This window comes from Zingiber officinale, chromosome 4A (genome assembly GCF_018446385.1).
Source record: "Zingiber officinale cultivar Zhangliang chromosome 4A, Zo_v1.1, whole genome shotgun sequence".
NCBI lineage: Eukaryota > Viridiplantae > Streptophyta > Magnoliopsida > Zingiberales > Zingiberaceae > Zingiber > Zingiber officinale.
Genome location: NC_055992.1, coordinates 320,401 through 381,669, shown reverse-complemented (window position 1 = coordinate 381,669; position 61,269 = coordinate 320,401). Strand labels below are relative to the sequence as shown.

The 61,269-nt window shown below is 36.5% G+C and overlaps 5 protein-coding genes and 2 pseudogenes across 11 annotated transcripts; 1 reads left to right on the top strand and 6 right to left on the bottom strand.

Annotated features, from left to right (window-relative positions):
- Positions 1-4,880: 4,880 nt before the first annotated feature.
- Positions 4,881-6,374, bottom strand: LOC121973033 (NAC domain-containing protein 79-like). The gene is made up of 3 exons (XM_042524630.1): positions 5,981-6,374; positions 5,414-5,691; positions 4,881-5,323 (listed from the first exon to the last, which is right to left on the bottom strand). The coding sequence occupies exons 1-3, from the start codon at positions 6,153-6,155 to the stop codon at positions 4,898-4,900; spliced, it is 879 nt and encodes a 292-aa protein (XP_042380564.1). The 5' UTR covers positions 6,156-6,374; the 3' UTR covers positions 4,881-4,897.
- Positions 6,375-13,283: 6,909 nt separating this feature from the next.
- On the top strand, positions 13,284-22,782 carry LOC121969148 (DNA-binding protein BIN4-like). 2 transcript variants are annotated; one of them, XM_042519083.1, is made up of 12 exons: positions 13,284-13,466; positions 13,565-13,670; positions 14,150-14,459; positions 14,586-14,653; positions 14,916-14,963; positions 15,315-15,432; positions 16,237-16,283; positions 16,381-16,407; positions 18,694-18,769; positions 19,274-19,389; positions 21,838-21,948; positions 22,483-22,782. In XM_042519083.1, the coding sequence occupies exons 2-11, from the start codon at positions 13,623-13,625 to the stop codon at positions 21,934-21,936; spliced, it is 957 nt and encodes a 318-aa protein (XP_042375017.1). In that variant the 5' UTR covers positions 13,284-13,466; positions 13,565-13,622; the 3' UTR covers positions 21,937-21,948; positions 22,483-22,782. The 2 variants fall into 2 exon arrangements, with proteins under 2 accessions (XP_042375017.1, XP_042375016.1); XM_042519082.1 differs by having other exon boundaries at positions 13,284-13,670.
- A 3,638-nt stretch (positions 22,783-26,420) lies between these two features.
- Positions 26,421-29,741, bottom strand: LOC121969080 (annotated as a pseudogene).
- Positions 29,742-31,004: 1,263 nt separating this feature from the next.
- On the bottom strand, positions 31,005-34,088 carry LOC121969146 (protein CHLOROPLAST IMPORT APPARATUS 2-like). Of its 5 annotated transcripts, none has more exons than XR_006108503.1 (5): positions 34,050-34,088; positions 32,550-33,617; positions 31,934-32,089; positions 31,579-31,679; positions 31,005-31,354 (listed from the first exon to the last, which is right to left on the bottom strand). XR_006108503.1 is itself a non-coding variant. In XM_042519081.1 (3 exons), the coding sequence occupies exons 1-3, from the start codon at positions 33,606-33,608 to the stop codon at positions 31,625-31,627; spliced, it is 1,278 nt and encodes a 425-aa protein (XP_042375015.1). In that variant the 5' UTR covers positions 33,609-34,038. The 5 variants fall into 5 exon arrangements, 1 of the variants encoding a protein (XP_042375015.1); XR_006108505.1 differs by lacking the exon at positions 34,050-34,088 and having other exon boundaries at positions 32,550-32,884; positions 32,978-34,037; XR_006108504.1 differs by lacking the exon at positions 34,050-34,088 and having other exon boundaries at positions 31,579-31,683; positions 32,550-34,037.
- Positions 34,089-39,270: 5,182 nt separating this feature from the next.
- LOC121969145 (replication stress response regulator SDE2-like) lies at positions 39,271-42,615 on the bottom strand. The gene is made up of 3 exons (XM_042519080.1): positions 41,924-42,615; positions 41,280-41,817; positions 39,271-39,667 (listed from the first exon to the last, which is right to left on the bottom strand). The coding sequence occupies exons 1-3, from the start codon at positions 42,544-42,546 to the stop codon at positions 39,521-39,523; spliced, it is 1,308 nt and encodes a 435-aa protein (XP_042375014.1). The 5' UTR covers positions 42,547-42,615; the 3' UTR covers positions 39,271-39,520.
- Positions 42,616-43,947: 1,332 nt separating this feature from the next.
- LOC121969144 (protein MANNAN SYNTHESIS-RELATED 1-like) lies at positions 43,948-48,406 on the bottom strand. 2 transcript variants are annotated; one of them, XM_042519078.1, is made up of 6 exons: positions 47,992-48,406; positions 46,430-46,553; positions 46,252-46,322; positions 45,724-45,809; positions 44,601-45,180; positions 43,948-44,466 (listed from the first exon to the last, which is right to left on the bottom strand). In XM_042519078.1, exons 1-6 carry the CDS (start codon positions 48,091-48,093, stop codon positions 44,188-44,190), a joined length of 1,242 nt encoding a protein of 413 aa, XP_042375012.1. In that variant the 5' UTR covers positions 48,094-48,406; the 3' UTR covers positions 43,948-44,187. The 2 variants fall into 2 exon arrangements, with proteins under 2 accessions (XP_042375012.1, XP_042375013.1); XM_042519079.1 differs by having other exon boundaries at positions 43,948-44,447.
- Positions 48,407-49,593: 1,187 nt separating this feature from the next.
- Positions 49,594-58,890, bottom strand: LOC121969078 (annotated as a pseudogene).
- Positions 58,891-61,269: the final 2,379 nt, after the last annotated feature.

The window sequence follows — 61,269 nt, the reverse complement described above, 5'->3', positions numbered from 1 at the left end:
GTTGGAGACAAGTTCTTACAAGAATATTAGTAATTGTAAAATGTCTTTCTAAACGTTGTTTGACTTTTCGGGGATCTAATGAGCAATTATATCAAGAAAGTAATGGAAACTTTTTATGATTGATTGAAATGATTGCTGAATTTGATGTTGTGATGCAAGATCATATTAGACGCATTCAAAATCATGAAATTCATCATCATTATCTTGGCCATAAAATTCAGAATGAGTTGATTTCTCTTTTAGCTGATAATGTTAGAAGTATTATCATTAAGAAAATTAAGAAGGCAAAATATTTTTCAGTAATTCTTGATTGTACTCCGGATATAAGTCATCAAGAACAAATAGCTTTCATAGTACGATGTGTTAATATGTCATCTAGCAATGTGAAAGTAGAAAAATATTTTTTAAAATTTCTAAAAGTTAATGATGCATATAGTTTTGGACTTTTTAATAAATTAAAAAATATATTAAAATCACTTGATCTTAGTATTGAAAATATTAGAGGTCAAGGTTACGATAATGGTTCTAATACTAAAGGAAAATATCAAGGAGTTCAAAAGATGCTACTTGAAATAAACCCAAGAGTGTTATACATGTCATGTGCTTATCATAGTCTTAATTTGACTCTTAGTGATATGACACATTCTTGTGTTAAAGTCGTTTCTTTTTTTGAGTAGTCCAACGCATATATACATTGTTTTAAAGTTCTCCTAAAAGATGGAAAGTTTTACTTGATAATGTGAAAGGATTAACTGTTAAATATTTTTCAAACACGTGTTGGGAAAGTCATATTAAAAGTGTTCAAACTATTAGATTTTAGGCTCGTGAAGTGCGAAATGTTTTATTAGAGTTATATAACATTTGTGATGATGCAAAGTCTAAGAGTGAAGCTGAAAGTATAGTTAACTCAATTGAAAGTTTTGAATTTTTACTTGGTATGATTATTTGGTATGACATTTTATTTGCTATAAACATGATAAGTAAGAAGTTACGATCAAAATCTATGTGCATTGATTTTGCTATGAAACAATTAGATGATATAATATCATATTTTGAAAAGTATAGGAACGATGATTTTGCAACAAGTTTGTCTATTGCTAAAAGTCTTGCATCTGATATGAATATAGAGCCAATATTTTTAATGAAACGTCTATTTTTAGAAAAATAATAATTTGATGAGAAAGAAGATGAAATTTCACTATCACCTGAAGAATCTTTTAGAATTGATTATTTTATGATTGTTGTAGATATGACAATTTCTTCTTTGAAATGTAGATATGAAGAAATGAAAATATTTGAAAATATATTTGGTTTTTTGTTTGATTCGAAAATATTAAAATCATTGGATAATGATGAGTTGAGAAAATGTTGTGTTAATCTGACATCCATTTTTACGCATGACAATTCATTAGATGTTGAGTTAGATGATTTATTTACAGAATTAAAAATATTACAATTAACTTTACCAAATGAGATAATGTCGACAGTTAATATTCTTAATTTTGTAAAAAATATAGATTGTTATCCAAATGTTACAATTATATTGCTTATGGAATATTGTTGACTATGCATGTTACCGTAGGATCGGTTGAAAGAAGTTTTTCAAAATTAAAATTGTTGAAAACATACATGAGATTAACGATGTCCCAAGAGAGATTGAATGGATTAATAATTTTATCTATTGAAAAAGAAATTTTAGAAAATCTTGAAATTAAATTGATGCGGTAATGATGAAGGGCCCCACTCCGCTGCCACGATGAAAGTTAAGGGAGGTCAAGGGAGGTGAAAGTCAAGGCAATCAACGAGAGGACGATATCGGCCGGTAGGCGAATCATGCGCTGACCAGGGAGTAAGCTCTGACCCACCGTCTTCGACACAAGGAGCAATCAAACCGACGTTCAAATGGTGCGTAGAAGCCGAGCCGAGCGACTACCCCGCTCGACATCAGCAGACTCGATATCAGCCGAGCACACGGATAGTGGACTTCCGGCCGAGTGGCCATCCCGCTCGGCCCAGCAGCATAGCATTCGGACAGTGCACTGCCGACCGAGCGATCATCCCGCTCAGACCGACAACAGACAGCACATGGACAGTGGAATTTTGACCAAGCGGTTGTCCCGCTCGGCCCACTAACAGACACAACACATTATCTTTCGACATCCTTTTGGGAGCTAGTACCGCTGACAGGTTGTATGGTCAGACAGGCGGTATGGTCAGACAGAGGATTGTATGACGGAAGCTTCCACTGTCACTTTAGATATATGCTCGGCCCGTTAAGGTACTATGTCAGGGACACTTTATAGACACGTCTTTTTAGGGAAGCTTTGAGATGTATGCTCACCTTGGGAAGTGTGCACGTGCGTTACAGGAGTTTTGTATAAAGGGGGGTCCAAGCATCACCGGAGGTATGCGTTACATGAGATATTTACTATTGCGCTACAGTTCTCGTTGTTTCTTCTTCTTCTTGCTTCGTCGGAGACTGACTTTAGCGTTGGAGGGTCATCGCCGGGGACCCCTTCCCTGGCCCGGCACTGACGCTGCTTGTGTTGCAGGTCGGAGCAAAGTTCATAGGAAGCCAACAGGAGCGTCATGCCCCCAGCATCTATCTCATCGACTTTCGGACAGGATCAATAATATTATAGATGATTTTACATTTAGAAGAATTAGCAGACGTCATTGTAAATGATTTTTACTTTATTAAAAAAAAATTAGAGGCTTATTTTTATCGTTTTGCTCCAGGCCTCTTAAATGTTATGACTGGGGCTGACACCGAGGCCATGACGAGGGTCTGATCTTACCTCTCTACAAATGTAGAGTGTGGAGTAGGGGAGATCGCGGATCGAGTTGGTTCGGTTATTAGGGTAAAAAAACTATCCGACCCTACTAGATCAAATAATATGATATCATGACCTACATCCGGTCCTATATCCGACGGTTATTATGTATCAGATATCCGGCGGGTTGTCAGTTATTTGGATATCCGACCCTATATGCAATGAAATATAAAATATAAATATAAAACAACAAAAAAATAAAATATTTTAAAATGATAATAGACATTATTCATTACACGTTGTAGCAGCTACTAGCGAGTAGCTGCTACAACGTGTAGCAGCTTATCGGCAGTAACTACTACAACGTATAGCAACTTATATATCGATAGTAGTTGCTACAAGTAGGGGTGATCACGGATCGGGTTGGTTCGGTTATTGGGATAAAAAACTATCCGACCCTACTAGATCGGATAATGCAATATCAGAACCCTATATCCGACCCTATATTCGATGGATTTTTTTCGGTTTGATTCGGGTCGGTATAAATGGGTTAGTTGACTGCTCACCCCTAGTGTGAAGCGCACGAGATTAATGTATGAAATATGGCAAGCGTGACTTGGCCGTCTTTGTGTTCATTTTTCTGTTTCCTCTCCTTTCTCTTTTCTTTCCACTGCCACCACAATCTCTTTCCCTCTTTCCCTCCTTCCCTCTTGAGTGTCATTATATAAAGCATTAGCCTCTTCTTCCATAACTCATCTGAACTATCTACACTGCCTGTGTCATCACAAAAATATAATCCTATCTAGCTATCATGCTTCTTAATTTGTTTTCCCTTTTCTTCATCATTATATACGCGATGAAAGTCAGGCTAGCTGCAATATTATTCTCTTCTTCTTCTGACAAGCATCGATCCTTTATTAGTTCTAGCTAGTATATATCGCATTCCCCTTTCAGCTGTAGCCATCAACGAGACCCGATTGAAAATTTGCTTAGGATTCATCACTTGATAAGTCTTTTCTTTCCAATCTGTTATGTCAATTTTTTTTGGTAATCCAATGTTTAGAATTAATTAAGTTAGACTTTCAAGATACGAACCTAATTCTTTTATTATCTCTTTAAATATTTTACTATTACACCGTACCACAGCGGCAACCATCCTAGCAGCTTGTGAGTCGTATTCTCAATGTGTTAAGTCTATTACAGCACCCTCCGTTTCTGCTCAAAGTCACATCTACCCCATCAGAATCCAGTAAGATTTTCCTCTTAATTAATTCTCCCATCTCCTTGTTCCTGGTGGTATGTTTATCATTTAACAGCCAAGCAGATACTTAGCTTGTTTCCCCTCTCCGTCAAGCATCTCACACACACGGCTGACCTCACAGTCATCTATAGAAGTAAATCAGGAAACCGAGAGGGTCACTCCCTTCATTTCTGTTGTTTTTGTAACTATACTTGATTGCTTATTTACTTGTAGAACTGTTAATAATAACATTTAGAGTAATCCAAAAGAGAGAACACACCTACAATGTTACCTTGGCAGAGAGAGATTACTTGCTCTGCGATCACTAGTCAGATAATACATGCATAATTGCTTATAAGGAGAAACTAAAGAGTGATCAATGATTATAATAATTGATGGTAATTTGATGCTTAATTAGTGTACTCTTAATTTTTTTCTCTCTGTGATATTATATCATTCACAGTTATCCCATTTTGCATGTTATCGCTATTGCACTTTCAGGTTGGTCAATTGTTGGTATATCCCATCAATCTAGTTAGTTAGAATATACCAAATTAAAACTGAATGGGAAAAGGCTAAAAGTTAAAAAAATAAATAAATAATAATCCTTGTGAAAGATGTTATAGAGAAACTTGACATATAATATTTAGCTATGTAATTCCTTAACAAGAAGGTTTAGGGAAAGAATAACACAAGACAATCTCTAAGTTACATTGTCGATATGTATAATCTTCAATACACTAACAATAATAACAATCTTCTAAAACAAAGTTGGGAGGATTAATTAAATCATGACAAGCAACAAGAATTAATTAATAACTCTATTAGCTTGATTATATTAATTCAAGTGCATTTTTCTAGCCAGCTAGCTTCTTCTTCTATCTCAATACCATCCATAACCCTCAACCTCCATGCAAGAATCCACATTATTATGATACTTGTTTTCCATAGTAGGATTGGCTTCGACATTGAACCCTTCGATAAATCCGGAGAAAGGAGTTGTCATGGTTGGACTAGCTCCCATGTGTATGTTCAAACTCGGTGCAAGAGAAGGACCGAAGTTGCCCGAGAGATTGTTTAAAAGTCCATTGTCGGCTCGGTTGATGAATCGACTTGAGAAATCAGTTAAATTAGGATTGGAAAGGTGGGTTTGAGATGCCCCCAAGTGATAATGTTCATTCTGCATTAGGCCACACATGTTGATGATGGGGAAATGACCATAAGAATTGATTCTTGCTTGTAGGTTCGATGTCGAAAGCTTCTTGCCGCTCGGGTTCTTCTTGAAGACTCGACACACAACCCATTCATCCTAAGAATTATACATCATAATTGGAATTCAATTAATAGCTCTAGAGCCAATATAATTGTGTGTATATCATACATGATTTTATATAATTACCTTGATATTGTTAGTATTAAGAGCTAATGTCGAGTGGAGTCGATATTCATGCATCACCCAATTAGTCTTCTCGCCTCTCGGAGCTCTCCCTTTGTAGAAAACAAGCGTCTTCTTCATGCCCAAAAGCTCTGAAGTATTACTAGTAAAGATCTCCCTATCCTTTCCGGTTGTCTTCCAATATCCGGCAACGGTGGCTCGGTTGGTCCTTAACCCGGTCGGGTACTTGCGGTCGCGCAAGCTAAAGAAGTACCATTCTTTATCTCCCATCTTTGCTTTCCCTAAGGTATAAACACATATTGGAAGGTTTTAATTAATCAATGCAATATGGTAATTAATGATACGTGAGCATCAGTAGAAGATGAAATTAAGATGATGTGAGTTTAATTTGTACAACAAAACCAAACAAAGCACACGAGATATTGTGTATGAGCAAATTAAGATCAAGATTAAATAACAGTTTTTTGAATTATGACATACCTTTCATACATAATTAAGTTTATAATCAAAAAAGAAAAAGGTTAATCAGTATCAAAAATATTAAAGATAACATATGAAGTATATATATACCTGGGAGATCCCATGGCTCGCACTTGTTAAGGTCAACATCTGCCATGGCTCTGGCACTGAAACCTGCATCAGTAATCTTCTTGATAAGGTAGTGTGTGATCAGCTCCTCGTCGGTAGGATGAAACCGAAACCCCGGTGGCAACTTCTCTTCCTCTTTGTTCTTCCTTCCTTCCATCTCACTTCCTTAGCTCTCCTTCCTTCCTAAAGAGAGAAGCTAAGTGAGATCGATCTATGAGAATTGAAGAGGTTGGAGAGAACACAAGTGGCCAAAGGGATTTGGCTTTGCAGCTAATTCTAGATCAGTAATGAAGTCTTAGGATTTGAAGCATTTGTTGCATGGGATATGTGTGTTGGTGAAGCTCTTACCAACTAAGGGTCTTCACTCGCAAGCTGCCCAATGAATTGATTGCACCCAATGACTGCATGCATGGCTATCCACATATATAAATTAATAAACTCTATCATGACTAATTGTCTACCTCTCTCGATCGCTCTTCATTTTTACTACTTTATCCCAGCTGTGTCCTCCTCAAAAACAGGTTCATCTGTTCCGTTTTAATTATATAATCCATGCGAATTGGATGGTATAAAATTTGATTATTTATTTATTTTTTTTGGAGGGGAACAAAACGAAGAAGAAAAAATATACGTTGGGCAAATTGGGAAACAAAGATGGAGACGAAAGAAAGAACGAAGAAGGCGACAGGGTCACGTAACCCGGAGGACAACTCCTAGATTCTGACCAGATCCCGGAGGTGGCCGGTCAACAGCACGCCATGTGGTGTCGGTCGCGCTCGCTCCCCGGCCCCACCTACGACGTCACGAGACCGCGTTTTGGCGGTCAAAGGCCCCCCCGCGCGCGCGCGCTGGATCGGTGTCTCCCTCGTGTGCGAACAATCGCCTTCTGTTTTTTTTTTTTATAAAAAATTTAAAAATAAATAATAAAATAATTATATTAGATGTTCCACTTGTAAATTATATAAAGAGAAATAAATCATGAATTAATTTATAATTCATGATTGTTGACTGAGACTTTCGGGGCTATTAGAAGACATTGATAGTGGGACGAAATTCTTTCCAAGTTAGAGAAAAAAAATGCAACTTTGCAGAAAAACAAATAATATTAAATAAATCTCGTTTTAATTACATTGGCACATAACCAAATGAACCCACTGTTTTGATTTTATAAGGTAAAATGATGATGATCAATGATTGAGGCTATCAATTTTATGAATTATCTCACTTATTGAACGAGTTGTTATAGTTAATATTGGAGGATCGATCGTAAGACTTTTCTCTATCCAAAGATAAAATTTAATAACATAACCAATAAAAGAGAAAATAAAACTAAAAATCATGAATATTGATTTTCATCGGCATCATAAGCTATTATTTCAGGCCTTTGGGGGTATTTAAGAAGCTGACTCTAGGCGGATGGCAATGATAACTACACGGACATGCATATGTCAAGATGATTTTACTAATCAATTCACTGTATATTGGTTATAAACTGACCCATGTTATCTCCTCGCGACGGTACGGTAGTTGAGATATAAGATCTTACCATATAAGGTCTTGGAGTCAAAACTCGGCATGTCTAAGTATGTCTTTCCCATACCTTGGCCACTTGTACTAATGACTAGTAGACATCTGTAATTCTCTCTTCCGTGTTGGCCTAGGAACGGATTGACGGGGGTACTGGAGACGAACGAATTACCTTTTACCATATATAAACTAATTCGTGTTTCTCTTAATAGATAAGAATATGAGAATATTAGTTGTCAAGATGAGCTTGCATATTGCATATGTATTTTTCCAAGTTACCTAGGTAGTCAATGGAAAATTTCTGTGGGGTTGAACCGATCATCCCAGATTCAACGTTACTTGACCCGGTCAATCATTTTTTTTATAAATTGATCTCATAATTTATCTTCCTTCATATAATCCTGGGACAAATTTTGAGGATATTTAGGATAAGCGTAATCATCTTTTACTATAAAAGGTAACACAACAACCCCGGACATAACTGAGAGGGCAACCATAGTGTAGATTTATCGCATTAAATAATTGTCAAATCTCGACAAAAGTCAGGAAATACCTTTCCTATAGGGACCATCTATAGTTTCTTGAGTTATCTCTTTATAGAGGGTAATGAAATCCACAGTGTGGGGCATCTGAGATCATGACCTTTGACACCACATCAAAAGGCAGCGACACAACATATGCAATGTAATTGAAGTCATTAGATATGTTTTGAATTAGATTTTGACACCACTCTAGGAGTATTTTTAGTTAAATTTTGACACATGTAAGAATGAATAAGAAATTAAAATTTTACATCAACTAGCATTTATACTACAATACTAGCATACACATGAATATTGGATATTCATCGCTGTTTCAAATTCATATTTCAATTTACTTTCACGTGCAAGAGAATTGTAATGATTGAATATCATTGTTTTGGTGTTCACTGACAACAAGTGAAAGTGTGCATTATCACTAGCGAAAGGTATAAAAATATACCTAAACCCTTCATTTTCCGTATTTGTCTTTATCACTTGTTGCAAGGCAAACTTGCTTGAGGTTTTTATTATTGACTACAAATATGCAAAGTTATACATACTTAACCAAATCATAAAATATATTCTAATATTATATATTCTTAAATCATTTAGATTTCTTACTAGGAAGAAGGTTGAATAATATATAGACTTTTTGCATGGCCTACCAGATGAGAATGCCCCTTAAATAAAATTTTACAATACGTATCAATTACCTCCCATTCTGTAAAAATCTCTCTATTCACACGATGCACATTTAAACAAAAAGGAGATTCCTCTCAAACTAATTCTCTTGTAAACCTGCAAAGTAAATCAATGAATTTAAATAAGGAAAATAAATTAAGGTACCAAATAATTATCTTAACTTATCACTTAATTAAATACATTATGTATACTAATATACTTTAGGTTCTCCAATTGTTTTAACAAGTAGGTCACATCTTCATCTTATTTTTTCTTCTTCAAAATCTTAAATTGTTTCTTCACAAACTATGATCATAAACATTAATCCCGACTGGAATCTGAGTCAGACGGAGGTCGGCTCTGCTGTCACTTGTGTTGACGGAAATTTACGGAGACGTCCCACAAGGACAAGGCTGCACAGGCAAGCTCCACGGGCTGCTGACAGGGGGTGATGACGAGAGTCCATAAGCGAGAGCTCCCTGCGCACACTCAGACAAGCCCCCTTCACGTTAGGGACCAAGAACCAGGGAAAAAGTCCCCGGCGCAGGCCCTCCAACGCTAAAGTCAGGTACTTTTTCCCCAGAAGAATAGTAAAATTGAGAAAGTAAAAGACAGATGCGAAAAGTGAGAGAGCGTACCCGCGTAAGGGAGAGGACACTCCTTTTTATATGGCAATGCGTACTTCTCGTCTCTAGCAAATGTCAGGGAATGTCGGGTGTTAGACCTTGTCTGGGGTAAGTGCCACGTGACATCCTATCGTAGGTTACAAGAAGGTTCTTCTGGTAATGAGTCATGGACCATTGAAATATACCCTGACACACAATGATTATTCTCTAACAGGTGGTTGCGATTCTCTGATTTAGTTGTCATGTAGTGACCAACCGTTTTGTAGGGAGAAGTTCCGGCTGACCGATCTATCCAGACCAACATATCCTGACCTATAAGTCATGGTCTGTGAATTCTGCCCTGCATAGCCTGACTCGGAAGTCTCAGTCTGGAAATCCTGACCTGTAAATCCTGCCATGCATAGCCTGACCTGGAAGTCTCAGTCTGTAAATCCTGCCCTACATAGCCTGACTCGGAAGTCTGAGTCTGTAAATCCTGACCTGTAAATCCTGCCTTGCATAGCCTGACTCGGAAGTCTTAGTCTGGAAATCTTGGCCCGTAAATCCTGCCCTGTATAGCCTGACCCAGAAGTCTCAGCCTGTAAATCTTGACCTGTAAATCCTGCCCTGCATAGCTTGACCCGAAAGTTTCAGTCTGTAAATCCTGACTTGACTGGTTTCTTCCCCCTCTTCCTTATTCTTGATGTTACTTTCCCGGCTTTTTGACCAGAGCACCTCGACCAGTGCGCCCCATTTGCCCTCCCGACTTGGATCTCCTACTCGCACAATCCTTTTGATCCCCCGACCCGGACATCTCGACCGAGCATTCAGAGTCAACTCCTGACCTGGACCTTTTGCCTAAGTAACCTATCTTAGTTTCTGGCCTAGAACTCCAGACCTAGTGTTAGCTGGATCACGACCCCCTTGGCTCACTACCACGTCCCTTTGACTTCTGACTGCCACGTCTCATTGACTCCTGACTACCATGCCCCCTTGACTTCTGACTGCCACGTCCTCTTGACTTCTGACTGCCACGTCCCCTTGACCAGGTTCTACCTTTACGCACCGTATCAAACATAAACACATTTAATTAATGAATTAAATCAAACAACATACTTTTTTGTATGCAAATACACACTTACAACAATGACTTGTTTTCTTATTTGGTTAAGTTGGCCAATCCTAGCTGCTTCCTTCTTTGCATTTTCTTCATAATTGCCTTCCATTATTGTGATGATGTCTCTTTCTTCTTTCATATCATCCTCATCAATTTTTTCCTTTCCCCTTGTCCATAAAATCAAGTTATTTTACAAATTTTTTACCCTATACTTATGTTAAAACGTTCTCCACAGGCTCACATATTTGTATCTTGCTCTACTTCCTCTTAGATAAAAGTTGGAGCCACAATGAACTATCAATTGGAGTATCCTTATAATCATAGTGATTTTTGTCACATCCTCTCATACTCCTTGTTCCAAAAACTACTAGTTTAGAATGAGGATCGACTACATGATCGCTTGATTGAGAGTACATGCCTTTATTTTCTATTATTTTAAGTAATTATTTCACTTTATTATTCAAATGCATGTTCTCCATTGTTAGTTCCTTGATTTGGTTTGCTTGAATAATGCAGTTAAAACATTTCTTACTACTTTACCTTCTTGCTTCGATGTCATCAAATTGTGATGTCTCTATTGGACGTGGAATGTCGTCAACGAAATTAAGGTTCTCAATCGATATTTTTTTCATATTGGGTAGAGATTAGTTCAATCATAACCCATCAAATTTATAAAAACAAATGTTAAAAACTGCATATTAACCTAACATGTGACAGTCTTCAATATTTACCTCTTCAAATGAGATTCGGTTGAACAAAACTCTCACCTTAATAATATGTGAAGGATTATTGATTCACTTATTTATTCATGCTCCTTCAATATTATATGGTTTCTAGATTGAAATATGCTCCAAAAATCATATCTGCTTTATTATCACAAGTGTTACATATCCATACATGTCCGCAAAATGTTGTCAAATTTCCATTAAAAATAAACTTACCGTCAAAAGACCAACAAATCCCTTTAGGTAAGGGAGGTTGGTGTTGGAGTGTATTGTCTGAGTTGATGAAAATATGTCCCCAATATTAAGTAATTGTGGAGCGAGCTATAAATTTATGAATGACTTCAACCCAATTGAATCTAACAAGATGGTCAAAATCATCTGTTATATCTATAAGACCTAAAAGAACCTTATATTCACTAAAAAAAAAGACAAAAATAAATATATACAAAATGTATAATTTGTAAAATAATAAAATATCATTATTTAATTCAACACGATTAACATAAAATTTAAACAACTCCTTAATTCTTGATCTATCAGCTTCTTTTTTATTTGAGAAGTAAGTTAAAAAGAGGTCACTCAATATTTTAGTTGAATTGATCGGAATCGAAGCACCTCGATATGCAATACCAAGCAATAAAGAAACGTCTCTTCTAGTGAGAGCAACCGTACATTTGAAAAACTTAAATGATTTGTTATCTTCTACGACAAGATAAATATTATATAGGATAATATTATGCCCAACGTATTTAGACTCACGTTGGGTCTGATATGAGATCATATCATATCCACGTGGGGACTGATATGCGATTATATCAGACCCATGTTGGACCTAACATGCAATTATATTAGGCCCACATTGGGCTTGATATGCGATCATATCAACTCACGTTGTTGAGCCTGATATGGGATTATTTCATGCCCTCATTTGCCATGATATCCCAATACCAGGGCCATCTACTGGCCAAAATGAATAAATATTAAGATTTTCAAATTATTTTATTTTACTATACTACTAATTCGTGCTTATAATTCACAATTATAAGCTCTACCTAAGAATCTAAAGATTTGAAAATTTAAATCCTAATTTTGAAATATATTCACCAATATACCACGGATATGCTGCATATCTTGTATGTCTAAGAAAATACTAAAGGGGGGGGGGTTGTTTGATCATTGTTATGTGTCGATTATGTAAAATAACAGATTCATGATGCCTTCCTTTCATTGTGTATGCTTCAAAGAAATTATTAAAGTGATCTAACATATTGTCCCAGTGCAGTTTTTTCTAACATCAACTAAACCCTAAAATTTTAAAATATTAATAAAAAAAAATAACAAACTGGTTGAGCTTTTGTAAATCCGATAGTTTTGAAAATGATATCTTTACGAATAATTGAACAGCAAAGAATAAAACACCCGACCCATTTTCTTGCGTCATTATGAAAAAAGAATACTGACAGAAACCCTAAACCCTTCACTGCAAAGACATGGTTAGTGTGTATTTTCAATGAAAATCATTTGATGTCGCTTAAGGAACATACGAAGACACTTACGTAAGCTTTCGATGGGGGACGATCTCACAATTAAAACAGAGTGAAAGATTTTTACAATCGAAGAGTTAAGAAAAACAATGAAGTTTACATGCACTAAGAAAGAGAAGAAGAAAAATATTAACACTATCAACTTCTGAACCATCAATAAAATTTTTAAATTAAAATCATTCTAATAACGCCTTGAAAAATGGAGTGAGAAAGGATAAGTTGACGAGACAGGTAAAAGGAGAGTTTCATATATTTTACTACGTCTTTTGGTAAATGTAAAATTATGATAGGCCTTTTGATAAATTTCGTATGTAGCGTATGTGATTTGTTAAATTGCCGAAGGTCGAATAGATCAAATAAAAGTCGGTAAAATTGAATTACCAATACAAAAATTGATTAATTTGATACTGATGAATTAATGTACATGTGCTTTGGAGGCAACCTGGGCAGTCCGCCAAGACCTAAAAGCATTTGATTCGTTCGATCGAGTCGACCATCGGTACGATCGTGCGGCGGGCAACTTCCGTGTCTTACCCGTCCTGCAATGAGCCATCGCATTCGCTCGTTATCATAAACCCTACGATTCGGCGAGTCAGTCAGGTCCCTTCTCGCCCTTCCCCGATCGCAATCGTCTGCCTCGCTGCTGAATTCCACTGCACTCCGACTCTCCTGAGGACGACGGCCATGAGGATTATGTAGCAGGAGCAGCCGTCGGTGATCGCGATGATCGGAGACTCTCCGCTTTCTGGTCTTCTCATTGGACGCGAATATTTCCTAGGCGAAGGCATAGCGCCCCTCGCGGCTACTTCGACCTTGCACTGAGACCCATCTTCCACTTTCTCTTAGGGAATCGAGAAGAGGGGCAAAGGCAAACCCTCTCCAAACCTCAGTCCAGTCTGCAGCTATGAGCGACTCGCGCGAAGGATCCCCCGACTGGTTGCGATTGTTCCAGGTCCTCTTACTTCTCTCGCCACCAAATTCTCTTCACACTATCGCTCATGATTCACGAATAGGTTTGGTTCTTGTTTTCTTGATGAAGGTTAGCGGAAGTGAAATGAAGGTTTTTAAAAATCCGTTTTTTCGTACCATTTTGTTTATTTTGCTTACCTTTTGAATGTTTAAAAGCATAGGTAGACCTTTATGTCACTGTCTCAGAATCTCATAAATTTGTTCGATATTGAGTTAAAATTCATGTATAAGACCCCTGTTAAATGGGAATCAAACACAGTTTTTTGTTTTACGATCGATTACCCTTTGTTTGGGTTTAAGCTGTACCCAGCCAGATTTAACACGTAGGAAAAGTAATATTGAGCTGAATGTTGGAGCCTCTGCTCCTATGCTACTAAGTCTGTGCAAGATTTTAAAAGCATTCAATGCGCATTGGCCGGGATGACAATTATTCTAGTTTGACACGTTGAAAAATTTGAGCAGCCTCCAAGCACGGATGTTGTAACAGTATCTTCTGGGTCTGATTCCTCTCCAGTAAACAACCCCAAAAGGTCTGCTCATGCAAAACATGATCCAAAGGGAAGGAAGAGTGAGCAATATTCCATCAAAATTGATAATGGTGAAGAAAGCCTTCTAATCAAGACTGAGGAACCAACAGATGCAAAACAAGAGCCAAAGGGAAGGAAGAATGAGCGAGATTCCATAAAAAATAATATTGGTGAAGAAAGCCTTCTAATCAAGACTGTGGAACCAACAGATGCAAAACATGAGAATAATCAAATTTTGAGCCAAGGTAAAATTTATATTTATGCACCTAGTAAATGAAACATTGCTTAGGTTCCATCTTATTTTTTGTCTCAATTTTCTACTACTGCTGTTTCATTTAATGTTTAAATTTGATGAATATTTTTTGAGATAGATGCTTTGAGTCCCAATAAGAAGGAACCAATTGAAGAAAGCACACAAGATAAACCTGCAGGATCTTCTGTAAGATCCCACATCCTACCAGTAATTTTGCTCAGCTGAATGATTTCAAGAAATGTTTTCTTTCTTCCCTTTGCCGTCAACATTGCTCACATGACCAAATGTGAATTTGAGTTGCTAGTTAGGTTGTTCCCTTTCTAAACAGCAAATGGTATAGGATTTGATATGCTTGTTGTAATGTATTACTGCTTCTCCTTGTCACTTTTTTTGTTGTTGTTGCCTGCTTGCTTATTATAGTATAATGGATAACTCTTCTGTATTTCAGGTCTCCAGGTTACCTTTAGTGTTCACAGACAAAGTACAACGTTCCAAGGTATTTCTTGTTTTTATTAACATATAGATTATGCAATTAAAAAGGGTTCTATTTCCCTTTAATATATCATATATTACTAGAGTAGAATAACATTTGATCCTTCCAGTTCATGCCTTGCCATTTGGTTAATAGGAAACCTATTCCTGTATGAAAAGTTATTCATGCATTAGTTGTTTAACACTTGAGTCAAGCGTTGGCCAAACAACAGAGTATTTTATTAAATTTTCTCCTCGGATAATTTTTGGTCAGATGTAATTCTTATTGTTTTGTTAATAGTACAATACATGATACTGAGTTCTGTGCAGTAATGTTATTTGTATTTGATAAATTTGTTTTATTGCACTTACTCAGGCACTTGTTGAATGTGATGGGGACTCCATAGATCTTAGAGGAGATGTAGGTGCTGTTGGACGAATTGTAATTTCAAATGGTCCTACTGGGAACAATGAATTGCTCTTAGACCTAAAAGGTTACTTTTATTTAACTCTTCAGAATTTTTATTCTTTCTTTCTTCTCTTCATCATAGTATGGAATCGAATGCAGCTCCATTCCTTTTTTTTCCTATTTTATTTTGTTATTTAAATCTTATTGAGTTTAGTTAACCATTTTCTCGAAGTTATCTATGTGATCTATAACATGTTCATCAGGAGACCATATTTATCTCTGTTTCCTTTTGACTTCTCTTGTAAATATTAATTTGCCATCAACGTTCCTGAAAACAAAAAAAACTTTAGTAACATATTTTTTGTATTTATTAATTATAATTAGCAACATTTGTATAAACATGCAGTATATTATATATGTGGTACTCAACTTTCATATGCTTTGTAAAACTTTAAAATTTTTTTAAAGACATTAACCATTATGCAGCTAGCAAATTTCTTTTAACTTGCTCAATTTGCCTCAGATTTTTATTCTTGTTTTATAAATTGTTTTTGTGAATTTGATACAATATAGATGCTACTGGTTCTTTCAGTTTCTGGATAAAGTTTAAGCATATTGAAGTTGTTGAAATGGTTATCATTAGTAATATTTCCTTTTATGCATTGCTGGAGTAGAATAAGCTATAGGTTTTTTATATGTGTGTTTTGATTATTTTTAATATTTCCATTATTTTTGGATAAACTTTTGTTCTAGTTTTTTTTTTTCCGCTCTTTGCATATATTATACTTCACTAGTTTTTTCCCTACATGTTAATCCATGAAATTCATTTGTTGCTGGCATGAAATTCACCCTTCCTAGCATTTGATATTTTTGTTGCTCTTTGTCACAGGGACTGTATATAAAACAACAATAGTTCCTTCAAGGACATTTTGTGTTGTATGCTGCCCACCCATTTAAAGTTACTTTTATAATTAAAAATAAAAATGCTTTTGAAAGAATTATCTGACTAATTTGTTTGTTTTCCTTTTTTTAGGTCAGCATAGGACAATCAGAAGCAAAGGTTTGTAATCAATGTGTTCCTTAATATGCTTTATTCATTGCAAACAAATATTAGAAGGTTCTCTATTGTGTTTTAAGTTGAATATATTGAAGCTCATTTCTTGTCACTGAATAAGTGTTTTATGAGAATGCCTTGTGTGTTTTCTGGTGTTTGTTAGACAAAAAAATTGGCCATTCAAAAATCTCCACCTGAACTAGAAAGAATACTTCAAATTTGGAGAATTAATTCAGTAATTCTTGTTATGAAAGAATAACACATTTTTCCAAGCCAAGAAGATAATTTCACACAATATCATGTAGCTTGAACTAATTGGTGAGTTGATTTTTCAATTTGACTCGTTATTTGGTCATTCTAGGTCAATGGACAATGGTGATGCCATGAATTTGTTCCAAAATAAGAATAGGGAGATAGAAATACAATAAATAAATATATGACAAATTTCAAAATGTAATAGCAAAAGTATGTGAATTTAAATATGTGTAAATATGTAACACAAAAGAATTAGAAATATTTAGCCAATATAACCTTTTTTTGGCATAATCTAAAATGAATAAAAATAAAAAATTACAATATGTGTGAACGAAGATAATTTGAAAGAATATAAAAATAAATGTAATGCATAAAATAAAAATATTACAGAATGACGCGCAAAAGGCGAGCCAAGCGACACCTCCGCTCGGCCGGGCAGCAGACTCAACAACAGTCGAGTATATCTCTGAAGTGACAGTGGAAGCTTCCGTCGTACGATCCTCTGTCTGACCATGCCGCCTATCAGTGACACTAGCTCTCAAAAGGATATCAAAAGATAGCCTGCTGTGTCTGTTGCTTGGTCGAGTGGAATAGCCGATCGGCCAGAATTCTGCTGTCCACATGCTGTCGCGTCGAGCGGGATAGCCGCTCGGTTGGAAGTCCACTGTCCAAGTGTTGTTTGTTGCCGGGCCGAGCGGGATAGCCGCTTGGTCGGAAGTCCACTGTCCGCATGCTCGGCTGTTGTTGAGTCTGCTGCTCGGCTGAGCCGAGCGGCACCTCGGCTTCTGCGCGTTGTTCTCTCTTGAGCATCGGTTGTTTGAATACTTCCCGTGTCGAGGGCGACGGTGGATCGGATCCTTCCTCCCGGTCGGGGAATGTTTCGCCCGACCGGCTGATACCCTATACGCGTTGACTGTCTTGACTTTGACCTCTTTTAACCTCCACCGTGACAGCAGGGTAGGGCCCCTCATCATTACCGCATCATAAATCAAGTGTCAAGTACTGAATAATTTTCAAGAAATGTATTTTGTTATCAGTACCAATATTGTCAATGGTTCTGGATTGACCCACCCTTTTAATCTCCTAGCGTTGACACAAATTGATGCAGTTTGAAGTTTGAACCATGCTGACATTTTTCAACTGGACCCATCCTTTTCTGCCCTCCCATTTGGTTTGTTTACTTTGAAAAATAAGAATATAATGAATTCATAGAAATTAGGTTTTATTTGACTGTAATTGTCTTAAATGGGGTTTTGTAGGTTTTATGTTTGTATCATTCAAAATGGGTTAAAACGAACGTTGGCATGCCCATACAACAACAATGTGATTGTGTGTGAGAGTGCTTCCATTTATTGATGATGTTGTTACATTTGTGGCTGCTATCCTAAAACTAGATTTTCATCCAAAATTAAAAGCTTATCTAGACAATATTACCTTGGAAGTTGTTTTATGTTATGTGAGTATTTGCTACACAAACATATGGTTTTTGACATTCTTGGTTCGAAGTTTTTGTGGTTTATTGGATATTTTGTTTCAAGTATTCACTTATCCCATGTCTTGACCATCATAAGTAAAACATTTGACTAAGGGATCAAACCTGTAACTTTCAACTATTCTTTTAACAGAGTTTTGTTTGTGCTTTAACATGATAATTTAAATATCATGGTCCATCAGTTCTCACATGTTCCTGTTATAATCATTCAGAATGCAAGAAAAGAGTTTCAGTATAATTTATGACACCTATTTTGAGAAAAGAAAGAACTAAATAAAAGCATCTGGCCCCTACTAATGGTCATGATCTTTTCTCTACCACCTAGTATTTTTGTCCATGGATCTTTATCATTTAATAGTAATAGAGCTGCTTTTGTCTAGATTTATTATAGCCATCCCTTGAGATGCATTTATTTGTATGGGCATTCTAGCTTATGTCACTGAAACCCAGTTATTCTTAATGCAACTCATCAAATAACTTTCTAGAGGATAGGTCCCATTGTTCTGTAATACAAAAGTGATCATCTCGATTCTCTTTATGGACAGATAGAGGCAATCATGAATGATTTTATACAATTGGAACCAAAGTCAAATGTATTTGAAGCTGAGACAATGGTTGAAGGTAAAAGTTATATATTGAATCTTCTCCTATCATGTTGAAAGTTTATTGTGGATGATTGTTAGAGAATCTGTATCCAGAAACATGCTGTTTACAAACTGTTGGGTCGATGCTTCTTAATATCAAGTTTTTTCTTTTTCTTCTGTTTATTCACTATCTCATATTTGATTCTCTCGGAGTGTCTTTGGCATTTAGAAGGTTGTAATAGTCCAAACTTTTAGTTTAGCTTCAAGCTTTACCTTTTCAGTTGGTTCTTATCTAATGCTGCTTTATTTGAGCCCCCATAAAGGTTCTGTTTTTTTTTTCCATTTCATATCTCCATTACAATCCTCTTTCTCTTTGTTATAATAATATAGAAAATTCAGAATAAATAGTTGGATTTGATACTGTTTGATGGTGTTGACGACAAAACTATTTGTAACATATGCTACAATTGCAGTTATCGTTTATCATAATTCTTTCTTTTATTCTACTGAACTTTTAACTTGAAGCTCTATTATTTTGCAGGAACACTTGATGATTTTTCATTTGATTCAGAAGAAGAGGCAGATAAGGTAACAAAACATCCTGTTCATCAAAGTGATCAGACAAATGAAGATGGTGATCATACAGATAAGACCAAGGTAAACTATGACACCACTGAATTCCACTAAGCCAAAATTTGTATTTATACCATTGAAGAATAAGAACATGAAGATATTGTCAAAAAAATTCTATAATTTGAAGCTTTTGTTTAGTGAATAGACAAGAACCTTATGCGGAGAAAGATTGGGGTACATTGGTTTTGCATGTTTATATGCTTACCTCTTTGATAACCCTGGTATTTTAGTTTAGTCTGCTTACTGCCGACTTTCTTCAGATATATGATTTATTATGGCTTAACTAACATACTGTTTTTTTTTTCAAATTGCTAACTGTGTACACCGGCACCACCCTCCTAATGACTTCACTTGGTCATACCATTATGGTCAACCCTTCTATAGGAGAGGTGTTGGTTGCCTCATACAAAAGCAATTTTAAACCGAATTAAACTGACTAATAATGTACACAAGGAAAATATAGAGTATCATAGGACAAAAATGTTAAACTAAGGTTAACCAAAAGGATTTAACTAACCCCTTTGCAATCATCGATTGGTTAAAATAATCCTCTAATTGCTGCCATTGAGCATAACAACAACAATAACTCACAGGAAATGATTCACTCACATTTGATACATGAAAATGAAGGACCATCACTACCAAACACTTATACACAGAGCACGCACAACATCTCTGAAGCTCAAAACGAAGTTATTAAGCATAAAGTGAATTAGTTGCCTTGAAGACCTCTCCGATCTGCTCAAACATTACTTGATTGGTTTCGAAGGACTGTTGATGGCAGTAAACTTTCTTTATGGAGTTCGCGGTTTTCAGTAGACGAAGGAGGTGATGGGATAAAGTTCACTGTGGATCACGAAGGAAATCAAAAACATCTACAACACTTGATACTTTCTGCTTACAACTGGAACCAACACAACAGAAAGGTCTAAAAGATAGAACTCAACGAAAGGGAGAAGCTCATTGGCAAGGAAAGATGAGGGTCACTGCCAGAACAAAACTTCTATGTAGTTGTCACTGAGCAAAAGTCAAGGGATCGATGTAACTTAGGTAGCTGGTGGTGGAAGGAATGTCAGTCATCACTATTTTGTCTCCTGATAATTGCTGACCAAGAGGGTTGCACACAGAACATACCTTGAAGTGGGAGGTGCTGTTAGAGGAAATACACCACAAATTTAAATGAGAATGGGCTGAATTATGACCTTTGTTAGGGTTAGCTCAACCTTACCTGCAGTATGGAGACTTTAAAAAGACACCTAAATAGCGATGTTTACGGTGGCCACAACAAGTACTACCTTGGGAAATGAAAAAGAGGAGAGATTGTGGGATTTAAGAGCACCCTTCGTCGATTTTGATGGGAATGCAAACCAAAGATTGCAAATGATTGTTTCTATTGGGGGCCATAAATTGTTTGAGAGTATTAAGGTTGGAAATGCTTGCAGAGATCATGCAAAGTTTGGATGGCTGTCTAGGTCATGTTCGAAGGATTTGTCACATTGGGAGTGAGCAAAAATGATGGTTTTGCATCGTGGGCTGTGCCAAGGAAAGAAAAAACAAGGGTTTTAATTTACCCATTAAAATTTTCAAATAAGCCCTTGAATTATATATATATATATATATTTCCAGAAATGACTTTAACAATTGGTGTCACCAACACCATGTCATGTGTTGGCACAGCATTGATATTATTTTCTTCTAGTCAGGGTCTGGTGCTCTGCTGAATGAATCTTCAATCCATTTACAATTATGTTATCAGTTGGTTGATTGACTATTTTTTCTGGGACTCCTTCAAAGCATGTGATATTTTGTTCAGTTTTTTTTTTTTTTTTATTTCACATTCCACAGTGAACCTGAGATGGTGACTCCATTTCCTCTAATTTGTTTCACTCAGTTGAGCAGGGCAAATCATAATTAACTCTGAGATTGCATCTGAGTTTCCCCAAACTAGTTCAAGGAGATAATTCTGCCTATTGCTTGCTATTAGTGCGCTTGTTTTTTCTCACAGATATCTTCGTGTGAAAAATTCAGGTTCAATGGAGGTTTCAAATATTGTCATCAATCATACATTGCGTACTAAATTATGAAAACTGAAATATGCTAGAAATCATAACTATTTTTTTGAGAGTTTTTCTTTGTCACTCTTTGGTTGGGTTCTCACTAATATGCCACATCAGTTCCTGTATAGTTTAGTTTAGTTTTTTTGTTCTCCCAGTCAAGATAGAAGTCAAGAAATATTGGTAGCTGGTTAGCAACAGATAAACTTTATAGTATGTACCTTTTGTCTGCTTTATTGACTGAGAAGTAAGCCGCGTATGAATGTTTAGGATTTCTCTAGCATTTCTTTCTATTGCCCGCCAACTTGTGGCAGACATCAAGTTGCCTTAAATTCTTCTCTTTTAATATTTTTTGAAAAATGCCTTTTCTTTATCCTGCACTGTATTCACAATGCTAATGAGTCTTCAATATTTGCAGGGTTCCGTGCGTAAGAAGGCCAAAATGATTACCACACCGGCTAAGAAAGGCGCAAAAAACCCTCAAGTTTCGAAGAGAACAAGAAAGTCAAAAAAATAGATGGTTTGCTAGGTATTCATTACCCATGGTTACAAATCCTTGCCTATTGTCTTCGAATAATCTTTTTTACTACCGTCAGTTATCGCCCAAATTATTAACAACTAGTATAAAAAGAAATTTAAAATTTCTTTCGCCATTCTTCTTTCCATTCTTCTTTGCATATTCTGGCATCACGTGTGTATGCAATGTTTATAAGTTCATGGTATCCTTTTATTTTAATGAGTATTATCATGATTAACAAGTATCAACTTGTAGTCCAACATGATTACAAATCTACAATATGATTTTACTTTACTTTTACTACATGAAGAACATAGTTTGCAATAGTAGTCAATATTATGTTTATTTATTTTTTGTCAAATTTAAATATATAGATTAAATCTGTCTAGGCCGGCTGTGTAATAATATATATATTTTTTTGTCCTGGTCTGGTTGTGGGCAGCTGGGCATGTGTTGGCTCAGCCCCTGGCTATAAGTATTTCCCATGACTTAAGAAAAATGATGTTGTTTCTTGGATTCACTTATGATCAGATTCATTTCCAACAGGAGAAGTGCAAGCAGGCGATGAAGATGAAGATGAAGATGAAGATGAAGAAGGAATGGCAGAAGGGCAAGGAAAAGAAGGGAAGTAGTGAAGGAAGAATTTATCTACCCTTGTTCACCAACTGAAGAAGCCAAGGCTGAGCAAACATGAAAGGATAGAGAAAAAAAAAGTTTATTATCTTGTTTGTGCTTGAAGCACCGCTTGTTTAATTTCTTTCCAGCTAGTAAACATGCCTTGGAAGTGATGGTTAATGAATGTACTTGCTACATGTTTTGCAATTTGATGGTTCAAATATCGACAAACACCTCGACTGAGTAGCTGAGAATCTTTTAATAGGGAAGAATATGGCTGATGGTACGGTAAGAAACTCCTTGAGAATTTCTTTACTTTTCTTTTTGTTATTGTTATAAAATAGCAATGAGATTTAATAAACAAGAGTATATAAATTTTAGATTAATAAGAATCCAACAAATTAAACTAAAATAGAGCTCAATGACAACTAGGCCCCGACCCCGCCTCCACCACACACAAATAAATTCAAACAAATTGCCCCGCCAGATCGGAAAATCATTTTTAATATAATAATATTTAATATTTTCAATATACAGAAAACTTTCATAATATTACAAATTAGTTTTTTCAATATAATATTTTCCTCTAATGTTTAGACATAAATAGATAGAGAGAGATTATATTTGTTTAATGTTTTGAGGTTATATTTGAGTATTTTAAAATGATATATATTATATTTGAATATTTTAAAAGATGATATGAAAATTCAATCCGTGTTTGAGTTTTCACATTTTTTTTTCAAGTTGTTGAGATCTTTAATTTTTGCATTTTCTTAAAAAATTAAATTATATCCATAATAAAATTTAAATATGTAATATAAAGTTAGTTAAATATATCTATAAGTTTTAAAATAAAAACATTATTTCACCTAATTACGTCTTAATTGATTAGCGACCAAGTATATATATCATTAATGCATGCGTATATTGCTTAGATAATTTTTTTTCTTGGCATGATCCATCTAACCCGACCACGCGAATGTTGGTGCAACATGAGACCATTTAATAGGAAATGGAAATGGTTTAGTTCTCGATTGAGATGTGTGAATGAAAACGTTGATAAGCTAGAATTAGGGTTTACACGACTAAAGTTAGGGGAATGATTAAAATGGATGTGACCTAGCTAACTTGGTCGCTATCAAATTTACAACTAGTAACTTTTAACAGTTCTATGTACTTTAAAATTAATTAATTTGCTGTTATATAACATCTTTAAAATTTATCATGTTTATTAATGTGATTTGCCATATTTTTGAGTATATAATATACATGTTAACCGGGGGGGGGGGAATACGCCCTCCGAGTTTGGTTTGGTGCATGGGAAATAAATCAATTCTTCACAGGAGCCATTACTGCCATCGCCATTCGAGGAAGCTCTGCATGCCTGTAAATCATCATGACAGTTATTATATGAGCTCATATGTCTATGATCTCGAGATAAATACCTCTGATATAATCATTATTTTAAAAATTAATAATTATCCATAATTTATTTTCTCTATATTAATCCTCGGATAAATTGATGGAAACGCTAGGGATAAATGTATTAACCTTTTGCCATCATATGCCTGTCATCTCTTTCTTGAGGAGCCATTACTATCATCATCATCCAGAGAAGAGAAGGAGAACTTATCCCTAGGAAAAAAAATAAGTTTAAGTCTAGGTATAGGTTAATTTTCAATGATGATTTAGTTGGTGGAGACTAAACGCATGTAAGAAAGATGAAGAACATGTCAGCTAGTTTGTTGTGGTGGTAATTATGATCGTCGATTTTGTATAGAAGATTGGGGTGCAATTAAAGAAGAGTGACGTAACTATAAATAAATTGATATTTCAGCCAACTAGGGACTTAGCCGGGGGAGCCAACTAGGAATTTTATATCGAGAGAATAAAATGTATGTGTTTATGTTGAGGGGAGGCGATCGTATCGTTGCCTGCCATTCATCTCTCTTTCATCCCCTATTCCTATACCTCATACATTTTTTATACTTAAAAATTGGGATATAGGAATAGGAGTGAAAGAGAGACGAATGAGAGGCAATGACATGGTCGTCTCCTCTCAACGTAAATATGTATATTTTATCCCTTGATATAAAATTTCTAGCTCTGTCCCTGCGGCCAACATGTGAGCTTGTTGAGGAGGAGTCATTACTGCCATCACCACCTTTCAGGAAAGCTCTACATGCTTGCAAATCATCATGACAGTTACTAGACTCATATATTTCTCAAATAGCTCATATGTTGATTGAAATATTAATTCATTTCTAGTTAGGTCACTCTTCTTTAATTATTACATCCCAATCTTTTATACAATTGATTATCATAATTACCACCACGACAGACTAGCTGACTGTTGGGGTTCAATCAAAGTCTCATATTGGAAAGATTTGGTAAAGATTATGGGGTTAAATGATGCATAATATCTCCATTGACATGAGACATTTTGGGGAGAACCTAAGAGCAAAGTCATGAGGGTCTAGGCCCAAAGTGGACAATATCATGCCATTGTGGAGATATGTGAACATCCTTTGGGCACAACAAATGATATCAGAGCCATGATTCAGACCAGATGCTATGTGGGGCGGCCTTAAACGAAGTTGAAGGTAAGCCTGAAGTAGGTTAGGATGACCGGATGCTTGTGGGAAAGGTCCCGAAGTATGTCAGGGTGACCAGATACTCACGGGGAGGTTCAGAGTAGGTCAGGATAATTAGATGCTTGCAGGGAGGCTTGGAGCAGGTCAGGGTGATTGGATACTCGCGGGGAGGCCAGTAGGTTAGGGTGACCGAATGCTCACAGGGAGGCTTGGAGTAGGTCAAGATGACCGGGTGCAAATGCTTGCGGGGAAGCCCAGAGCAGATCAAGATGACCAGATGCTCACGGGGAGGTCCGGACTATGAGAGTAATTGTGGTCCTTCATTTGAGAAGAGGATTGTTGGGGTTCAATCAAAGTTCCACATTGGAAAGATTTGATAAAGATCATGGATTAAAAGGATGTATAATATCTCCATTGGCATGAGACCTTTTGGGGAGAGTCCAAGAGCAAAGTCATGACGGCTTAGACCAAAAGTGGATAATATCATGCCATTATGGAGATATGTGGATATCCTTTGGGCACAACACTGACATATTTTTCATTTCTCTTACATAGGTCTAATCTCCAATAATTGGGGTTCGGGTCGAGGCTGAGGTAGTTGTAGATATTGACCACAAACAGAGAGTCATTGGAGTGCATTAAGCGCACCATGTCCACCATAAGGCCGTGTATGTTGAACCGGAAGTCTCCAGATGACGGCACTGAGTTGTTGGATGGGGAGTTGTAGACATCGGCATTAAGGGGAGCAGTGACCTTGATTTGGTCTTTGACGCTGGCCTCATTGAGAGCTGTTTGGATGTTCTTCAATGTTGAGAACGTTGTCTTCATGAACGTTGCCTCATTGAGACTCGTTTCCAACAACAACATACTTAAAGAATTACAAAGTGAGGAGCTAGTTGTTGGGGATGGCGATCGTGACCTCGATATCAGTGCCGATGAAGGTGCTGAGCACCCATTCATTGGCATCGAACAGCTTAACCTTCTTGATCCCATTGGCCTAGATCGTTTACACGAGGTGGAAGGGAGCATGGGGCGGGACATGGTGGTGCCATAGTTGATAGCAAGGCTAGGGACGAGTGAGGAGGCTAAGGCCAGTGCGGTCACGGCCACCGTGAGGTATGCCCACATCACGGTCGCGGGGATGTCCATGGCGTGGAACGAAATTAGAAGCGGGCAGAATAAAAATGACGAATGGGTAGGTTTAAAAGAAGGCGGTGGCGCAGAACAGGGGCGTCCTTGACTTTTTTTTTATCCTTTATCGACTTTTTTTATCCTTTATCTTAATAGCAACAATAGTCCCCTTTGAACCTCTCCGACTTCATCTCCATTATGAACATCCTGCTCCTCACTGGATTCTTTTGGAGACCTATTATCATTATCATCTATTACTATCTTTTTCCAACTATAGTCCACCAACTTCGTCATTGATGGTGTTCGCCTCCCTTCGTCACAGTCTGATCCGTTCTTACGTTTCTTATTGAACTTCTTCCCCTGATAAAGCTCATCTATACAAGGCATGAAATTAATGGTGGTTACACTGGCATCCCCTTCTACTAATAAGTCTAATTTGCACTGAGTTTGGTCGGACCAAGTATTCAATTTGTCCGATCAAATCATAGGTCCGATTGACTAGATTACTTAGCCGAAATAGTTAATCACGTTAGCTCTGAGCGATAAAGAGGACCTTGCTCTGGATGGCACTGACTCAGCTCAGAGTTTCATCAATATTGAGGGACTCGGGATCCAACCGACCCAAGAGTCCGATTAGGACGATAATATGCATTGGTCCTGGGTGTTAACCCCTTCTTAATTTTAACTACCATATCAACCTATCTCTTTAACTTTGACCCGATTAAGAGCCCCACCTTATTTACTGTATCAACACCGATTAAATCCTTGTGTTACTTTCTTTTTATACACTTGGTAGAACATAAGCCTACACTACAACCACGTCAATGGATAATTCAATATTGGTCAGGAAGAAGTATAGTGGTACAAGGTATATCATGAACAGTGAAAACTACCTATATTGCTGAACTCTCCGCAGTAGAGTAGTTAATTGGGGGCCAATCGAGAATATCGTCACCAGTTGTCTGCCTGTCTACAAAGAATTCACACCCGTCTTCCACGAATCACCTTAAGGTTCATCCAAATACTTCTAACTCGCTAGCAAAAGAAATGAGATTATTGTTTGAGTTCATGGTGTTCTGAATTGATTTATTCGATAGATGAATCAAAATATATAGTTTAAATGGAACCAGAAAGTATGGGAGTTTATCTCAAGAACTCGATCGACCTCCTTGTCGGTCGGACCCAGAGGTCTCCACCCCCACCCTCCGATCTCTTGGTCCGGGGCAGACCGCAGCAAATCGCAGAGCTAACCCTGGTCCGGCAAGTCCACCATCTCCTTGCTCTGCTCCATGTCCTACAGGTCCAGCGATAGCCCCTCGTGCATGCACAGGATCTTGTCATCGATGAGTGGCCCCATCGGGAGGCAGCTGAAGCAGTCGGTGAAGTGGCGCCAGAGCTGGACACCGAATCGTTGCGTGCACCCGTCGTAGAACCCGTAGATCCGGTTGATGGAGGCACACTCATGGTTGCTCCCTGCAGGAAGAAGTTGTCCGGGTACTTGAAATCTACATATCGTTTCCATGCTCTACTTCCCTGATCCACGTAGTCGCCTAGGAACAAGTCGTTCGGGTCGACGATACTCTAACATCCGCAACAGGTTCGAGAACTACCCATGCACATCCCCTGATCTTCACAGGAGTTGTCCTGGAATATAACACAACCCTGAGATCCCCTGCGTGGCCTCTCGACCCAGATAACTAGCATTCCCCACAAAGAGAGAGCTTCGTGCTTGTTTCAGGAGCAAACTAAATAGCAGTGGGACTGCAGAGGAAGGGAGAAGAAGACAAGAAGGTGGATGGAAAAATAAAGAGGAAGAGATGACTGACTAGTCAAAGAAAATTAATTAGCAATGCAACCTAGTTCTAGTTAATAATGAGTTCTGTTCTCATGGTGGAAAAAGGTAAATACGTTCGCCCCCAGCACTCCGCCAACTCATCCCAGGGTCAACACGGAGGAGGTAAATCACGGGCGGCTACTAGCCTTTGGAATAGTGACTAGCATATAAGGGAGACATTTACCTCGACTTTACCGAGATTTGAACCCCAGATCTCATGATGGCAACACCTCATGCGCTAGTCACTAGACCGTCCCGAGAGAACATAATGAGTTCTGTCCTCGATCAATACGAAGAGAGAGAGAGAGAGAGAGAGAGAGAGAGAGAGAGTCGAAGTAGAAGAAGCGATCGCGAGAAGATGTGTCGAAGCATTAATTCCATAAGATTCCTTTCTTTTACTCTTCGACCGTCCTCATTCAATGTTACGTTGTTGGCTTGGACGACGACAATCGAGAACTCCCCGCTAACATGACGCCCAATGCTCTTGTTGATGCACGACCTCCATCTCACAAGAAAAGCTAATCTTGTGCTCTTGAGGGAGAAATAAAGAATTGAAGATCCTAATGTCCTGCAAAGTTTTGTTGATTGTATGAGCTCCCTAGCTAGTTCATATGAGTTAGATAGATAGAACAGAGATCTGGACACCATATTATGTTCCACCCTTCCAAGGTCCTTGATATTAGTTAGTGTAAGTAACCATATCAGTGTTCCTAAATATTCACCTTTATTAATGTGATTTGCCACATCTTAACGTCCATGTAAATATGTGTATATAATATATCAATAGAGGCCTTGGTATGATGATGAGGAATAAGATATCTTTTAAATAATTAGAGTTCAATTTTCATATAGGGTACATCTGTGACGATAAAATTATTGGTGATATTGGGTCGCAATGTCACGATCCATCATACTTTTTGGTTTTATTTAGTAGATGGAATGTGGATTCAACTGTCCATCCCGAAATTAATCGGCTTATAAGAGTTTAAAAAAATATAATAATAATAATAATAATGGAGGGAAAGTATATAATACATTTAGCAATTAATCCCTGAAAAACAAAATAGTGATTGATATGGTGCATAGCGGTGGGGTCCGATAAAGTCGTGCAGTCAAAAGTCAAGGGGACGTGGTAGTCAGAAGTCAAGGGGACGTGACAGTCAGAAGTCAAGGGGACGTGACAGTCAGAGGTCAAGGCGACGTGACAGTCAGCAGTTAGGGAAAGAAGAGGTAGGACCGTCTGAAAATATCAGCGACATGATTCTCGATCAGATTCTCACAGACAAGGACCCAAGATTTGACACACACAAGTTTGAAACATGGTGGGCAGTTAGGGTGATGCCTGACATGCTCCGACTGGTCGGATTTCCACAGCTCGACTATATCCAGGCCTGGTCCTTCTAGTAGGCAAACTACCGACCATCTCGAGCTTCTCCTAATCATACCCAGCCGGGACAGAGGGTGCTACACGACAACAAGGTCAGGGAATTGTAACCGTCTATCAAAGAATAACTACTATATGTTAGGGAATATTCCAACGGTCCGTGGTCATCTGCGAATAGAACCTTCTCCCAGTCCACAAAAGGGTGCCACGCATCCTCCATCACTAGATATGTACTGACACCCGACATTCCCTTACATCAGTCAGGTTCCAGAGATACACACTGTCATATAAAAAGGGAGGTCCTCCCCCTTCCGTATGTACGCTCTCTCGCACATTCACACTTGTCTTCTACTATTCTTTCTCCTTTATATACTGTTCTTCTGGGAAAAAAGTACCTGACTTGAGCGTCAGAGGATTTCCTCCGAGGACTTTTTCCCTGGTTTCTGGCCTCTAACGTTCTGGGTGCTTGTCTGAGTATGCGCAAAGCTCAAGTACCGCCGGTTCAGTTATCGTCGTCCGTCAGCACCACGTGGAGGTCCGTTCTTGTAGGCACATAAGATAAGGGTGTTCTAGTCGCCTTTCCGTCAACGCCAGCAATAGTTCATCCAGTCTTTATCTTACTCAGATTCCGGACAGGATCAGTTATAGAAGTGAAATTTTTGTATTTTTCTTCAGAAAAAAATTGCTTTGAAGATTGATTATAGGTGGTTAAAGAATTTTGAAAACAAATTAATAAGAGAAAAGAGATGGATTGGTTAGTTTAATTGAAAACTAGCCAACTATCTAGTTGTATATTGATTGGCATTGCTAGGAACACATTAGTTTATTTGCTATGATGTACGCATCACCTTACACATCAAGTGACTAAGCTAAATAAAGAGGGAAGCGTTTTTTTTAATCGATGAGAATGCTGACTAAGATGAGCTGAATAATTAACTAACTAGATTCTTTATCGGATGAAAAGTTGAACTAGATTGATTATCAGAGAAAATTTTGGCTAGATATTCGTTTAAAGGGTTTGAAATCTATGCTGGATTCTATAATTAACCTATTTTTTAAATGTTAGATTTAAGTTTGGACCCATGACAATTTTTAATTGAAAGACACTTCGTTTTAGGATGGAATATATATATAAAAAAAGAATGATGAGTTCTTGAAATTTGGATTTACTGAACCCAACCTCAGTTGTGGTGGTGCCTTTTGTTTGTAGCAAGCAAGAAAAGTGTAACTTCAATTTAGGACTATAAATAAACTCAACGTTTTTAAATAAATTTCTTTTATATTAGTTCAATCATAAAAGAATATATAAAATAAATAAATGTGAACACTAATCAACTTGATATGTTAATATTCATAATCAATTAACAGCTATAAAGACAAGATTTTTGTGATTTGTGAAGGAATATAGTGAAGAGTTAGATTTGAAGTACTTGAGCACCAAGTTGATGTGATATAACGGCGGCGAGGAGTACATCAAGGTACTCTAGAACAAGAACCCAACGATTTCAAATTTTCAAATGCAGAAGTTGCAAAATGATAATTCAAAGAAGCCCTACATATCAAGAATGCCCCAAGTCCATGAATACGTAAACTAGTATTTGGCATTCATGACCAAGTACTTGAAGACGACTTTCCTTTAAATAATTAAACAAGATATAAAGGCTCCAGAAAACTGCATTTTCACAAGGTTTCTTTTTAATAAACATAAAAGAAGTGCGCTCCATGGCCTCCACGTTGTGGCTTTTCCCATATAATGTTTGCTCTGGCATGAAATAATCTCTCTTCCTCATGTTGTCTTGCCCTGGCTTTTCTGTTGTTCCTTTCTGGAGTAACTCCCTGTTGCAATAAGCTACTGCAAACCTAACCAACCAAATTATCAAGTTATTAAACCAACAACTGAATGAAACTTTCTCCAAATCATTTTTTCTGCTTATAAAAAAGCATATCAACTTTGACCTTTCAAAACACTGCAGACAATCGACAAGAAGTCTTAAAAAAGATTCACTTCAAAATCTAATCCCTGCCCACTACTTTGCTATTTAACCATTTCAATAATTATAAGCACTTAGAAGCTCAAAGATTACCCTCAAACTTTGCCTTCCTGAGGTGCATTAGCCCCAGGTCATGAAATCACTGGCTTTCTTCTTTAATTGCCTGCTGGAGAAGGGGTAGATTCCTCATGGACCTGCCTGCGAAAGCAGAAATTGGATCACACGAGCCAAGCATGAAAAATCAGAATCAAGTCATATAATTGATGTCATTGACAACTTACACAGCATAAGTTTGGGGATTATACTAAGAAAAAGCATGGAGCTAAGTTCAAATAATACAATCAAATATCCATCTAGACAGGTTAGTGGACATGGGTTTATCTCTCTGTTGATCAAACGACACAAGCACAGGGAATCACAAATGAAGAATAAAACGTCTTACACTCACCTTCATCCTAGGTTGTTTATCTACATTCATCTTTTGCACCTGGTATCTGATTTTCTTAGAGAAAAGCCTGCTCCTCCGCTTCTCTTTGTACTTCGTTACACTTGTTTCCCTTCCCCCACTGGCATCAGGAAGAAGGTCGAGGTCCGCCAACTTAGCCTGCAAAAAATGCACACCATAATGCCAAACAAAGACATTATTTCACCAAATAACCAATAACTCTTTTCTCTTCATGTCAAGTCCTTAACAAGCAAATGATGAAGTTCATAATTCTTAACTTTGGTCATTCCATGAGTTTGCAACTTCCAAACAGTTGCAATGTCTTGCAGATCAAATAGTGATAATTATCATATTAGCTCTAGCTTAGATTTTAGCATATGCCTCAAATTGTGTAAGGTGCTTTTGCTTAAAGTTCTAGAATCAGCAATGAGCAATACAGTGTTTAAATTTTTTGCCTTTTCCACTTTAATTACACTTCACCATTTTCCCCTTTTATCTTTGCTTTTCTTCCCCACCCTCCTACTTTCTTCCTTTTTCCTAGGAGTTAAAACCATAAAGAAAAAAAGGGTGTAATTTGTGATCATTTATGCTTCTTCTTAAGGTGAAGTAAAGCATTTACCAGAGCGTTGGCAGACGACTCCGGTGAGCCAGCCCCATCGAGGAACATGGAGCTGCGGTCTGACCATTCCTTAAGCACCTCCTCATGATTCAGTTTGAGCCCCAAACTAGCCTTCAATTTCCCTTTTGGAGTATCAGTAGAAACTGTTCTATTTGTAATCTTCTTGCAGCACATTTTCTCCTTCTCTACCTTCTTTTTCTTCTTCTTCTCCGATGCTGCCTTTGATGCTGGAGTCTTAAAGTTCGGTACAATATTTTGCACTGGCACCGTAGGAGTCCGCCACCACTCGCAGTCGTCCTGGGCCTTCAGTGCCCACTGCAAGTTCTGCTCGAGCCCTAGCCCGAACCCAAGCTCGATCTTATCAGTATGGCTGCCGTTGATTCTACATCCGATGAGGCTACGAAGAAGGGGATTGATAGAGGAACTACCACAGAGAAGTCCACCACTGTTGTCCTGCTCGGAAGGGATGCTGACGCTGAGGTTGCCCATGATGCTGTCGATGCCTTCCTCAACCTCCTCCTCGAGGATGGACTCCGCATCAAAGTCATCGTCGAATGGTTGAGGTGAATTAGGCTCAAAGGAGCAGGTGGCACTGCTGCTCGCTGGGCTCCTGCAGTCCTTGTCGGTCGTAAACCTGTTCTTGAACTCGATCTGGGCGGCGGCGGCGGGCTCCTCCAGATGGGGCTTGCGGAGGAGGAATGCGGCGTCGAAGAGCACGGGAAGGGGTGGGAGGAGGAGGTCGTCGGATGGTTCTGGGAAAGAGAAGTGCCTCACCGAGCTCTTGGAAAGCTTTTTGAGGCCCGTAGTGGAGAAGACGTTGGGGTAGATAGTGGAGAGGAGGGCGGCAGCCTCGTTGTAGGTCTGGTTGAGCCGCTTCCTGGGCGCCCTCGCCTTCTTGATGGAGATTGCGAGCGCCGAGTTGCTCGATTCGGAGAGCGTGGAGGAAGGCGAGGAGGTGTGCGAGGAGCGGGACGACGTCGGTGGCGGGGGCTTCACCAGGTCGAGGTCGAAGCCGTAGGTCCGGCCGCCGCCGCCGCCGCCGCTGAGGCACGATGACATCGCCGCCTCCTACGCCTCAAATTTCAGATATGTTTAATAGAAACCAATCAGAAATCTTAAACCTTTAAGAAATTGCCCTATGGAGACGATCCAAATCCAAGCGGAGAAAAGGGAACGAAGAGAAAAAAAAAAAATGGTAAGCAATAAAAAACCCTAAACCCCACACTGGAAAGCGAATCCAAGGAGTTGACTCGACTCAGGAACCCAAAAAGGGAGAAGAGTATCTCCGGAATCCAGATTCGAAACTGAGCAAGAGATCGAAGACGAAGATTGAATCGCCAGATGAAAATTCAATCTTTCAGAAGGAAGAAGAAACAAGAAGAACAGCCAGTGGAATCGAGGCCGAAAAGTTCCAAATTTTTTATTCCGATGATTCCAAAGCTGCAACTTTCCATTCAAAAACAGAGAAAATCAAGGCACAAAACACACAGACACACTCACTTGCTTTTTCACCTAATGCTTCGGGATGGAAACCTAAACCTTCTCCATCAAATTAGATCCAACGATCATCAGTCCATCGCGATGGTTGAAGGAAAAAAAAATTAAATTAAGTTTTTTTTAAAAAAAAAAGAAAGGGCAAAGGGCAAAGGGTCTGACTCAGGTTCGAATCTAATTTTATATTCTCTATTCATCACACATAAGATCTCCGACGTTAAAAGATGAGATATTTTTTATAATTATAATTTTTCTTTTTTCTATGAACTATTATAATTCAATCAAAATATATTAAAATTAACATTCTATTAAATATATATATATATATATATATATATATATATATATAATTTTAAAAATAACTTAAACATCTATATAATCTTCTAATAAAGACCGTATCATTTTTTGTGATCCAAGGGATAATCCTTTTGTATGTATTAGTGGGGATTAGAGCCGTCAATTTAGGTTGAGCTCGTCGAGTTGACCCGTCCTGTCAAATAATTTAAGCAGATTATGTTGGAATTTTATCAACCTAAGTCCGCCGTGGGCCAACTCGTCTAGGTCCGCGACCTGCGTGGGTCGACCCGCTCGGGCTTGGGTTGGGCCACGGGTTGAAAAACACAGGTAAGCTAAATTTTAGGTCAATTTATTATCTTTCTTTGTTATAATTTTGAAATAAAAATAGTACTTTTCATCCAACATAAGTACTCATTTGTGTTCATTTATATCTAAAATACATGTTTATGTATACATTTAATTGTAGAAAATTTTTTCGAAATAAAATGGTAAAGATATGAAATATTTTTTAATTTTTTTAAAAATTTTTGATGGGCCCGTGGGTTGGCCCGTCAAACCCGCAACTCGCCTTAGAATGAATTGGGTTGGAAATTTCCCAACCCATCAAGTTGGCGGGTTGACCCGTCCCTCCTCGCCAAATGGTTAGCTCGTCACGGGCCGACCCGCCCCGTCATGGGTTGGCCCGTCTGACAGTTCTAGTGGGGATGAATGATTCCCATCTATTTTATAAGTGGAGATTATCTATCCCACCAATAGATACAAAAAGATCATCCCTTGGATCGCAAAAAGCGTCCGAGAATCCGTTCTCCTTCTAATATCAACAAAAATAATAAATTAATTTTAAAAAAAAAGAAAACCTTTTTTAATATATGAATATATTTTATTTAATCGAATAGTTAGAGGATTGAATATCGAATTCGTAATCACGAGAAGAAGCGTTGACATCCGCTGCGCCATTGGACCACGCTCTCTCCTCACCGCCCTCCTCCTCCTACTCCATTAGCGGTCTGTTGCTCTTCGTTCTGAGCTTTTTTCCTCTCGATCCGTTCTGCCGATGATTTCATCGTCATCGCTGCAAATTAATCTCTTGCGTTGACTGACTGACTGGCCCAATGTACCAGGCCTAAATGCTGTTACTTATGCAGAGTCAAAAAGCAAATTGAATGTGTAATCCTTTCAACAAGAATTTATTGTTGTTGTTTTTTTTTTGTTCAACTCCAAGCTCCAACTCCTTGATCCTTCATGAGCATCGAGTACCATAACGACCCAGCCTTGATCCTTCATGAGGAGGAGCTAGTTTGTTAGCTGTATGCAGTTGACAACTTTTCTTGGCCAGCACTGATATCGCGTGGTTCACTTTCATTTGTAGGATTAGGAATCAAGTCCTTTCGATATCGCCAAACTCTCCATCAATTTTTGTGCTCGATCGACTACATATAACTATAAAATTTAATATATTTTTAGTAAATCATTTTTAGATGATTTTAAGGTGGCTTTGATTAAATGATAGGAATGATTATGTGTATGAGTTTAATAGTAAAATAGAATGAAAATGAGAATAGAAATGAAACTCACCTAATTATGTGAGTTTAGTAGATTTCTATAAATCTAGAAATTATTTTTAAATTGTCATTCCTAAATTCACAATCCAAATATTATTTTTTACCATCATTCCATTCCCTCATTTTCAAATTCATCAACCAAACATCTCCTAAATCTTTAATGAATTATCAAACCCTACATCCCCTAAGGTACAAGAGAGCCCTTAATTTGATGTTGATTAGTAAATGCATGGGCCGACCAGTCGATGGGGACAACTGGAGAAGCCTCCCCCACACTCCATCTCCATATATGACATATATGAATCATGAAGCTTGTGGGGCCGGGGCCAGGGGATGCTAGGATGACGATTCCACCTTTTACCAATGTATGAATCACGAAACAAGCAGGAAATGAGTTTTAATAAATAGTATACTTTCAACAATAAAACGAGGCATTCAAATAAGTAAAGCAGGCCCCATCCAGCCACCTGCCCTTTTGCATTGCGTTGCATTTTTGTCCTTTTTTTGATTTTCGTATTTTTTTAGATAATATATAACAAAAACCTTTAATCTTTTAGAAACTGACAACAACTTTTAGTTTTAGGCTCTAATTAACGCGGACTAAGAATGGAAATTAGAAATTGTGGAAAACTATAAGTAGAAGATGGCGAAGGGGAATATATATAAAAGAATGAAAGGAAAGGGAAATAAATTCTTTGCCGGAGAGGAGTCCAAATATTTATTAAGAGAAATTTATTTATTGATTTGTAATTCAATCCTTAAATATCCAGAAATTAAAAAATTCACTCCTTTACACCATTTCCTCAGCGGTTTATTTGGGATAATTCTTAGTTTTAACTTAAACCATTTTATGAAAGGTTGAATGTGTTAGTTCCTCCATGCATATGTGAATGTTGGATTCGGAATATTTTTGGAATGGTTCGTGGTGGAAGATATATCCACACTCAACGGACCTTCTTCGAGCAAGAGACAAAATCTAGCCAAGATTTGTTTCTCATATGATTACCTTTAACCTTATGCATGCGGCAGAAATTATGATCATGTATAGCTGATAAACTAAGTATGATTTTAATTTCTTAGGTTACTAACAACATTTCACCTGTTGAAATTTGGTTTCAATAATAACTATAATATTTTTTTATGAATTGAGATAATCATTTAATATGATCTCATTGATTTAAAGATTTTAATAATTCTATCACTAACTTATATTTTAAGTAAAATATCACACGCTTTTAACTTTAACTTTGTAATAACTCTATCACATTAATTATATTCTTGCCTTTACAAATTAAATGACATTCTTTTATGAATATGACACCGTGCCATATGTTAATTGAAAGATCTTAAACATAATTAAAACTCTAAGAAGAATTTATTTAATTTTATCAATTTTTTTTTGACAAATTTATTGTAAAATTAAAAGTATATGAGGTATTAGCTAAAAGTGAAAGTTCCTTATACATCGATCAAGAGCTGTGATGCTTTGTCTCAGGCATGACTTCCTTGTTCCACATCATAATATGAGAAGCTGTCCAAATCGTCGACCTATTAGATACAGACAAATTACGAGGAAAATTTTGCCCGAACTTAGTAGCAGCATTTTGTATGTGTTTCACATAGTAAAAAAAAATACGAACGATTGGATTTGGGATGAGAGGCTCGGCCTCATATAAATTTTTCAATGGCCATCAAAGTAAATTGAGAAATATTGATGGTTCAGAAACTCATGATTTCGTTTCCATTTAAAAGAAAATCTTTATAAATATATCAAAAGTAAATTGAGAAATAATGGTGGTTCAGAAACTCAATATCTCATAATTTCACTTTCATTTAAAAGAAAAATCTCTATAAATGTATTATAGTTGGGGATTAAATTTCAGATACCTATGTGATAATTTGACGCTCTTATACTATTGTATCATAACCTAAGGGCATAAATGATAACCTAAGGGCATAAATGATAAATTTATTGAAAAATTAAAAGTACATGACGTATAGCTAAAAGTGAAAGTTCCTTATACATCGATCAAGAACTGTGAAACTTTGGTCGAGAGACGGTCTAGTGGCTATCACATAAGATATTGTCATCATGAGATTTGGGGTTCGAATCTCGGTAAAGTCGAGATAAATATCTCTTTTATGTGCTAGTCATTATTCCAAAGGCTAGTAGCTATCCATGATTTACCTCCTTCGTGTTGGCCCTGTGACGGATTGGCGGGAGCGCTAGGGCGAGCGTATTCACCTTTTACCACCAAGAACTGTGATACTTTGTCTCATGCATGACTTCCTTGTTCCACACCATAATATAAGAAGTTGTCCAGTTCGTCGACCTATTAGATATAGACAAATTACGAGGAAAATTTTGCCCAAACTCAGTAGCAGCATTTTGTATGTGTTTCGCATCGTAAAAAAAAATACGAACGATCAAATTTGGGGCGATAGACTCGACCCCATATAAATTTTTCAACGATCGTCAAAGTAAATCGAGAAGTGCTGGTGGTTCAGAAGTTCAACATCTCATGCTTTCGTGTCTATTTAGAAGAAAAATTTCTATAAATGCATCATAATTGGGGATTAAACATTTAAACTCCGGATATCTGTGTGATAATTTAACGCTTTTACACTGTATCATAACCTAAGGGCATAAATGATAAATTAGGTAACATCGATCGATCTGATTCTATGAAAATTTGTCATTGATTTTAAAGTAAATCAGAAAACGCTCGCGATGAGTAGTTTATAAAATATCATAATTTTTTATTTGGATTTTATTAATCAGACCTCAAGACCCCAAATCCCCAAGGCAGCTCAAACAAAAAGCAAGGCAAGGTAAGGATGGTCTCTTTCTATACGGGGCGGCGATGGGAAGTTAACAATTCATCCCGCTCTATGATCCCATTGTCATTTCTAACTGAGCCAAGTAAAAAACCAAGTGAGTTAATTAGATGGGCTAAGTGACCTAGATGGATGACCAAGCAAAGTACTCTAAATATACATTTATATTATATTTTTATATGTTTGTATTAAAAACTAAAGAATAAAATCATAATCAAGCTTTAAACAAGTTTGTAAATAATTTTGTTCATTAACATATGTCCATGAACATTCTTGAGATGAGATCATTAACATACTACCGTGGACAACTCAACGCTCCTGCAATTTGCTGATAACACCATTCTTTTTGTAAGCCTTACTGCCAAGGAAATCATTCCAAATTACTCTATTTTGTCTGTCTGTCTGTGGACATGCTATTCTGACTAATCTTTTTTTGTTTGTTTGTGTGCATGTCTGTTCTAATGAGCAACTGCTTGTTTACATATTCACAAAAAAACTAAAAAACATCCATTAGTTTTTCATGAAACAAGTTTTGAGTAACAGGATAAGATAAAATTACCAGTCTAACTTTACTATATCGGTTCTATTCAGTTTAACCAAAAAAAATATGCGAGTTAAAATATGCACCAACATAGAGTATAATCACGATATTCCAGATTCTAAATTAATACATCCATACGCACAATTCTGTCATTTATCACTGTATTGCGAGGTGCTGATGGTTAGTAGTAGGCAGGATGAAGTACCCATTGATGGTAGACGGTTAACACCTCAACTCTCTCAAGGCCTAGCGAGCACCTTTTTAGGCAGCTTCTCCACTGGAGTTGTTTTGAGCAGGAAGAGCCTTGCCGCACGCTCCCTCAAGGTCCCGCCACATTTAAGACCATACTTCTGTAGCAATGTTTTGAGTTGTTCCATTCCAAGCAGCTGAAATCATGGAAATGGCATTAAATTAGGCACATTTTCAAGCCAGAAGATGAGACAGCATCGGACAACTAATCAAAAGAAGAATAGCTAATCAAACAGAATACTGACATCTAAGCAAACACAATACTGTCATCTGGGAACAAAAATGCTCAGATCTATACTGTGTAAGTATAAATTGAATCTCAGATCCCAACTCAAATCATTTGGAAGGTACTTGAAAATTTTTGATGGATACAGAACCAATCAATCACAAGAGAAGGTGCTTTTGTGGAATGACAGGTTTGAATCAAATTATGATAAGAAGGCACTATAAGATCATATCACTCAAAATTGTCATGTATCATGCAACTAGGGGTGTAATCGAGCCGAGCCGATTTGAACTCTTGAATGTTTGAGTTTGGCTCGTTTATAATCGAGCCGAGCTTTATTTAACGAATATATTCATGACTTACGAGCTTATTCGAACTTTTATCGAGCCTAAACAAACTTAATAAATATAAATTATAAATTAAAATATTCATTAAAAATTAGATTATATATTTAGAGAAAATTATAATATTCTTATTAAAATATATAATTTTATTCTAATAAATAAATTTAATATATTTGTCTATATTTTTCATAAGTAGAGTATAAAATCTATAAATTCAATATTAAACTATTATTTTTATTTAAAAGTTGATTCATGAGCTTACTAATGAACATGTTCATGAGCTAATGAGTTGAATATTGTGAAGCTTGAGTTTAGTTTGTTTATCTTAACGAGCCTTATTAAACGAGCTCAAATGAGCTTTTATCGAATCGAGCTTCGAATAGATCATGAGCAGGTTGGTTCATTTACACCCCTACATGCAGCACTATGGAGACAGATTTAATAACACAAATGCACAAAAGCATATTTCCCATTCCACCCTTAAAAAGTTCTAATCAGCATTCCCGTGTTCAACTCTCAAAGTCTAAATTCACAAATTATACCATCTTGAGAGGGATGCATGAAGACTGTACAAATCTGACTAAAGATTGTACAAACTTTCCAGCAACTAGCATGTTGCACCAATATCAGTGCTCTAAAATTCTTATTTCAACCAACTAACCTATTAAACAACTATGCAACAAGAGCGAAGCATGCAAACAATGAAATTTTTAATAGACTTAAAAATATAGAATTTTCCATCCATGACTCTAAATAATCTAAACTATGTCACCATATCTAATCAACTAACATAATTGTGCATATGAATAACATAGACTAACATAGATTATGCTTCTTATGGAATATTAGAATTCTAACAACCATTTCAAAGATATCATAAGAGTTTTAAGAAACATCAAGCTGAAACATGAAAGTACTAGAGAGTCTTAGTGAGCATCAGGTCGAAAATACTAGAGTTCATCAATAGAGCTAAGACATCTTATAGGCACTGGAAGCCGGGTATCACTTAAGTTGGTTTTCATATAAAAGGATAGCCAAAAACCAAACTAGTTGACAACACAATGCTTAAACGTCATTTTAAAGCAGATTATGAACAAAAGTATATATGCTTCATTTTAGTCCAACTATTTAAAAGATTGGAACACCATGATATATAATATTAGATCGGGATGAATGTACCTCCAAACCATCTGGAGAGTCATAATCATCAAAATTAAGAGATCCATCTACATAGGAATTGTCAGTGGTCGTTACAACTACAAGATCAGCCTTTTTCTGCACTGACTCAGGTTGATTTTCCTCTTTTGATTTAGCCACACTTAACTCTGTTACCACCATGGAACCAGAAACCAAATCAGTTCCAGCATCAACTTCCTCCGGTGTTCCAGTTACACAGTTGAGAATTTCATCTGATGCAGAATCACTGCCTCTACTTCCAGACTCCTGTTCTATTACCAGAGAATTCAAGGCGCCACCTTTATTTATTTCATCAACATTTCTCGTTTCAGAACCACCACCAGATGATTCTTCGTCGGAATTAGTGATAGAAGCAGAACCAGATGGTGAGCCACCATCTTGCAGTTCGCTTTGATTTGAAGAATTTCCACTATCTAACACCTCAGATTTCTGATCGCCATTCTCACTGTCATCGTCTTTATCTTCAAGTTCGCCATCGTCACTCTCACTCTCACTTTCATCCACTTTTTTCTTTCCCAGCCTACGAAACCAGGTTAATCAAGGATCAGACAACAAGAAAAGGATACTATATTATACTTGTCGGTAGAAAAAATAATGACCACGAAATGCCAAACAAATACACTTACCATATCTTAAGACGCTTAGAAGAAGGTTCTGATAACGGTAAAATTTTGCGCTTCGACTCCTTGTACAATTCAAAGGATTGTCGCACCGATTCCTCAACCTTCTCCATGCATTTCTCAGTATCCTCCCTGTACTTCTCCAAGTACTTTTCCACATCCACCTTGGAGTTCTTTTTCACCTCCTTCGCCTTCTTTTTAAGGAAATCCTCCGCGAGTTTCTCCAACCTTCGGTCCTCGGCCTCGGCCTTCCACTCCTCGAGCTTCTTCTCGGCGTTCACATGGCGCAGCCGGCGACCGCTCATGTCTCTGCAAGCGTCAAAGTTGTTCGTTTTCTTTTGACCAGCCTTGGTCGCAGCGCCTCGGAGCAGGGAACCGAACCCTCCTTTGCCGCCGGGGAGACGGAGAAGGAGGGTGATGGAGGGGAAGAGACCATCACTGGAGGCCGATATGATGGTAGAGTCAGAGATCTCCCGGATTCCGGAGACGACGCGGAGGGATCGAGGGGGGATTCCAGTTCTGGTTACAATATCGCGCCTTAGATCTTCACCGGAAACGGTGGGAGACGGGATCTGGAGGCAGCGGGTCCTTCCGTCTAGAAACTTCACGAAGATTTGGTACGTCGCCATGAACGGACCAGGTACGACAAACCCTAATTTGAAGAGGTCGGGGAGGAGGAGGAAGAGGAAGTAGTGACTTCCCTATAACATCGCTAACATAGCGGATCACTTTCACGTGCCCGGGTCCGGTTTCGGCCATGCTTTCGGGCCGGACTTCAATTAAGGAAAAGTGCAGGCCGGATCCGGTCCCATATGCCATTAAGACTAGGGGTGTAATCGAATCGAGTCGAATCGAATTCTTGGATATTTGAATTTGACTTGTTTATAATCGAGCCGAACTTAAGCTTTATTTAACAAATATATTCATGACTCACGAGCTTATTCGAACTTTTATCGAGCATAAATGAACTTAATAAATATAAATTATAAATTTAAATATTCATTAAAAATTAAATTATATATTTTTAAAAAATTATAAGTTAAAATTTATAATTTTATTCTAATAAATAAATTTAATATATTTATCTATATTTTTTATAAGTAGAATGTAAAATTTATAAATTCAATATTAAAATTATTATTATTTTTATTTAAAAGTTGATTTATGAGTTTAATGAACATGTTCACGAGCTAACGAGTCAAATATTGTGAAGCTTGAGCTTGATTTGTTTATCTTAATAAGCTTTTATCGAATTGAGCTTCGAATAGCTCACGAGCGGCTTGACTCATTTACACCCCTAATTAAGACCATTAAATCTCTTCAATTAGTAGGATGAATCAGATCTACTGAAATAGAGATGTAAATAAATCAAACGGTTCGTCAATTATTCGGAGCTCGGTTTGATAAAAAGTTCGTTCAAATTCGTTCGTTTATCTTATCGAGCCGAGCTCGAGTTTAAGGATATTCGGCTAGTGAGCTCGCGAACATATTCGTTTGTAGGCTCACGAGTCAAAAAAACAAGCCCTAAAACGAACCTTAAATCGAGCCAAAAAATGAGTTCTAAAACGAGTCAAAAAACAAGTTCTAAAACGAACCTTAAAACGAGTTTTAAAACGAGCCAAAAAAAACGAGCTCTAAAATGAGTCCGAAAATTAGTCCGAACTCGCTTAATAAATTAAGCTCGTTAACTATGATAATCGAGCTAATAACGAGCCGAGCTCCAACTGTTCGTGAGCTTGATAATTCCAAATCGAGTCGAGCTCGAACCTTGTAATAAAAATTCGATTTGAGCTCGAGCCCGAATATAACTTAAACGAACCGAGCTCGAGTTTAATACCGTTCGACTCGATTCTACACGTTTATTATCCCTACACTGAAGGCAGACAAAGGATCCTGCTCGTAAAAGTGCGGTGAAAAAAAAAAATCTAAACCAATAAACAATAATTATAGAGTTAGAAACTAAAATAAATAATTACAAAATTAGGATCTGTAGAAATTTTCCAAAATATTAAAATAAAAAATGATAAATATTTTCTAAAACTCGATAAAGTTGAATGTTCCCATTTGATAAATTGTGATTTTAAATTTGATCGAAACAACTCTATGACCTTTTATTTTACATAGTCGACACGAATAGTGTGGCAGTTGCATTAAATAACACAATTCCCTCTGCCTTTCAGGACCAAAAACACAATACGAAGAAGAAAAGCTAATTAGAAGCGATTCCAGAACAAGCTTTTTGCTGCTTCAGAAGTTCTTGCTCCAAATAACTAACAGAAACATGAATATGCAAGATGGTTCTTCTTGGATACGTAAGTTGAGATGAAATCAGTTGCAACGGGAGAGGAACTGGAAACCTTGGATGGAACAAGTATTTGCGTGCGGCCTGAAGCTATTCTTTTTCCGGCTACATTCCCATAGAACAGACCAGAGATGGCCGGCACAAACACATCACTTTTGGAACATATTTGGAAGTCGAGAGCTCGCTGTAGTTCTGCAGCTCCTGGTTGGAGAAATTGACCTTTCTTTTCTGCAGGTATTAGATCATCCTGTAACATCACGAAGGCATAATAGACATTCTAGCTCAAACTCATGAAATTTAAATCTCCTCGATAAAAAAAGGGGAATGAAGTTTGAATTTTTGTGTCGAATGCAATAAATCGTTGGCAAATCTGCAACTCACCTTCGTATAAGTTTTTGGAAACATCTCCTTCAAGGGATTGAGACTTTCGTGCCACCAAGTCTCAGTAAGGTAAATTGTGCTGTCTGCATTGAAACCAACTTTTCTTAAAAAGTCACTGATCTCCAGAGGAGAGTAACAAGGCTTTTTCCCATTTCCTTTTTCTTTACAGCCTTTTTTCTCTAGCACATCAACCCTGAGGTCAATTGCAATAAATTGACTTCCGGTATTGCGACTAAGTATTTTTAGTCTCTCAACCATTCGTTCAGCCACTTCCAAGATCTCACGCTTCATTTCAAGGCTTCCAAACATAGCCAAGCAAGCAGTTGAATCCAAATCGGTAATTGGTTTGCCATTTCCTTTCAAATTGATTTTTGGGAAGACACTTGTAAGTCTCAAATAACTATTTCTTTGGAAGATTGGTTCAACATTGTTGGCTATGTATTCTCTTGAAACCCTATTGGGTACTTTGACAACAGATGGACTTTCAGCAGTTAATTCAGCAGGAAGCTCCCTTGCTACTTTTATAACACCATCCAAGCTTGCAATGAACTTATCAGCATCATACATATCTTCAAAATTCCTGCAAATATGTAAAATTTGTCAAGCTTAGGGAACCAAGGAAAAAGTAGATCTCAATTCGCATCAATTTGGAGGAAGATTGATGCCTGATGTACCTTAAAATAGATTAAAATTCATCTTTAAAAGCAATAATTGCACCTATTGCAAGTGCGAGATAAAACAAGAAACTTTAGCCTTACTAGTGAGCTTGTGGCCTAAACAAGTCATCAGGGAATGAGTAGTCATTCATAATGTATGCTAAAGCAATGAAATTCTGTAGTATATATCCGCAATCATAAGGTTCACTTATGGATAAGCTTCTCATCATCCGACCAATGTTAACTTCAGAGAAAAAGCATACTTTCAAGTCACTAGATTTAGTTTGTTTTGCTTGTATCCATAACAATATAAACTGATTATGATCTCAGATTTTAGTCATGGCTAGATCAGTGACAAGGAAAATGGTTTATTTGGGTTTAGAATCAGAAAATGCTGATGTGCCCATAAGCTGTTAAATAAGAGTTGAGATTTGGAAACACAAGCAATGACAAAGTTGCCAAGTAACCTTTTTTGACCAAGCTCACTTCCTCTGATGTCAGGAAGCACTAGGGTAGCATCCAAATACCTCACTATAACAACTGCATCAGTGACCTGACCAAGAAAAATTAGGAGATTAATGAAATTACTTTTTCTTAATCCATACAAATCTTAGCTTTTCTTGGTGTTTTTTTTTATCAGAGCAAATGACTTGACCATCATATTATTCTTGAATATAACAAGATCCAATAAAATCATTACCATGAGGAACATAGCGAAGTTACACACTATCTTTCTATTGGCAAGAGAATTGAATAACTGATGAAACTTCGGAAGGATGTAAGATAAGATAGACAATGCAACATAAGAATCGAGCATAACTCTTAAGCCTTAAAAGACTTCTAATGAATAATTGTCTTGGAGAATGTTTCATCAAAATGAACCAATACCGTTAAACTTTAACTTGTCTGAGTCAACAACCAAAAACTTATACAATAACAGTTATTCATTTATATAAGCTTTGTCAATACCAACAAATTGTATTATAGTCCCATACCTGTGAGATATGGTGCTCAGGACCTCCAGTTAAGGAAAATGTAATGTAACCTTTAGACTGCTCTACTTCTTCTGCAAATTGAAATCCAAAGGGGAAATACAAAAAATGGTCCCACTATTAATGAAGAGTACAAAACTCCATCTAGCATACCAAAGAATCTTGAGACCCATTAACTTACTTGAAACTGGCTTGGCCCAGCAAGGTTTAAGTTCTTGGATGCTCTCGGTAGAGGCTTGGTTCAGAGACTTCTGTTCTTCCTTTAATGCATCAAATTGTATGATTGATGTTTCTTGCACAGTTACCTAAACATATGCAAGTACAAGAAAAGAATTCAGAAAAAATATCTATAGTTAGGATACATATAAATGATTTATGGAAACATGACAAAGGAGCCAATGTAAGTAATTCAGAGGATCAGAGGAAAACAAATAACTCAATAGTGTGTTTGCATTATGTAAGACTTCATGCACTAAATAAGGAACAAATAGAAAGAATTAGAAAAATAACAAGGACATTAAAGGTGAAATGAGATAACAATGATATCTTAGGCTTATATTGTTCCCTTCTCAACAAAATTGATGTTAACATCATTTAATTTTATAGCAGCAGAGTTGTTTAATGCAGAAAATATTATTTCAAATGGAAAATAGGTATACAGATTATTATTCCTTTGACCACACACATACACATTAAGGATAAAATAACAAAGAGAAAGACAATAAGATATCAGAATTCAACATTATTATTTTTTTTAAATCATGTTCAAATGCCTTTAATGTCTTTAAGCATCAATATCTTTATTGCCTAGACCAGTCTGAATATCTCAAGCATCATAGAATCATGCATTTCTCTCAGAAGGTATCATATGAGGTTCGAAAATGGAAGATAATAGGATACAATACATTTCAAAGCCAGAATGGTGCAACAAAGATATGCATATTCACATGCTCTCTATTATCAATTAGCAGGGAATCTTGTATTGATAATGAAGTGAAGTAAAAATCCAGTTCTGAGTTCTGACTCACACAAGCAAAAGGAAAGCAAATCCAAAGATCATTAAAGGCAAGCATATCCTAGAAAATGCACGTCTAAAAGTGAAATCTTTCAGGACCAGAAGTTCTTTTTTTACAGACAATTAACAAATAAGCTCACATTGATCAGATTGTTCCACTGACAAAATTACGTGACAAAGCAAATTCTAAGATTTTGCACACCTACCTTGAAAAAAATTAACAGCGGATCCTGTCTATCATGACAAAATTGATACAAATCAAGAATGGTTCCACTGACCTTGCTGGCATAATCACAGCTTAAATTATTTTTGCTTAAATTAGATTTAAATATACTACTGCAATACGTGTAAAGTGTACTTACTGCTACTAGCTGGTAATTCACTGCAAATATTCCTTAATGGAATTAAGATCCAAGTTTCAGCATGTAGGAAAAGGATTAAAAAAAAAAAAAAAATGTAGTTGTAATGCACAAAACTACTGCAGAGCACCAGATCAGGGAAAAGCAGGGGGCTACAAAAGGGGATCCGGTTCATTAAAGTTCAAAGTAATCCCAATTTCTTTTATTTTTTCATAAAAATTCTACTATGATACTTAAGTACGCATGCTAAAACCTCGTAACAAGTAATAAATATGAATCAGTGAAAAACGTACAACCTTGGACACGAGATCAACAAATCTACTGTCATATAACACTAAGAACACTACGAAGATAATTTCCATGAATTACCGTAACGGAATCAAAATGGTCTCTCTTGATCATGTTGCCGAGCATGACAAACATGGCCATGGTGAGGAATCCGGCGAGCACTTGCCTGGCATCCACCGCCATTGCGCAACAAATTCCTCCCACCACACGCAAAAGCAGAAAGGGAAAGCGGGAGCAAACAACAGGCTAATTCAACCACAATAATAATTAGAAGACGCGAGAGATCTGCTGGGCAATATCAAGAGAGGAGCAAAATGGAAGCGAAGTTTCGCCGCTGGTGCTCAGATCCGGACAAGGACAGAAAGACCAGAGTTCAGAAACAGGAGGAGAAGATGGAACGAGAGCGCGGAGTCAGTCGCCCTATGTGGAGCTTTTGGGCGAGCTTCGCCCTACCGACACTCGAGCAGCTAAAAGAGCAACTTGCAAGCGACTGACTGCTGGCAATTTGGTTTTGCCTTAAACTTTTTATATACATTTTTCTTTTTCCTTCACAAAGTTATCGATATTCCTTTTCAAACTAATTGTTCTTACCCAATTAACATTGACGGTTAATAATCGACTGTTAAAATCTTAATACTTATTAATGAATTGAATATTCGAAAATTATATAATTTTAAGAAAAAAGTTTGAAAATAATGGAAAATGCTCGTGGTGATTGGTGGGCGGGTGATTAAGGAGAGAAATGCGGCGGAATTGTTGCATCGATTAAGGGGAAAGCGACTGCGATTAGAAGCCAAATCAGCTCTCCTCTCCCTCCTCTCCTCGTTAAAAACAGTCTTTTAAGATTTCGCTGTCTCGTGTCGTGTGAGGAGGAACAGGATGGCGGGGAGCCCACATAACGTGTCGGTGAGACGGGTTGGTGAGACCCGCATCATGTGGTCGAGCTCACGTGCAACCGACGTGAGTTGATCTATAATAGATTACATGAGTTGCTCCACCACATAATTGAAATTTTACTTAAATCCAATTAATTTACATTGCGGTCATCACGTGGTGGACCCCTATACATATAATATATAACAAGTTTAAATAGAAAAGAAGACATACTTAGACAATTGTTGACAAGCCACAATATGATCTAGTGTTTGAAATAAAAGTCACCTTAGCTCAATGAGAAAGTTAATTAAAATCGTTGTAATAATCTATTGATTAGCCATCCAATTTCTACCTTGTTGAAGAATCCAACGAACAATCTCTCCATGATTCACTCCCTGTAACAAGCTGCATTCAGTTTTGACTCCTGACATGAATTGGTTCTGGAAGTTTATCTTGAATTGATTAGTCGTTATTGTCTTCTTCTTCTCCTCTGATTCCAATATGATGCATCAAAAATAAATGTGTGTTTTGTATGGTATTATTTGCTTGATGTATCAAATAATTGTGATGGTGGGGTGCCGTCAAAGGCAATTATTGGATTGAGATGGTTTGAAGGGCATTTTTTGGACCTTGGTTTCAGGTTGATGTGGACAGACATCCTCCCTCCTGGCTTTGGACTCGGTCGCACCACTTCCTTTGGGTTTGAATCTAATAGAGCTTCTGATCCACTCCGTTATTATGCTCTGAAACATGTAGGCCGATGAGAATCCCGTGCACCCGAGCAAGTCTCCTGCCTATGAGAATCCGTCAAAGCCTCTGGTAGTCTCCTGCATCTGAGAATCCAGCAAAGCTTTTGATAATCTCCTACTTACGAGAATTTGGCAAAACTTCATGGACATAAAACTAAGTTTACACATTTTCATATCCATAATCCATCATGCGAACATTGTTTCTGATCATCAAATCTTTATGCCTTATTGCCATATTTTAACCTCCATCTTTGCATCATTCAGGATTGATATCTATCGTGGTAACATTATATTCAGCCCTTAACAAGTCGTGCCATGATAGGGTTTAAGGCATTCTACTTAGCCAAATTGGTCCTCAGAGGCACTTATATGGAAGATAAGAACCACCTTAACCGAGACTTGAAGAAATCCCAGACATAATAGACCAGACATTAGTATGTACCTCCAGCACCTCCACCAACCACAGAGGACAGATTGACCAGTCTCGAAGGCATTGCCACCGATATGAGTGCTGATATACGAGAGATGATGGTCACGATGCGTCCACACTACTAGTAACCTCCTCCTACATCTGATTTGATGACTTATCTATTTTGGATATTATGACTTGTGTTGAGACTTATGCTTGCTACTATTCTGACTTCTTGCTTATTATATTATGCACTTGTGTTTCTATTTTGTTTGATCCATGTTTGACTTGGATTGCACTTTTGATTGATTTTATTATCTGCTTATTAATTCTCTATTGTTTTCTATTTTAACCCAGTTTTTTATATATGAAAAAGAGGGAGAGAATCACATAATTACTCCAAAAAAATATTCTTAATAATTCAGGAGAGTTATAATTTAGAGGGAGTTACAATTTTATAATCATTTTAATATTCATGTATGGTTGCACCAATTGTTATTTTTTCTTTCATGTATTGGATATATCAAACTGATAATTATTTTATTATTCTAATTTTAACTTAGTTTTCATACTATCACAAAAAAAAAAAAAAAAAAGGAAGATTGATGGTGTAGTTGTCATCGATTCCATTTTTGATAGATAAACAATAGCTGGCTAGCACTTCCACCGTTCACGTGCTATACAAGTATAACTCCTTATTCCAACCCACGCATTGTTGAAACTAATAGATAAAGGAAAGAAATAGAATAGAGAATTAATTATTTGATCGATTATTTACTAAAACCAATAGATTTATTTGTACAAGTTGTTCAAATAAGGAAAGATTAAATATGACATACAATTATGAGTATAGTAAATATAATAGATTTGGAAGTATTATTTTTGCTATTTGATTCATGTCGATCTTGATTTTGATTGTGATACTAAATATAATAAATCTCAATTGATTAAAATCAATGCGAGATTATTTTCTATTATTATCATTACCCTCGACAAACTCAACAGGAGTGCCTGAATGTTGAGTTTGAGTGCTAACTTGATTAAACGTTGTCTAGATAATGGTTTGGTAAATATATCAGAGTCGCCACACGCTCACAAACAAAATCAAAATCAATCTCTACATGCTTGGTATGAGCATTAAAAATATGATTTTCCGTAAGATGCTCCAATATTATCACACTAGATTTTGGGTGTAGCAGTTGAGGAAAAGTGTAATTCCGAAAGAAGAGATTGTAGCCAAATAATTTATGACGTCGCGTTAGCTATAGCTTTATATTCGCTTTATATTCAGCTTCAGTACTTGAGCGAGAGACTATAGGTTGCTTCTTTGAAAGTCAAGAAATAAGATTTCGCCCAAGAAATATGACATATCCACTAGTAGAACTTCTATCTTCGGGAGATTCAACCCATTCTGCATCACTGTAGACAATCAACTCTCGTGAGCATTGATGATATAAAATAAGATAATGTAAAATAGTACTTTTGAGATATCAAAGAATTCTCTTAACACCTTCCGAATAATATTTAGTAGGAGCATGCATAAATTGAAAGATACGATTCACAGCAAAAATAATATCGATCGGGTCGTGTAATGGTGACATATTGTAGGACACCAACAATGCTTCGATAGATCTGGGGGTCAGCCAATGAAGAGAAGCATGAAGTTGTAGTGAAACCACCTTCAATGATTGGTGTGGAGATACGACATGCACCATACATTTTAGCTCGTTGTAAAAGTCCAGTAATATATTTACTCTGAGAAAGAAGACAACCTTCAAAATGTGAAAGAAACTCTATACTAAGGAAAAAATAAGCATTGACAAGATCCTGAATAGAAAACTCTTGACGAAGAAGATGGAGTAAAGTAGTAATATCATTTTGATCACTACCAGTTATTAAGATATCATCCACATAAATAAGAACAAATATTGAAAATTCATCGTTACATTTGTAGAATAGGGAAGAGTCAATTTTTAAGTTAGAAAATCCTTGAGTATGAAGCCAGGTAGATAGACGATGAAATCATGCACGAGGTGCTTATTGAAGACTATATAGAGATTTCTGAAGTTGACACACATGTGTTAGAAGTTGCGGGTGGATTAATACAAGTGGTTGTTCCATAAAAATAGTTTCTTCAAGTTGTTCATGAAAGAAAGCATTGGAAGCATCTTATTATCGTATCGGCCAATTGGAGCTAACAACTATAAATAGTAGCAATTTGATAGTTGTAATTTTAATGATTGGACTAAAAGTATCATTGACGTCATTACCTAGTTGTTGATTAAAGCTTTTAGCAACAATGCTAGCTTTGTAACGTTCAATAGATACATCTGCACAATACTTAATCCGGTAAACCTATTTAGAGCCCACAGTATTTATAGAAAAAGAGCATCAAACTTTGTAGTCATCGCTGCACGACAATTTGGATCTTTGACTGCTTGTGTAAAGTTAGAAGGGTCAATAAAATTTGAAGAAGCAATAAGAGCACGTGGAAGAGGATAACAAGTGGAAACTAGTCGACACTATGCATAAATATCACTTAAAGGAAGCATTCGTCAAGGAGTATCATTATCAGAGCTACTTGGAAATGAGTGGTCATTCAGATTGGAATAAGAACTAGAGAGTAGATTACCACTAGCCGCTGAGTCTACAGTAATTTGTGAAGATGGAGAAGGACCCAAGATATCATCACCCCTTGTACTTTCAATATGTTCTGATGAAGCAATTTGTGAGAATTCTAGTATATTACTTAGTGATATTAGCTAGGTTCCTTGATTATTTGAAGGAGGATCTGAGATAGCAACTACAAACGGAAAATGAGATTTATAAAAAATAACATGTCGAGAAATATATATCTGTCCGGTAAAAATATGGAGGCAATGGTACTCATGATGCAAATTACTATAACCAAGGAAAATATATTGTTAAGAGCAAGGGTTTAACTTGTGTTTAGAGTAAGGTCATAGTCAAGGATAACATGTGCAATCAAAAATACAGAAGAAAGAGTACTCTGGAGGACGATTATAAAGTCTCTCCAAGGGACACTTGTTTTGAAGTAGTAGAGTGGATAAACGATTGATAAGGTAGACTGTGGTTTGGACTACATCATCCCTAAATTTAAGTAGAACTGAGTCATGATTAAGAAGAGCTAAGGTAGTTTCAACCACATAACGATGTTTTCTTTCGGCGGATCCATTTTATTCAGGAGTGTCGGGATAAGAGATTCGATGGAGGATGCTAGAGGAAGTAAGATGACGATGAATTGCTTAATACTCTTCACCCCAATCAGAATGAAGGGAAAGTATTTTACGATCAAAATAATGCTCAACATGCTTTTAAAAATGACAAAAAATATCGAAGAGATCAGATTTTTTTTCATAGGAAAAATCCAAGTGAACTTGCTAAAGTTATCAATAAAAATAGCATAGTAAAGAAAACTCTAATTAGAAAGAATAGGAGCATGACCCTATACATCAGAGTGAATAATTTCTAAAGGAAAATTAGAGCTGCGAGTAGAGGATGCAAAAGGTAGTTTATGAGATTTTATGTTCACACAAGCTTCACATAAATGGGATGATGACGCTAAAGAAGTTGGTAAACCAAAATGATTAATAAAATCCCGAACAAGACATAGAGACGGATGACCAAGATATGTATGCCAAGAGAATTTATCCGTACATTCTCCAATAAAGGTTTTGAGAGAGGTGAGTTGAAGATGATAAAGACTATTTTTAGTATCCCCTTGGAGTAGAATAGTTCCTGTCGCGAGATCCTTTACAAGACAATGATGAGGATGAAATTCAAAAAAAGACATTATTATCAAGAGTAAATTGATGTACAAAAAGTAAACTTTTAGTGATAGAAATAACATGAAGAGTGTTGTACATGCAAAAAGTACGACCACATGAATGAAAGAATGTGTTTCCAATGTGAGCAATTTGTAAACTTGATCATTGCCTATTTGTACCATGTCAGGTCTATGATAAGGCGAAGCTTCTGTAAGAATATCATACTTCGGTGTAACATAATGAGTCGCTTCAGAATTCGGTGTCATCCTGGGATTTCAAAAATCGATAACGTTAATTACGAGGGATGAAGAGTGAGAATGCTCCAAAATAAGATGATTGAGTACTAGATTGCTAAGATGAGGGAGGGGGTTGATTTGATGATACAGGTCCTCCTCAAAAATTTGAATCATATCTTTTATAACAAGTTTGAGCATAGTGATCATAGTTGAAGCAAATCTGACAACGCCCTCGACCTTGACCTTGGCCTCTGAAACCTCCAATCTGATTTTGATGACCATGTTGGGGAGGAGGCTGATTATGTTGATCAGGTTGTGGAGTTTATATTGATGACCTAAACCTGCATGAACATACATTAATAGTTCTAGATCAGAGATGGGATGCGCTATTGCAGTTAGGTTGTTGGCAATGGTCTTGATTGATTGTATATAGTCATTGATAGAGGCATCTCCTCGTTGCACAGACTGTAATTATAGATGAAGTTGGAGAACCCGTGCTTGAGAGTGGGATGCAAAAGAATGATCAAGGTTTTTCCAAACCTGACAATAGGTGTTGAGGCCAACGAGCATGGGTAGTATAGACTCAGTAATTGATGAGATTAACCAAGTAAAACTAATTGATCCTTCTTAATCAAATAACATAGGATGAATCATCTTTTTAAGGTGGGGATCAAGTACCATCAACATGACCAAATAAGTTATGAACACAAAATAATGGAAGAAATTGTAATTTCCATAGTTGATAGTTATCATTGTCAAGTTTAACAGAAAAAGAAGGAACCATATGAAAAGAAAAAGAGATATTTTGTCATGGTGCAGGGATCTCAGTATAACCTAAAGAAGTCTTTTTTTTTTTCCCTTTTTTTCTATTTTTTTTTTTCCATTTTTAGCTTTTTATTTTCATTTTTCTTTTCTTTTTTTTGGTTTTTTTATAGAACGAGGAAGGGGGAAAAAAATAAAATGAATAAATAATAACTCTGCCTTACTATGATTGACATTGCCGAAGTTGCTGTCATCGACGAAAAAGAGTTGTCTATGAAAGGAGAAGAAAAGCTGCTGCCAAAGTTATTGTTGTCGTCGTTGAAGTTATCGAGGTTGTTGCACTGTAGACATTGATATTAAACCAGCATCTAGAAACTACTGTAGCTGTTGTAAGGAAAATTGGGATGAAGAGAACACGTTGAACTAATAAATAAAAGAAAGAAATAGAATAGAGAATTAATTCTTTGATCTATTATTTACTAAAGACAATATGTTTATTTTTACAGATTGTTAAAACAATAATAGAAAAATTAAATATAACATACAATTATAAACATAGTAAATACAATATATTTGGAAGTATTATTTTTACTATTTGATTCCTGTAGATCTTGATTTTGATTGTGATGCCAAATATAATAAATCTCAATTTATTGAAATCAATTCAAGATTAATTTTTGTTATTGTCATTACGCATATCATTGTTGAAGATGGCCGGGGTTGGACGATCTGACGCGAGTGGGTGAGGCCGTGAGTTGGAGATCCCAGTGCATGCCGGAGAAGCCTATGACGGTGGGCCCCTGGCAGTGGCAGAGAAGCACATCATCTTGACAAGGCTCGTCTTTGCTTGCATGGTGGCTGGTGGGGTGCAATATGGCTCGGCTGCAACTTTCTTTGCTCACGGCCTATGTCCAGGTTTAACAAGCGCACATTATTATTGTATAGTCTTGATATTTACGACTCATGTACCTTTACGAATGGTCGATCCCTAACTTGCATCTGTTTTGGACTGACAATTGGCTATCACATGCTCTATCTTCCATAGTATGGCTTTGTGGTTATATTGTTGCAGGCTCCATGATAATTATCTATTCAGAATCGAAGCATCCAGCAATGAGTTAGCAAAAGGTCTATACAATTCAAAACTAACTACAAAGAAAAATGACAAAATTTGTAGTTCAGATAAATAGCTTGAACTAAAATAGCATAAGGAGCACACATGAGGAATAACGATTGAAATGTTCAAAACTCCAACATAGATTTCTACGAAGGATGTTGATTGAGAGCATGCGCGCGGCGGCGATGGGGGGAGCGATTTGAAGTGCATGGTGAAATTTAATATGTAGTTAGTGATTTCAACTAACCTTGACCACCTTCCACATTAGCAGTTCATTGTGTTGTTATAGTAAAAGGAACACTGTATACAACCTATTGAGAAAGAATGATAAGAATTCAACATAATTTATCGCTTAGAAAACATGTGATAGGTAAGAAAATGTGATACTCATAGCTAGTGGAAAACAGAGAATCAGAAAGAAACCCAAAGCAATAATTCTAATGTTTGGATATGCAGTGAGTCTCAGTTGAGTTAAAGAATGATATTCTTTTGAGGACCAAACACCTATGATGCAAATGCCAGCCATGCAAATGAACAAGGTCAAAGTGCTGATCGCCCAGACTAATTTTTGTACCCAAATTTTGACACATTGGTGCGATCGATAAAGATGATACGACTAATACAACTTGACAATATCAAATCATATATCAGATGAATTTTAAATGAATGTTGTAAATTAAATAAAGAAATAGTTCCTTACAGAATTCAAGAGCAATCCAAGGGCACCTTCTCTAACACCTCTGATTGTAAACATCACTTTGTTGATTAGTTCCTTTAGGATTGCTATAGTAGATTATTTGACTCATCCAATCAGTGTTGTATAGTATAAAGGGAAATCATGACAATTACATTTATAAAATACAACATAATCAATACATCTATCGTATATATACATGTGTTATAATTGAATTAGTTTTAGTCAGTCATACCGAAGTCAGGGGAGTGACAAGAAACACTGAATGCATTTCAAGAGGCAAATTCTTAAAGGCCTTGAAGACACCAAAAAAGTTTGTGTTTTGTTGATCTACAATCGCAAATCTGTTCAAGTCACATAGAACTTCTTTGGTGAGAAATAGAGTGACCGCCAAATTAATAAACAATAAAACCTCTTTCCAACAACAACAATTCATCAAAAAGTAAAGTAAATATACAAATTCAACTTCACGATATTTCATCAAGATTCAGGACCTACCACTGCAACCAAGAATGCACCTTTCAAGTTTGCATAAGCTTCACAACATGCATTGGTCATCAAGAAAGAAAATCACCTTTAATAATAATAAAAAATTAGGAAAGATTAGTTTTTGTATAATAGTATTGATTTGTGATGATAATTTGTTTTAACTAAGTAGACTCATGAAGTTTGGTTCAGAGTTGTGCCAAATCCCACTAGAACCAGATAAATATCCCAAGATATTTCCCACTGCCTTCCATGTGCCAAATATAACATTTGTTGTGTTAGGTCCATGATGACTTATCACACACGTAACTCAATTTAACTTGATACATATATTTTAGCATAAAATTTTATGAAAATATATAAACAAGTAAATATTTACTTGAGAGATCGACCATAAATGCTAGAGCTAGATGCCGCAAATTAAAATTATACATATTAATTATGTCAAATGGTATGATTTCACGTTGTTGGAGTACTCTCAATATTAATTAGAAAGAATCTAGCTTACTTAAACTGTATTATTAGAAAAAACTAATAGCCAAAATCTCAAACAATACATTATTGATGCAGGCCATCGAGGGCCATGATAAATACGATGGTATATCGAAAATTTTTTTCTATACCGTATATCGTACCAAAATAAATTTTTAGTATACCGAAAATTTGGTATACCGAAATTCAGTATGGTTAAATTTCATATCGGTTAGTATAAAAAATCGATGTCGACACAGTATACTGAAAATTTTGAAATAAATGTCATACTGATATGGTTATCGTAAATTTTGATATAGTTTATAGCGTATCAAAATTTTTGGTATACCGATGAAATCGGTATGATATGGATAGTATACTGAAATTTTGATATTTTTCCCACCCTTAATTATAAATGCTGTGTTAATTAATTAGCATATCAAGTTAACTAAAATTAAGTTGTAAATATAATGTTAAAGCATGAAAACTATAAATTCTTTTTTACCTGCAATGTATGATCTTTTGTATCACCCAGTACATGCCCAATATCTGACGAAAACACAACCACAATCACCTAAAACATCAACATGAATATGAGATCTTAGCAATTAATTACCATCATTATCAAATTGTAGTTGTTTAATAGGTTGCTCACAACGATAGATATCAATATGCATGTAACAAATATGAAAGGCCTTCTCGTTCCACATTATAGCAATTAATTGTATTGTTACAGCAAAAGGAACACTGTATACAATCGATTGAAAAAGAATGATAAGAATTCAACATAATTTATCGCTTCGAAAACATGTGATAGGTAAGAAAATGTGATACTCACAGCTAGTGGAAAAGTGAGAATTACAAAGAAAGCCGAAGAAACAATTCTAATGGTTGGTTCTGTAGTCAGTCTCAGTTGTTCTAAAGAATGAAATTCTTTTGAGGACCGAACGCCTATGATGCAAATGGTAGCCATGCAAACAAACAGGGTCAAATTGTTGATCGCCAAGACTACTTTGTACCCAACTTTTGATACATTGGGTACGGCCAATACAACCTGACAATACGGAATCATACATCAGATGAGTTTTAGATGGATGTTGTAAATTAAATAAAGAAATATTTCCTTGCAGAATTCAAGAGCAATCTGAGGGCGCCTTTTCTAACACCTTGATCGTATGCATCACTTTGTTCATTGGTTCCTTTAGGATTTCCATAGTAGATTTTTTGACTCATCCAACAGTATTGTACAGTATAAAGGGAAATCACGACAATACATTGATAAAATGCAATATGATCAACACATCTATCATATATATGCATATGTTATATTTGAGTTGTAGTTTTAGCCGGTCATACCCAAGTCAGGGCAGTGACAAAAAGCACTGAACGCATTTAGGCCCTGAAGACATCAAAAAAAGCTTGTGTTTTGTTGATCTACACTCGCAAATCTATTCAACTCACATAGACGAACTTGTTTGGCGAGAAATAGAGTGACCGTCAAACTAATAAACAATAAAACCTATTTCCAATAACGACAATTCATCAAAAGGTAAAGTAAATATACAAATTCAACTTTACAGTATTTCAATAAGATTCAGGACCTACCACTGCAACCAAAAATACACCTTTTAGGTTTACACAAGCTTCACAACATGCATTGGTCAACAAGAAAGGAAACCCACCTTTAACCATAATCAAAAATGAGGAAAGATTAGTTTTTGTATTATAGTATTGATTTGTGATGATAATTTGTTTTAAGTAAATAGACTCATGAAGTAATTTGGTTCAAAGTTGTGCCAAATCCCGCTAGAACCAGATAACAAGATATTTCCCACTGCCTTCCATGTGCCAAATATAGCATTTTCTATGTTAGGTCCATAATGACCTATCACACACGTAACTCAATTTAATTTGATACATATATTTTAGCATAAAATTTTATGAAAATATATAAACAAGTAAATATTTATTTGAGAGATTGGCCATAAGTGCTCTAGCTGGATGTCGCAAATTAAAAGTATACATATTAATTATGTAAAATGATATGATTTCATGTTGGAGTACTCTTAATATTAATTAGAAAATATAGTATACTTGAACTACATTATTAGAAAAAATTAATAGCCAAAATCCCAAACAATACACTAGTACTGCATGCCATCGAGGACCGTATACTGCATCAAAATAAATTTTCTATACCGTATACTGCATCAAAATAAATTTTCAGTATACTAAAAATTTGGTATACCAAAATTCATCATGGTTAAATTTCGTACCGGTTAATATAAAATTTGGTATTGGTACGGCATACCGAAAATTTTGATATAAATGTCATATTGATACTGTTACCGTAAATTTTGGTACGATATGTATCGTATCAAAATTTTTAATATATTGTTAAAATCGGTATCGTTCGATATGCTTTGGTATGATATGGTTGGCATACTAAAATTTCGATATTTTCCCCCACCTTTAAGTATAAATGCCGCGTTAATTAATTAGCATATCAAGTTAACTAAAATTAAGTTGTAAATATAATGTTAAAGCATGAAAACTATAAATTCTTCACCTGCAATGTATGTTCTACTGTATCACCCAGTACATGCCTAATATATGACGAAAACACTACCACAATCACCTAAAACATCAACATGAATATGAAATCTTAGCTATTAATTACCATCAGTATCAAATTGTAATTGTTTAATAGGTTGCTTACAACGATGGATATCAATATGCATTCAACACATATGAAAGACCTTCTCCTTCCACTTTAGCAGTTAATTGTGCTATTACAGCAAAAGGATATCAGTATTCCATCGGTAATTTCCCACGGAAAATTAATTCCGTCGGTAATGTGTTAAACCCATTAACCCGAAACTTCTTAACCTGTTGACCCAAAGACCGATTTTTCGATTGAAACAAATTCAGTCAGTACTTTCCAACTGATATTTTAAATCCGTCGGTGTTTACTAACGGAAATAGTTATTTAGTCGGTAATCAACGATTGAAGTTGTTTCAGTCGGTGATTACCGACTGAATTAAAATCTATCGGTAAATATCGACTGAATAATATTCAGTTGGGGATCCCGTCGTTATTTGCAGAATTTTTTGTAGTGTGAGAAAGAATGATAAGAATTCAACATAATTTTATCACTTAGAAAACATGTGATAGGTAAGATAATGCGATACCCACATCCAGTGGAAAACTGAGAATTGTAAAGAAAGCCAAAGCAACAATTCTAATGGTGGGATCTGCAGCGAGTCTCAAGAATGAAATTCTTTTAAGGACCAAACGCCGATGATGCAAATGACAGCCATGCAAATGAACAGGGTCAAATTGCTGATCGCCCAGACTACTTTTGTACCCAACTTTCGATACATTGGTGCGATCAATAAAGATAATACGACCAATATAACCTGACAATATGGAATCATATATTAGATGAGTTTTAGATGTATGTTGTAAATTAAATAAAGAAATAGTTCCTTACAGAATTCAAGAGCAAGCCGAGAGTGCCTTCTCTAACACCTTGATCGTAAGCATCACTTTGTTCATTGGTTCCTTTGGGATTTCCATAGTAGATTTTTTGACTCATTCAACACATCTATCGTATATATGCATATGTTATAATTGAGTTGTAGTTTTAGCTAGTCATACTCAAGTCAGGGTAGTGACAAGAAGCATTGAACACTTTCCTGCAGGCAAATTTTTAAAGGCCCTGAAGACACAAAAAAAAAGCTTGTGTTTTTTTAATCTACACTCGCAAA

What these genes read in the sequence shown, in the direction of transcription:
- LOC121973033 (XM_042524630.1), bottom strand. Translation starts at nt 6,155, where the DNA reads ATGGAAGGAAGGAAGAACAAAGAGGAAGAGAAGTTGCCACCGGGGTTT. An exon ending in CGAGCCATGGGATCTCCCAG is followed by an intron (nt 5,692 to 5,980) that starts GTATATATATAC and finishes TTTATACCTTAG; the next exon opens with GGAAAGCAAAGATGGGAGAT. An exon ending in TTAATACTAACAATATCAAG is followed by an intron (nt 5,324 to 5,413) that starts GTAATTATATAA and finishes TATAATTCTTAG; the next exon opens with GATGAATGGGTTGTGTGTCG.
- LOC121969148 (XM_042519083.1), top strand. Translation starts at nt 13,623, where the DNA reads ATGAGCGACTCGCGCGAAGGATCCCCCGACTGGTTGCGATTGTTCCAG. An exon ending in ATTGCTCTTAGACCTAAAAG is followed by an intron (nt 15,433 to 16,236) that starts GTTACTTTTATT and finishes TCTTTGTCACAG; the next exon opens with GGACTGTATATAAAACAACA. An exon ending in TAGGACAATCAGAAGCAAAG is followed by an intron (nt 16,408 to 18,693) that starts GTTTGTAATCAA and finishes CTTTATGGACAG; the next exon opens with ATAGAGGCAATCATGAATGA.
- LOC121969146 (XM_042519081.1), bottom strand. Translation starts at nt 33,608, where the DNA reads ATGTCATCGTGCCTCAGCGGCGGCGGCGGCGGCGGCCGGACCTACGGC. An exon ending in AGTCGTCTGCCAACGCTCTG is followed by an intron (nt 32,090 to 32,549) that starts GTAAATGCTTTA and finishes CATTTTTTGCAG; the next exon opens with GCTAAGTTGGCGGACCTCGA. An exon ending in ACAACCTAGGATGAAGGTGA is followed by an intron (nt 31,684 to 31,929) that starts GTGTAAGACGTT and finishes CTGCTTTCGCAG; the next exon opens with GCAGGTCCATGAGGAATCTA.
- LOC121969145 (XM_042519080.1), bottom strand. Translation starts at nt 42,546, where the DNA reads ATGGCGACGTACCAAATCTTCGTGAAGTTTCTAGACGGAAGGACCCGC. An exon ending in TCTAAGCGTCTTAAGATATG is followed by an intron (nt 41,818 to 41,923) that starts GTAAGTGTATTT and finishes CTGGTTTCGTAG; the next exon opens with GCTGGGAAAGAAAAAAGTGG. An exon ending in ACTCTCCAGATGGTTTGGAG is followed by an intron (nt 39,668 to 41,279) that starts GTACATTCATCC and finishes CCATGATTTCAG; the next exon opens with CTGCTTGGAATGGAACAACT.
- LOC121969144 (XM_042519078.1), bottom strand. Translation starts at nt 48,093, where the DNA reads ATGGCGGTGGATGCCAGGCAAGTGCTCGCCGGATTCCTCACCATGGCC. An exon ending in AGTGAGCTTGGTCAAAAAAG is followed by an intron (nt 45,181 to 45,723) that starts GTTACTTGGCAA and finishes ACATATTTGCAG; the next exon opens with GAATTTTGAAGATATGTATG. An exon ending in TTCCAAAAACTTATACGAAG is followed by an intron (nt 44,467 to 44,600) that starts GTGAGTTGCAGA and finishes GTGATGTTACAG; the next exon opens with GATGATCTAATACCTGCAGA.